Source organism: Eumetopias jubatus, unplaced genomic scaffold (genome assembly GCF_037043125.1).
Source record: "Eumetopias jubatus isolate StellerSeaLion01/CBP00866 unplaced genomic scaffold, mEumJub1_p1.0 scaffold_3, whole genome shotgun sequence".
NCBI classification, from domain to species: domain Eukaryota; kingdom Metazoa; phylum Chordata; class Mammalia; order Carnivora; family Otariidae; genus Eumetopias; species Eumetopias jubatus.
In genome coordinates, this window is record NW_028274809.1 from 161,875,407 (window position 1) to 161,947,495 (window position 72,089).

The 72,089-nt window shown below is 37.8% G+C and overlaps 1 pseudogene; it reads left to right on the forward strand.

Annotated features, from left to right (window-relative positions):
- Positions 1 to 38,144: 38,144 nt before the first annotated feature.
- Positions 38,145 to 38,661, forward strand: LOC114211487 (cilia- and flagella-associated protein 276-like; annotated as a pseudogene).
- The last annotated feature ends 33,428 nt before the right edge of the window (positions 38,662 to 72,089 follow it).

Here is a 72,089-nt window from a genome sequence, read left to right on the forward strand (position 1 = left end):
GGTGATGCGAGTGGCCAGCCTGGGTGCAGGCAGTGAGAGTGTGCATTGACTGTAAAGAATTTACAAACAACAAAATAACTGAAAAACACCGATCTGCTTTTTATTATCCCTGTGTACCAGCAAATTTAAATAATGTTAATGATAAAATACTCCTCTCCTAAAAAATCTTTTGTGGGTTTAAATTCTAAACGATTTCCATAGTTATGCGTAAGTTTTAATAACATATGCATGGTTTCAAATTAGTATAAACATTATATTCTCTATGGAAGGTAATTCAGAGAACTCCAAATTACACAGTCGGCTCTTAACACACAGAGATTAACTACCTGTGCTTGTTTGAAGAGTAAATTTGTAAAAGTTCACAATCATTTGAGCTTGCTTGGGGAGCAGTTTTCCAGCTCCTGAGGAACTAGATATTCCTGCATTTAAATGGTAGATGCCAAGTGAACAAGAGAGCACAGTGATTGTAAATTGGAAGAAACGGGACGTGATGAATTTTCTGGTAAAGCTATTTTAGTGGAAATTTTTTGTCTGCAGAGAGATTTGAGAGCTGCAAGAATCGATTATGAAGAAACAAAGACATGGGTGGTATAGCAAGTTCTAGAATTTATTGTAAAATGAGATTTTTATAAGTATTTGCAAAACTTACCTGCATGTCTAAGATTTTCCATATATAGATGTATATCTATATATCTGTTGCCTTATTTGAAAAGATTAGAAAATTAAAATTAATATAATCTACTAGTTTGTAGAGGTCTTTACAGTTTTGTGCATTACTGTAATAGACAGATACATAGGTTTATGTTTTATTTCCATCTCTAAGTTTTGCACCATCACTTATTTTCCTTTTGGCATTGTAATATTTATTTGTGTTTAATCAATTAGTTCATTTGTATAGGGAAAATTCTATGACAGAGTTAATAAAAGGAAATTTTCATCTCTGGGATTTTTTTCCTGGTCATTATTATAATTTTCTTCATTTCATAATTATTACTGAAAATAATTTTGTTGTCTGAGAAGAGGGTGTGAAGAAGTGCTCTGCTCCAAGTTTTTTTTTTTTTTTAAGGTTTATTTATTTATTTATTTGACAGAGAGAGAGAGACAGCAAGAGAGGGAACACAAGCAGGCGGAGCGGGAGAGGGAGAAGCAGGCTTCCTGCTGAGCAAGGAGCCCGACGCGGGGCTTGATCCCAGGACCCTGGGATCATGACCCGAGCCGAAGGCAGACGCCCAATGACTGAGCCACCCAGGCGCCCCTGCTCCAAGTTTTAAACATGCTAGGTGCACCTGGCGCTAGGTAGCACTCCTCTCCACAGCAAACCCTTCCCCCCGTGGGTGAGTCTGAGCCCCATCCCGGAAAGAGCCTCTACTGCTTCTGTAGTATTTTTAGTTGCCTTGGGGCCTGCACTCACCCCAGGGTTTAGAGTGTGTAGAGATATTCTGTAGCACCTATTCGACAGCCTTCCCGGACATGTCAGTTGGCCAACGACATCTCCTTCAAGTCACTCCAAACATATCAAAGTTTCTGGTTGGCATTCCTCCTAGTTTCCCCTGATTTCTTTCTTACATTTCCACCATCCTCCTCCCGGTGACGTATATTGAAGGTTAGTCCTATGGCAGTACCTTTCCAAGGTCTTATCCGGAAGTCAACTACTGACCGTCCACCACAGGAAGAAGGGGATAGGGAGCCTGCGAGAAATTATTACCAATGTAAAATGTGACCAAATAACTCAGTGCACTCCTCTCCGAGCGTCAGGGCGATGGGCAGAGGAGGAGTGCCCTTCTAAGGGTTAAAAAGAGGGTAGCTGACGCTCTGCAATGATGCGTAAGCCTCCTGTGTTATTTCTACCTCTAGAATTAAGAATTCTAGCTTTAAAACAAGTGGCTGGAATGCATATTCTTTGACAAAAAATACACACAGAATTTTAGAGCTGCAGTTTCTAGTCTACGCCCTTCACTTTATAAATGAAAAAATTAAGTCCTAGAGAAGCCAAGTCACTTGAGTTAATTCCTCAGGTTAGTAGTCGAATTGGAACCAGAGCTCAAATCTACTTACTCCAAATTAAGTATGTTTTCTAAAAGAGATACTGCTGTCTTTGCTTTTACGTCACTCTTAACTTTTCTCCACAATTCCTGCCAACTGGTTGTTGTGAGGATTAAGTACAATAATATATATTAAAAATGTGCCTGAACTCCTAAAAGCCCTAAGAAAGAAAGAAAGAATGAACGAAAGAAAGAAAGAAAGAAAGAAAGAAAGAAAGAAAGAAAGAAAGAAAGAAAAAAGAAATCCTGGCAGCCTTACCATTATTCTAATAAATGCTCCACGTGATAGAGGCCTTCAAAAGCATGGAAATTGTGCCTTTTCATTCTGTTCTGTATGGATTAAACCTTTTCCCTTTTAGCGTGATACTGACATACTTCTGCTCCAGGGAACTAATGTTCCCATCTCAAATGACTTCTTTGGCAGGAACAGAAATTAACATGTTAATACCAAAAAAGACATGGGAAGAGATTAAGACAGGGAATGGCAGCATGTCTTAAAAGTTATCAAGAGTCAAATGCCAGTGCGTTGTTTTTATTTTAAAAGAAAGTGTCGAGCAGCTATATAATCACAGGCAATTATCTGTGATTGTGGATGTAACCTCTCCCCTTCTTCCTTCTACTTATCTACTTGAAGATTTCTAGTCTTTTCATTAGTTTCTGTTTCATTCATTCATTCCTTCCCCCCAAAAATATTTACTAAAACACTATTATGTGCCTACTCTATGGCTACAACAATGAATATAATACGAGCACAATCTAGAGAAAGAAACAGAGACAATTATGGTAAACTGTGGAAAGAATTAGAACAGCAGAACCAGGTGTTAGAGAAACAAGGACAATAAAATTTAGCAAAACTTGGTACATTCAGGTTCTCTGTAAAGAAGCAACTCTGTTAAAAGTATTTCTTGGGGGATACAAGTAAAACCAAAAGTTTCAAAATCTTTTTTTTTTTTTTTTTTTTTTTTTGAAGCCTAGCAACTCAAAGTTTGTAGTCTATCCTGACTGAGGATAATCAGTATATGGCTACTTTTTGAACTCATTTGAAATTTCTTCTCTGATTCTTTACTTTGTGAATTTGATTCTGATTTCTTTGATTTGAGATATAATGAATAAGGAGTTGCATTCTAGTATTTGTTACGCTTTAAGGACTCATAAACCATTTCCCATTACTAAATATTATCTATTGAAACTGAGAGGCTTGGGTTGGAATCTTTGGATATATCAGCAGCAATATGATCAATGGTCAACAGTGACATGATGAGGCAAAGACTATCACTAGGTAGGGTTTTGGAAATAAGGAAACTGTGAATGCATTGCAAATAGGCAGATTAGATTGAGAGGTAGGAAGCATGTTAATAAAGAATCATTTTATTTTGATTGATACGCTAAACTGGTTTACTGTTCCTAGAGGTAGTACATAAAATATCTTTCCAGGGGGTTAAGAAATAAGAAAAAGTAAATAACCACTGTTATTATCCTCAATTGTGAGAATGAGGACCAGAGGGGAATTATTGTGTAAGACTCAATTATGGACTAATAAAAAGGGCACAGTTTGGTAATGAACAGATAATTCCTTTCTGTGGGTTAATTCCAGTAATAAATTCTGAGGACATACAACCTTAATGTAGATGAAGAAGAAATATCCAAAAGTAGACAAGAATAAAAATTAACAGAGAAGAATTAAAAATGCAACATAATAAAGGCAGGAGAGGGAGAAATGAGCAAAGCCGAGGAAAGAAATAGAAGCACTCAAAAGCTACCGTATATTCTCACCGTGTACAATATATAAGAACAAAGTAAGCAGTGAAGGTAATATGGGCACTGAGAGATACTGGGGAGTATTTTATTTCCTGTGGATAAGCAGTTATTCAAAAATACAATGAATACCTTACTCATTTTAAAAGATTCAAGAGGGGACGCCTGGGTGGCTCAGTTGGTTAAGCATCTGCCTTCAGCTCAGGTCATGATCCCAGGGTCCTGGGATCGAGCCCCATCTTGTCGGGCTCCCTGCTCAGCGGGGGGACTGCTTCTCCCTCTCCCTCTGCTGCTCCCCCAGCTTGTGCTCACTCTCTCTGGCTCTCTCTCAAATAAATAAATAAAATCTTAAAAAAAATAAAAGATTCAAGTGATATAAGCATAGACTATGGGAAATGAGTAAGACTTTCTCTCAATGAAAATGAAAATTTTGAAGTAAATTGGATAATATTAATATATATTCAAGGATTTAGGCTATAGATTTAATCCTTGAGTCTGTCATAACAAAAGCAATATAAAAGAAGATGAGTGAGACTGGGTTTACCATAGAATCTCAAATCCTATTATTTTTAGGTCTGTATACAGACATAAGAAATAATATTTATTTGCCTGTTAAGGAGGCCAACTTCTTTTTTTTAAGATTTTATTTATTTATTTGAGAGAAAAAGAGTAAGACAGAGCACGAGCAGGGTGAGGGGCAGAGAGAGAAGCAGGCTCTCCTCTGAGCAGGGAGCCCGATGTGGGACTGGATCTAGGACCCTGGGATCATGACCTGAGCCGAAGGCAGACGCTTAACGCACTGAGCCACCCAGGCGCCCAGGAGGCCAACTTCTTACATACTTGAACAACTTACCATTCACTTTGGGGCATCCTTGGTGATGGATGGGGAGGAAGCTCAGAGAGAAAGTGAGAAGAGAGTTTCCCATGCTCCTGAAAGTCTGATTGTCTCTGATTTGTACCCCCCACTTCTGGTAAATATAAACACATAGAAGTTCATGACTTCATTTTTCTCTGCCTATAGAATTATAGTGACCTATCACTATACTCTAACAGATTTTATAAGAAATATTTAAAAGTATAGAGGACATACAAAACTAATAATTAAGGTGACAATATATGCCGGTCACTGTCTGTGACCATGTACCTATATGAAATTATGTAATCTTCACAACAGTCTGTGAAGAAGGTGTTCTTTTGAGACAAAGAAAAGGAAACAAAAAGGAGGGGCTTATTAAATGTTACACAGCTGGCCTGACAGGGAATCAGATACAAACCCAAGCCATCTGACTTCAAATCTTGTCACCATAATGCCTCACTTATGTGGGTAAAAATAGAATGAAGTATTATTTTCCCAGTGTTATTAAGATATAATTGACATATAACAGTGCATTAGTCCAAGGCATACAACATAATGGTTTGATACATGTATACATTGCAAAATGATCACAAGTTAACGTCCATTACTTCACAGTTATAATTTTTTCTTACGTTTAGAACTTTTAAGATATACTTTCTTAGCAATTTTCAAATGTACAATAGTGTATCGTTAACTATAGCTGCCATGTTGTACCTTACATCCCTGGAACTTGTTTATCTAATCACTGAAAGTTTGCACCTTTTGAATACCTTCAACCATTTACCACCCTCCCCATCCTCCACCTCTGGCAACTGCCAATCTGTTTTCAGTATCTACGAGTTCAGTTTTTCTAGATTTCACATAAAGTGAGATCATGCGGTATTTGTCTTTCTCTGTCTGACTTGTTTCACTCATAATGCCCTCAAAGTCCATCAGTGTTGTCACAAATGGCAAGATTTCCTTCTTTTTTATGGCTGAATAATACTAAATGAAATATTGAAGAAAATCTCTTTACATATATTTATCCATGATCCTCTTTACATATATTTATTCCAGTATGGAATAATGTAGACTCTCTTTTAATTTCGTTATATGAAAATAACCTAACCCTCTCTGCTAATTCAGGACCCAGGTGTTTTTTGTTTTCGATTGTGTTTCTATCTCTTACACTATTTCTTCATCTCTTTCAAAATGTGAACATTTCTTTTTTTTTTTTTCTTTAAGATTCCACTTATGTATTAGAGAGAGAGACAGCGAGAGAGGGAGCACAAGCAGGGGGAGTGGGAGAGGGAGAAGCAGGCTTCCCACGGAGCAGGGAGCGGGGCTCGATCCAAGGACCCTGGGACCATGACCTGAGCTGAAGTCAGACGCTTAATGACTGAGCCACCCAGGCGCCCCTAAAATGTGAACATTTCTAACCCATCTTAGTCACCAAAAAGAGTGCGCGAAAAATGTCTAATCTGAGGGCAGCTGATCTGTATCAGCTAGAGTCAGGTTGCTCAGGAGAGTTATTGAAGCAGCTTCACACACAGCATTTATTCTTGCACATAAACAAAAACAGCAACAGAGTTCAGAGAACATAGTCTGGAGAAAGCACAACATCATGGAAACCCAGGATCCTTCTATCTTTTGCTCTCCTTGATTTCCATCTGCACTGTATAAGATTGCTGCAGCAATTCCATCTGCATCACTGGGGTAGAAGAAAGGAGAGAGAGAGAGAGAGAGAGAGAGAGAGAGAGAGAGAATTTCTGGTTTAGAGAAGCTTCCCAGAAAGTCCACAGGGCACTTCCTCTTTTCTCTGACTAGAAATTAGTCACATGGCCACATCTAATTGCAGAAAACCCTGCGGACTAGAGTCTTTCACTGGACACACAGCCCCCCTGAATAAAACTGGAGTTCTGTTACTCTAAGGTGGACAGTGAGAATGAATGTTGGTAGAAAGAACAAACAGCAGTTGGAATTGTATGATGAAGAAACTTAGGGACTCCAGAGTGCCCTGAGGAAAAAATACCCTGGGAATCAGAGCCCAGTTCAGAAATCCACTCTAAACCTAAAAGAGTAAGTGGGAAGCAACTGTGTGCTAGGGAACTGGATTAGGTTCATTTGTACTCATTTATAATGGATTAATTTTTTTAAGTGTTGGGAGTCAACTTCTACCTAAAGGGTTTCTTATAGGTTGGATTTACATAGCAATAGTTACTTTAAAATTTTTTTAGGAATGAAAGAAAGCCCCCAACTTAATTATTCTAACTATGCATTCCCTGAAATCAATCAGACGCGGACTCAGCCCTCCCCTTTCTGTTCCTTAGAACATAACACAATGGTTTAGAGGCCAGGGAAGAACCTCCCTTCCTTTCCTTTGTTTTCTCTGTCTTAAACCACCATCTCTGAATCCCAAGGTACAGTGGAGATACACACCAAAGAAATTTTTAGATAATTACACTCCATTCTTTTCATCTCATTTCAAATTATAGAAATGAAACTGCCACCAGATAAGGACATTTTCATAAGCACTTTACTTCTATGTTCCAATGGATGTTGATGAGAGAACATATGTACGCACAGCCATAGTCACAAACATTTATAACCTCCAGCAACTATAAAGTCTCATCTGTTCTATAAAGAAAGGCTCTGTTCCCAGTGCCATTTGCCTGCGGATGTTGATCACTTGACAGTTACATTTAAAGGCAGCAGGCTCCTGACTCTGAATCCTATGCATTAAACACCTGTTCCCTGTCAGACACTTCAGCTGACATTTTTCCAAGAGACCTAGTTATTTTGTTGGGACCGTTCCTTGCCCCATGAACCACATAAAGAATAGGCAGGGGATTGCCGGAGATTTCAAGGCAATTTCTGCTCTAAGTTGAAAGCAGAGCCCTGCAAGGCTCTTGACATGTGAAAAGAGACACAGGAAGGTCCAAGTTTACCAACAGACAGAGCACCTTGAGCTGCCCCCACCCAGGCCCTCTGCCATGGTAGACCAGCATCTTCTGATACCATTGTTGGCATATTATTGTGACACTGCAGCTGGCTGGCAGACTCTTTTATAACCCAACATTAAACATGTGGTTATAAAAGTTATCCATTGTTACCATAGTAAGATAGAACTATATAAGAGAAATCACAAATAAAAAAATACACATTATCAGGAACCACAAGGTTCCTGGTGTAAGGTTAGATTGCTGCAGGTTTACAGATGCTGGTAGACGACATGAGACTCCCCGGTCAGAGGTAAAGGACAGTGCATTCTGGCAATAGAGGATCTGCAATGCTTTGGACCAGTTCCTGAGCCCAGATTCTCACAGAGTGACACACAGAGGGTCTAAGGGCATCTCTATACAGTGGGTTTGGTTACAGGCGAGAAACACTGAACGAATCTTTTCTTATGGGCAGTAGCCTGCCTGAACTTCCTCTCAGAAGGAGAGATCATGGTTGTTAAAGTGGGTAGTAAACCAATGTACTTTTTCCTCCAGAGAGACATTATCTCTGCCTTCTAAGGCTATTCACAACACATTCTTGGAAAGGCAGTCTGCAAGAAGGAACAGTCAGGGCCTCTACTTGGAAAATGAGCAGAAATGTGAGAGACCCCTGGAAAGCTGTTTCCCAACATATATAAACCAACTCCCCAGAGAAGAACAACATTGGCATCTTAGAGCATATGAATCAATAAACATGTTTATTTTAAAAAGTTAAACCCTTAATAAATAGATCTTAAAAAAAAGGAAAAGGGGGGGTTACCTGGTTGGCACAGTTGGTTAAGTGGTGAACTCTTGGTTTAGGCTCCAGTGGTGATCTGAGGGTCATAAGATTAAACCCTGGGTCGCTCCCCGCTAAGCGCAGAGTCTGCTTGGGACTCTCTCTCCCTCTCCCTCTGCCCTCCCTGCCACTCTCTCTCTCTCTCTGAAATAAATAAATCAATCTACAATACAATACAATACACCAAATAAAAAGTTAAACCCTTCAGTAATACTATGTTATAAACTTAAGATATATCATGCTTAAAAAAAGAATAAAATATGCTTTTTGCTCTATGACTTTATAGGATATAGTGTTCCAAAATATAGATTTACTATTTTAAAAAATAAGACTCCTACTGTTGGACAATTAGAAAGGCTCTAAAATTTACCATTAGAAGCAACATCAAAAATTTTTTGTACATAAATTTTTGTGCACAGACGTGATGATTTCCTTAGGATAAATTCTAAAAAATGATGTTTTAGGTGAAAGTTAATGGCTAGTTTTTGAAGCTTTTAATAAATCTTGCTAAATTGTGCTAAGAAAAAATTGTATCAATTTACACTCCCACCAACAATGTATAACATAATTTCCATTTTTAAAAAGAGATTTTAACTTGAAAAATAAAGCTAATATTAAAATATTGTAGTACTTGTGATTTCAATCATCGAATGATTTATGTTCATAAATAAACACAGTTGAGCAATGAGCTTCTTTCCTAAGTGTCCTTTCATGATTCCCTTTGAATTAGTATTTCGAGTTCAGAGCAATCAACTTTCTGCATCCAGCAAGCACTCAATTAGGACAGGGATAGGGATGCTGCTCCAAACCAACTTCATGTTTATTTTAGCAAGTAAAAGTCAATGCTGAACTAGATGTAAAAGCACAAGAAAACCAAGAGGAATAGGTCTGCTACTCTCTAGGAGTTTGCAGTCTAGGGTTTACTGCTAACAAGAAACCGCAAGGACACCTTGATGTCCTGTTATACATTGTAATTTGAAAATGTACTTTGTGTATGGAGTTACTCAGAATAAAATACATTCATATACAGACACAAAATACAAAACACATGTGTACACTCACAGGAAGCAATCTAGTAAATGTTAGGTTACTGCATTTAAATCAGCCCCTATATAAAAATTGTTCTGTTAACAAATAATAAACATTCATTTATGAGTCCATCAGTTTATTTGCCCATTCAACAAATATTTTTCAACTTTCCTTCTTTCACCACCCCGCTTCGCTCCCTCCTCTCCTTTCTCTCTCTCTCTCCCCCTTCCTTCTTTCCTTACTTCTAGTTTTTCCCATCAAGCCCTTGTTTCTCTGAAATTTTTCAGGGGTTCTTTTCTATCCACCCAAGTTTAGAAGTAATGGAAAGATAACCACAAGAGTCAGGTAAATGAGCATAAAGTTATCTACTTCATTACTTACCAAGATCTCTGTAGAATGTGCCTTGAGATATGCGCACACTTTACCTTAGCAATAAAGTTACTCATCCAGTCATATTCTATGCTAGAGAACCATAGCATTTTCCAGAGAAGGTCTGCCCTAGAAAATTTAAGGCATAATGGAATAAATAAAGTATGCTTCCCAGGGTCAAGCCAATGCCCAAGAGGGATAAGCTTCTAATCTCATTAGCTAGAAGAGATGTGAGGGTGAGGCCTGGAACGATCTTTTTTGGTAGTTCTTCCGTAGGAGTACATAAGAGGAGGGAGTGGAGTGTTCTACCCTGATGCCCATGAAAAATGAAAGCAGGGAAGCACTTTAGAGATGTCTTTAACCAATCGTCCCATTTAATGGAATAGAAAGAGAGGGAGAATAAATTGCCCAAGAGCTCACAATGAGGAAAGCTAAAACCAGGATTAGAGGCCAATTTTTGTGGATGCCAGTACCATGATAGTCCAAAAAGTGTTTGGCAATCTGGCAAAAAGGAATCTGCATTTTAAAAGGTTGGTCAAGATTCTGGCTTAGCAAACTTTTTGTTCTCTTCATTTCCCATCACTCAGGTGGTTGTGTGTGTGTGTGTGTGTGTGTGTGTTTAATACAGACTCTGTTTTACACTCTTAATTTACATGTGAAATATTTATATTTAAAGTGTGAGTAATTTTTTTTTAAATCCTTAACCAGTTTTTCAGAGAAGAAGAAATTCATTGCACAAGAACCTTACATGTGTATTATTTCCAAATGTAATGCTTTCAGATTAATACAGATGAAGCTTGGCCTGAGCAGGGAGAATGAAGGCTGCCTCTCAAGGGCTAAATTCTACAGCTGTGATCATTCTGATGCTCTACATCACTACTGTTTATACTCTGCTGGAAGAAACTGAGACTGAGGACAGAGTGCAGGCAGCAGCCTAGGACAACTGGCGCTGAGGAATTTGCAGTATAGTGGAGAAATTGGCTAACCCACCCTATAATTTTTATTTAATGATTTTGCTCTGCACCAGGAGGAGAAAGGCAGTTCCTCAAAAGTTCTTTGTTAGGAGGGGAGGAGGGTGTGGTGCAGTAAGGAAAAAAAAGAAAAGAAAAAAAAAGAGGGAATGCTTACTGTTTGTGGTGGTTTGTTATTTCATAGATTTCCTACACACATTAGCGTGCACACACTCGTGCGTGTGAAAAATGACAAAAGAAAGGGAAGAATAAGCGATCATCTCGGCATTATCCTCTAAAACAGAAACGGGAGAAGAGAAGAAAATGACTGGCAATCAAACCCCTGAGTGACTCTACTTTGCCTTTAATTCTCCTCTAATCAAAGAGCAGCACACGGTGGTGGGAGGTGGTGGGACATGGCTGGAGCAGGGGGAGATTATGCAGAGAGTGACTTCATTCAGAGAAATCTTGGCATGATTCCTAACCTCTTAGCCTGAGGGAGCATTTCTAAATTTTATTTGTGTTTTCACCTGAGGGAATTGATGCCTTCAAGAGAGTACAAGACAGAGGCTAAACAGACATGCAATAAAATTATCCTCCTTGGACGGGTCAGGAGCTGCCTGATAACTTGGTCTACGCCTCCATCAATCCGGGAGCTGCAAGGAGCCACGGCAGTCAAGGACAGCTAAAGGTGGCAGGGCTTACGGTGGCAGATCTTCTTAAACAAAGATACAGAAAGCAGACCCTCAGAAAAGGAGCCAGATCTGGAGCTATTGCTAATAACCTCTGCTTATCATTTTGTATTATCTGCAATGTTCACTACGAGCACGTATTGTTTTCTTACATAAAAAACAAACAGTAAACTGAGAAAGATATGGGGATCGATTTTCACTGACTCCCCTCAGAGGAAGCCATGTTCTGCCTGTGCTTTTCTAAAGATCACAAGTGATTTTCTTTTTTCTTTTTCTTTTCTTTAAAAGAGTACATTCCAGCTGATCAGTGAGTTCATGCATTGGGATAAATGGATATACAGATATTAAATTTGGTGTCACCATTTTCATTATTACTTGTTTTAGAAATTCAGGTTTATAAAATATATTCTAGCAGAGTTTTAAGGAAATCAGGCTATCTTGTGGTCATCAGAATTTATGGAACTCTGTCCAATACCCTCTACTGGATTAGATTTTAGCTCTGCAAACAGTCTTATCTCTTAAGAGCTAGGACCCGAAATTAAATTATAAATTGATACTCTCAATAGCAGAAATGTTATCTTGAGCCTGGAAGGCCAGAAAGCTGACTGAATCTCATTCATCACAGATGCACTTTGCTAGTGATGGCTGTGCTTGGGTGTGAGGTGTGTGTTAGAACCAGTGGGCTGGTTAGCTGAGCTGGTTAGCACACAGTGCTAATGGGAGCAGCAGAAAATGTTCTATGGCTCCATAAGCCAGTTAACTCTGCTTTGTTTAGTGATGATTGATGGTGATTTAGATCCTATATGGCAGTCTCATATTCCACTGATGATCCCAATAATAGAACCAACTTTATGCATGAAAACTTAGAGCTATTTTTTTTTCTTATTGGATTCAAGAAGGCACAAAGAGTCGCATGGATAAGCAATGCAATGTGCTTATAGCCTTTTTTTGAGACTCCATAGAGAACTTGCGTGCCCACTATCGCCTTCTTAAGGATTTCTACATGTAGGACATATGGAAACTGTACTTTGATCCAGGAGATCTGGAAATACTGGCATTCTTGAATCAGACCTGGAATGAATGTCAGCTAAAACCCAAACACTTATAGATTAGTCACTGGCCTTAATGAGGGGGGTCCACCATGACAGCTGGACCCCAAACTTAAGTAGCAAATCTGATAAGGTCCCATCTTTTAGGGGGTTTAAATATAAAATATGTACAGAGGGTAAGAAACACATGAGTGATGCAGAAGTGGAACTTGATACAGAGAGAAGGTAGCAAGAAGTGATAATCCAGTAGAAGTTAGGAGGTAGCAGATGCTGTGAACAAGCAAGAATCGTGTGGCAGATTGCAGAGCAGAGAACAATTCATTAGGAGCAGCCAGGGTACAGGAAGTACTGACACAGAGTAGCTCAATAACCATGCTGAGCGGTGCATAAAGGAAGCCTTTCTGTGGCCGGGGGCATAAAATGACAGCACAGTCTTCACACCCATGTTGTATACTCAACAGAATTTCCTTTCTCCCAAGGCCCAACTTTGTTATTGTGGAATGATTCTGAAAGTTATTCTAGTTTCTTGGAAGCTTGGCTATACAGCTGTTTCTAATCTCTCTTACTTCCTTGTATGTCCTTTATAATAAAACTCTACCACTTGAGGTAATGTGAGGGTGGCTTTGTATTTGCTACCTGAAAGGTCCTAACAGGAAACTGTTATTTGCATTAGCAAAAATATTTTATTGCTTTGGGAATTAGTTTCTAATTCCCTGATTCTCATCAAATTTCTACCAGTCCACAAGTGTCATTAGCTTTTACCCCCATTTGAGGTCCTTTTCTTTTTCTTTTTCTTTTTTTTTTTTTGAGGTCCTTTTCAATAGGCCTGTATTTAATCCTTGATAAACAACAAACTCATCAAAACCCTAAAAGAAATTCAAAAGATTACTGAAAAAAAAATCCATTCAAATTTGTCACACATATTAAATGAAAGCCTTTCATTGTATTCTTGGGCACTAAGAAATCATTCCAAGAAGACATACAGATGGCCAACAGACACATGAAAAGATGCTCAACATCACTTATTATCGGGGAAATGCAAATCAAAACTATCATGAGATATCACCTTACACCTGTCAGAATGGCTAAAATAAAAAACATAAGAAACAACAAGTGTTGACGAAGATGTGGAGAAAAATGAACCCTTGTGCACTGTTGGTGGAAAAGCATACTGGTGTAACCACTGCGGAAAAGAGCACGGAGACTCCTCAAAAAATTAAAAATAGGGGGTGCCTGGGTGGCTCAGTCATTAAGTGTCTGCCTTCAGCTCAGGTCATGTTCCGAGGGTCCTGGGATCGAGCCCCGCATCGGGGTCCCTGCTCAGTGGGGAGCCTGCTTCTCCCTCTCCCACTCCCCCTGCTTGTGTTCCCTTCTTGCTGTGTCTCTGTCAAATAAATAAATAAAATCTTTAAAAAAATTAAAAATAGAACTGCCCTAATCCAGGAATTATACTACTAGGTATTTACCCAAAGAATACAAAAACACTAATTTGAAAGGATATCTGCACTCCTATGTTTATTGCAGCATTATTTACAATAGCCAAGTTATGGAAGCAGCCCTAGTCCATCAACAGAATGGATAAAGATGTGGTGTATATATATAAGGAATATTATTCAGCCATACAAAATAATGAAATCTTGCCATTTGCAACAATATGATAAACCTAGAGAGAATAATTCTTAGTTAAATAACTCAGAGAAAGACAAATACCACATGATTTCACTCATGTATGGAATTTAAAAACAAAACAAATGAACAAAGAAAAAAAGAGACAAACCAAAGAACAGACTTTTACCTATAGAGAACAAACTGGTGGTTACCAGAGGGGAAATGGGTGGGGGGATGGGTGAAATAGGTGATGGGGATTAAGAGTACACTGATCATGATGAGCACTGAGCAACGTATAGAATTGTTGAGTCAGTACATTGTACTGCTGAAACTAATATAACACTGTATGTTAACTATATTGGAATGAAAATACAAAACTTAAAAAAAAAGAAATCATTCCTCTTGGCTTTGGAATCTTACATAACCAATAATACTTCGATAGTGGCTCTGAGGGTGGTATTTGGTGATATTTCATAAAGAAATATAGCACACATTCAAATTGTACAGGGACAACCCATGCATAGAAGTGCTTGAGATAAAGATTGCTACCTAGTTTACTTATGACTCTGTAGTTCTCCATTGGAAAGGCACTGGAAACCAAAGAAGGTTATTGTCTCAATCCATGGTCATAAGGCTCATCAAAGCTCTCCAACTGTGCATAACATTTGAAAATTTTGTTCTACAGGGACACATGTATGTTATGTATAATGGAAATCAATTAAAACAAACTTGGTTTCCTTGCAGAAATCATTTGCATACCATGTGTTTACATACTTTGATTCTGCATACATAGAAAGGTTAGAATTGGGCATTAATTCAAGAAATAAGAGTAGGGACACATAAAAGAATAATGAGGTAAAAAGCTTCACTAATAATCATAAGATAAAGCAAAATAAAATAATGTTCTAACTTAAAAAATTAAATGAGTTTCTTTTCACAAGATAAAAAATTAACAAATTATTTCTTTGGATAATTGCTGTTTCAGTTAAAAACTGAAGCATAGAATGAATGGCTATTTGTCTTAGCGAGTGTCTTAGTCTGTTTGGGTGGCTATAACAAAAATACCATAGAGCAAGTGGCTTATACAATGAACATTTATTTCTCATAGTTTGGGAGGCTAGAAAGCCCAAGGTTCAGGTGCCAGCGCATTTGGTGTCTGGTGAGAATCCACTTCCGGGTTCATAGGTGGTGGTCTTCTTGCTGTGTCCTCACATAGTGGAATCAGTAGGGAGAACATTCGGATTTCTCCTTTATAAAGGCTCTAACCCCATTCATGAGAGCTCCACCCTCACGATCTAATCACCTCGCAAAGGCCACACCTCCAAATACCGTCATGTTGAGTGTTAGGATTTCAACAAATGAGTTTTGGGGAAACAAACATTCAGTCCATAACAGCAGGTGTAGCTGTGGACAGAGCTCTGCACGGTCAGTTAAGGTCCCCAGATATGGAGCACGCTGGTGTTGGCAGTATCAGTTAGAGTAGCAATAGTGTTCCCCCCTCTCTTTTTCATTCTTTCTAGTCTGAAAACATTTTTAATTTTTTATTTTGAAATATTTTAGATTTACAAAAAAGTTACAAAAATATTGCCACAGATGTAAGATATTAACATCTCATATCGAGGACAGTCATTTGAGCCAGTAATTTAATATTGATACAATACATCATCAACCAATCTACAAACCTTATTTGAATTTTGCCAGTTGTCCCACTAGTATCTTTTTCATGGTTCAGGATCCAACCCAGGACCTCACGTTGTGTTTAGGTGGCATGCCACCTTAGGCTCCAATCTGGTGACTTCAGTGACTCTTTTTCTTTCTGTTTCATGAACCGGACAAACCTGAAGACTACTGGCTAGCTATTTTGTAGGATCTAACTAGAATTGGAGTTATGCATTCTTGGCAAGAATATCACAATAGTGAAGATGTGCCCCTCCTGATGCATCACACCGGAAGGTACACGAATTTGATATTTCTTATTACCGGTGACGTTAACTTTAGTCACTTGGTTGAGGTGGCACCTGCCAGGGTTCTGCACTGTAAAGTTACAGTTTTCCTTTCATAATTGATCAGTACTTTGTGGGGAAATAATATAAGACTCAACAAATATCCTGTTCATCATTGTACTTTTGATGTCTAATTTTAGCATCTGAAGGGGATTCTTAACTGCAACAATGATCTGTCAATGGTATTTGATAAATGGTGGCTTTCTATTTCCATTATTCACCTATTTTTATCAATTGGAAGAGTATTATGAGTTATCCTTATCTTCCATTTATTTATTTATAGGGAGGCACTTTTATTTCCAACTCAAACTCTCCCTCCATCCAAATTATCACCTTCCTTAGGCCACAACACCTTTTCTTCTCTGGGGGCTCCAGAGTCAATCACAAACATAACAGTGTACTGGTCTCTTACACGCTACTCCATTCTCTCAGCTTATTTTGTCTTACATTTTATCTTCACTTATTGGCTTGACCCATTGCCTTGGGTTTCCAGGCTAATTCATTTACCCTGACATTTACTTCTTATCTTTCATTAACTCTGCTGGCCCTGGTTTTCAGTCCTACATTCTGACTTCCCACCGCCCTTATGGGAGGCTAACTTTGCCAGAAAATTTCTCTTACCGTTAGAAGAGTAATTCAGCTTAAGTCAGCCAACAGGAGAGAATGTTGCTATTACTCTTAATAGGGCATATATTTTGTCTGCCAGCTTCTATTCCTTCTTATTTTAGTAGTGACTTCCATTAAGGAAGTCCGTTGTGTGTGGGTGTGGTAGGGTTATTTAAAAAAAGCCACCGGCCTTCCTCAGGCAGGGATGAGTCTCACCATCTGACCAGGGCTGCACACGCGTTCTTTTCCAGGACTCCAAACTGAGTGGGGTGAGGCAAAGACACAACAATTAAACAGAAAAAAGGCATTTGGAGCACATTCACTGCCATGGTGGAGCCCTGAAGATACTGCCATTTAATTCATGCTAACGAGACATCTGAGGCTTTCCCAGTTTCTGGTATTTTTAGGGCCTAGTTTTCTAACCTCCTTTTTAACTTTGTGAGTTTTCCCAAACTCTTCCAATAAATACATTTTGTGTACCTTAACTAGAGTCATTTTTTTTTTTTTTTGTAGCTTGAGAGGGGTTAAAAACCCCACTAATCCACTCTTCCAAGAAAAGTACAGGAAAGAATACTGTTTTTCTGAAGCTAAAGACTTCAAGAAGGAAATACTAGGTCCTCCATTAATGGGAACTGGATTAGCAAGGTAAGGAGGCTGACCTTTCCTCACAAACATAGCTGATTGCCTGGGGTCATGGGACATTTCCACCATTCATATGGCGGGCTTAGAAACACAACCAGTGAAGACTTAAATGCCTCAGCTCTCCAAAGATCTATGTGACTGCCTCCTGGATCTATTTTTCTAGTTTCCCTCACACTGTTCCCAGTTCCTCTGTGTGTCTGCTAAGCTTGCCTTGCCTTGCCCCTCCTAGCCTTCCACGCTCTGGGCCAAGGCAAATTGCAGCCACTGTTCTTTCTCCAGTTCCTCACCTGGGAACTCCACACCACTTTCAAGGTACCCTTATTTCTCAGAGTATATCCCTAACCTCTCTACTCAGAGTGAAATGGAAGAGAAAACATGGTATTCTCTTCCAACTTTATTACATCTGGAAGGAGAGGACATTTTAAACAAATTCTGTAGTGACAGGAGAAAATTGTGATCACTTTTCTACAGTTGTCTCCATAGCCCTGAAAAAGAGACCTTACGTTATAAACCTGGCTTCTATTCTCCCTTTCTGTACCATGCTCCTCACTCTCAGGCATAGAATCTTCAGGCAAATTTACAATTCCTTATAATAGGGTACTCTTTCACACTGAACAAGAGAGACCCAGCATCACCATGGGATAAAGACACAGTGGGTATAACATTTTAATATGTTGACAAGATTATGGGGTCAGGAATAAAACACAAACTTTACACAGGCTTATGTGGTTAGAGCTGTGCAGATTCCTACATTATGTACGAACTAAAGTTCCCCCCCCCAAAAAAGATGCTATATTGAATGAAATAATCTTATGACTCAGTATTGCAATAACATGTTATGCTCACATCATTTTCAAAATATTTGCCAAAGGCCAAGGGAGAGAACCATGTCAGGATGGGGTTGAAGTAAAAAAAAAATTACTGTAATATTTGTGTTGCTAAATGTCCTAATGTTTTATTTTGGAAAACTGATAGCTAGCCTAGAGCAAAGAACACAGAGGGGGGCATGCTCCTTTGTACATCTTCTTTCAGAAGTAAGATGCTTTCCCTCCCTCTCCAAAGAAAGTATATGACTAGTCACCCAAACATTTCTGGAATGGACATGTCCAGGGCTGCTCAGAAGGAGAGCAAAGCAGGTGATGATAATATACTAAATAGATATCTTACTTGGATTTGAATTTATAATGCCAATTTCCTCCTTGAATAGGAAGTGCCTCCACTCCTCAGGAGGCTTTTTAAAGTAATAGGTTCAAGGAGACACCCTCCCTGACTTGGCAGAAATCCTACCCTGTGTGCCAGAGGCACATCCACGTGTAAGCAGCTGGCCTGTAAACAGAGAAAGGAACCTTGCCTCTGTAAGGTGTTCTCGTCTCTAAACTTACAAGCTGAGCACCTCCTACTGCCTCATCTCCTGTGTTGCCCTAGAGGCTTACTTCACTGCTATTAGCACTGTTTATAATATATTAGAATTGTTTGTTGATGCATTTTTCTTTCCTGCTAAGCTGCAGGTTTCTTAAACCCAAACTGTGGCATCTTCAACTTTCTATCCTAAGCACCTAGCAAAGATCGGCCTGATATAAGCTGATTAATAAACATAAATATAACAATAAACAATATTTAAAAATAACTTTCTAACCTCTGACCTTATATTATCCTTACTTTCCTGTACTGTCTCATATTGTTGTTTTTATTCTCTTGTGTGCAAATTCTTCAAAAAGTCTGTGTCCACTGTGAAAATGTGAAGTTTTAAATTTTAGGTAAAATAGGTCACTTTCAAAAAGATGAAAACCAAATTCCTCCCATAGTGTGTTTATTTCAAATTCTTTAAAAAAATGAAAAAAAAAAAAAAGCCTGTTGTAGAATTGAAGTTTATATCCACTGCGAGAAAACATTTCAATCTTATTTCTAGGAATGTTACTGATTACTTCTCTCATAAGAATATGAAGGACAGACTAACATGATCAGGAACTAGCTCTCCCTGCTTGCCCTGCCTGCCTTCCCTGGGTGCCCATAGCACATCTGTCCCTCCTCACTTCTGGAATTTTCCAGACTATCCCTAGAGCACACAGTCAGGTGTGAGCCAATGACCACCCAACTGGAATGATTTTTTTCTGCTTAATTCAGCAGAGATAAGATCACAATTCTTAACAATAAGCTTACATTAGAAACTAAGGGTAAATGAACAAAACGGAAATGAGCAAATTTACAGAGAGTAGCTCCTGGAAGTCTTCTTTTTTATGGTTTACGCAACATTGGATCATTGGGTGCTTAGATCTTATTCCATTCCTTTTCTAAGCTTCTGGGGTTTTCCTTCCGTACTCCCCAGTGACATTTCTATTATCTCATGCTATCTGACATAAGAATTGATGGTAGCCAAAACACTTTCAGAATGGTACAGCAAGAGCCTCTGAAAATCACTTCTCCATAAAAGCAGTGAGGACTCTGGCAAAAATTATCAAAATTTTTCAGAACAAGTTTTCTGAAAACCTTTTCAGAACTCTGGAAATTAACCAAAGACTTGCAACAATGTAAGGAGCATTTATTCAAGAAAAATGACTGCGTATCAGTAAGAACAGTGAACTTTTTGGTATTTTAATGCCTTATTTGGTATTTCATGCCTCCCATCCCTCTATCCCCAGCTCTGCAGTAATCTGGGAAACCAACATGCTCACAACTACTATATCTGTGAAAATCAGCAGATTAGAGGCCACTGGAGGGGGTGGAATGGGTTTGGAGTTTGGACAGCATTGGCTTGAATCTGTGACGCTAGCACTCTTCACATAGGAACCTGACTTCAGGAACTCATTCAGTCCTCCCTTTCCGTTCTGCTCCCTTCTTGGTGCCCCTGCTATGCCAATGACAATCGCACTTCACCCAGGGCTTGAGGTGGAGTCAAAGAAGTCAGTTAATTAAATAGAAACCACGAGAAGAAGAAACAAGGCCCAGATACGTTGGTCGAAGCACAGCAAGGTTGGAAGAGGCCTTTGAAGGGCTGCAGGGAAATCTTACGAAGAAATGGATGTTGGATGATTTGAATTTAAAATATATTTTTCTTTCCTTCTCTTTTCCCCTTAATGTTTTGATGGGCAACATAAAAACTTTTGGTAATAATTCTCATTTTTTGCTCTAAAATTGTGAGTGTGCCTATGGGTGTGTGAGGTCAAAACGACTCCATTTTTAAGGGTCAATTATCCTTAGCCATAAAGATTCAAACACCAAATACACCCAGGGATAGGGACTACAACAAAGATTTGGATTCACAAGAGTAAGAAAATTAAGGCTCTGGGGAAAATTAGCATACTGAGCCACTGTTTTATCCTACTTTGCCTCTGGGGAAAATTAGCATACTGAGCCACTGTTTTATCCTACTTTGCCTCTGGGGAAAATTAGCATACTGAGCCACTGTTTTATCCTACTTTGCCTTATGAAAATATTTTTCATCTCTGTTATGCACCAAGCTGCTGTTTAGAATGCTTAAATAGTTTCAAATGGTTAACTGGTTAATATTGAGACATCAGTGCTCCAAGAGAGCCTTCTTAATTTCTAAAACAAGTTTCTCTTTCACAGAAATACTTTATGCCTATTAGTCTGGGAAAGTTTTTCTATTCCAAGGGAATGACTAGAACAAAACTTTTTGAGCCACTACAATATAACTTATATGTTTTATTCTAAAAAAATATTTCTATGTGCTTGAACATTATTTAACTGCTATAAATTCTCAGCGCTCTAAACTTGGCTGGGCACCATTAATGACTTCCTTTTGCTTCTTCCAGAGTCACTAACTGCCTTCCTGGTCTTTCTCAAACTAAGCAAAACTTAACGTGTCCTTCCCCCTAACTAGAGGGAGGTTTTATGGAGTGGTTAGTGGGGAGACAATGGAAATATACAGAGATGGATTCATAGTACAACATTTCAATATGTAAGGTCTAAAGCCAGGAATCATTAAACGTGCTGCAAGTAATGGACATCCTTAGCAAAGGAAATGGAGAATTTATAATGTATCCATACCTGGAGACTGGGTAAGATCTTTCTTCTAGATCTCTTAATGGAAAAATCAATATAGCCTAAAATTTGAAACATTATTGGTTGCATCTTAACCCAGTGCTTCTGTTTAGCTACACTGGTTATGTGGCAGCATACAGAAGTTACCCTTTCTTCTCTTTATAATTATAAAATTTACACTGTGTCCATTAAAAATTAAGCTCAAGTTTGTTATGTTGATATGCATGTGATGTGTTCATGATGAAATCCTATGGCTAACTTTGAACGCTATGTTTTTATCAACAAAATGTCAAGAGTCCAAGGCAACCTCAGTTTCGTAGCAGCTGCAATTCAGCCTTTGCTCTTTTCCCAGCTGCTTTGACACACCCACCATGCACACATACCCACAAAGGAGGTAGAAGCTGTTCTTGTGCCCATGCTATGGTTTTTTAGGGTCAACAATACAGGGACATGGGATTTGGTGGCACGCCCAAAAGAGATCTTCCTGAAGTTTTACAGAGAGAGCTCGATGGGGGAATTTGATACTATTTTGTTTGTCAGTCAATGACCAAATCCTAACTTCTAGGTGAAGAAAGTTTGCTCCCACAAAAGAAATCAGCATATATTTAAGAATGACTTACACTGGCAAAAACTAGTTAAAATACTTATTTTGTGTGTAAAAAGAATGCCCTCTATAACAGTCCAAGGATTATAAATTCAAAGTTTTAGTAGCCACAGTAAAACAGTGCAACAAGGGTGGGGGAAGTGGGCAGGAAGTAGAATAGGGATGCCTCGCTGAATAAAAGCCTGGTAGCCTGGGGTTGGTGCCCTTTTCCTCTATTGCATCTCTTCATGCTAATATTCTTGCTCTGGTTTCCAGGGAGGTTTCAGCTCATGGGTTTCTATCTCGGTAAGTTGTGATTCTCTGTATTCATTCATTGGTTGCTCCAATTTTGGGGCCAGTGGTTTGTCCTGGGACCTTACTTCTGTTACAGATCTAAGAGGAGTTGTTGCTTTTCCAGTTCAGCTTTTTACTTGTTAAAACAGAGTGGTGGCTTCCAAGCTTCTAATGTTGTGGACAGGAAACCATTCCTCATGCTAATGGGAAAAGGGACTTTTATCAGAACTATGAGCTGTGAGTTCATTGCTCCATTAACATGAGAAGTTTAGTTTGATTGGTAGAGTCACATTTGTGAAGAATCTGAAAGATGGGTGCCTTCGAGCAAGGTGGCCAGTACAGGAATCTCTGCCCCATGCTCCTGGGACGATGGGTGCCCCGTGCCCTCCTATAGTGTGACTAGTCTTGGTGGCATTGCAGAGAGGTAGAAATGGGCAGTGAGACAGAGAGGAAATGGGTTCCCAGAACTACCACTGGGACTGTGCTGTATTGGGCATGAGCGAAAAGGGAGCTAGAGAGGAAAGATAAAGACAGGCGAGTCTGAGAAGGACTATTAATTAATATTTTCTCTCTGGGAATGGATTGTACTTCTCTCTGCACCCATCGCAAAATTTCAGGATACAAGAGAGGGGCACAAAGTAAAGTGCCCCTGAAGTGGTTTTCAAATGTGAACATCCTTAGGATTCCATCACTACTATTTTTTTGTTATAAAATCAAGTTTCAAAAGATGAAAATTTATTTAAAAACCTTGTATCCTGCTATATTAAACTGTAAACAATTTTACTATGGATGCATTTCTCCAATTTATTCCCACTTTGCAGGAAATTTTGTTAAAATTTCCAGCAGAGGAGAATATCGTGAACTTGGCTCAAACCCCATGACTTGGGGTGTAGCCCAGAAACAGCTGCTCGGGTAGTTTTCCCCTCCCTGCTGCTTTTTCCTCGTTCACAGTCCTGGGGTTTTGCTAAATGCCACCCGCAGAACAAAATTGTCTCAGTGCTGGTTGCCAACCAAAGAAAGGCAGTTAGCTGATTAAACAAAGCAGAAGATACCTTACTTCCTTTTTAAAGGTATGAAATCTACAGCTTTTTTGAAAGGGATCACAAAAAGTAGAGGGCATACAGCAGGCGATAAGTAGAAGCCACAAATTCCACCTTGAAGTCTTCGCTGCAACACTGTCCATGGCCATCCTACAGGGTGTGGTATGCAGGATGCCTGGGACAATGGGGGGCGGGGGTCCCCCAGGGCCCAGCCTGGGGTCCAGTGGCTCAGCACCTTCCCTGCTCTGAATCCTATCTAACTGAACCTACCTTTCCCCCTTATTCACTCCCTACCCCTCCCATCATAAATATATTTCTTTCTCCCTCTCCCCCTCCCTCCTCTCCCCACGCCCCACTCTTCTCTGTTAAACATGGTCCAAATTGAACTTGTCATTTTTACCCTTCAAGTACTACTTTATACTAAACACAAATTTCTACTGGCAATAGGGCCTTCCCCCGGGCTGCCCAGCTGCCACGGGGGTGATTAGGGTGTTTCCTGCAGCTGAAGGCTCTTGTAATTAGCAAGCCCTTCAGGCAGTCTGGACTCTGAATTTAGCTGCCATCTGGTATCATCTGTAAATGACAATGGCACTGTATCTTCTCTGTTGACTCAGCCCTGACTGCATCCCCACCCCACCCCAAGGAACCCTCAAAGAGATTTCACTGCCCAGCTTCTCATCAAGCCGTAACTATCAAGGCATCTTGGGCTCTAGTTAACTAGCCAGGAATTTCCGGAGCCCTCAGGAGGCTAAAGCAAAAGGCCACAATGGGCCAAATAGCATCTCCTGTCGCTCTATACCAGTGCTTCCCAAAGTATGGCTTCAAGACTGACAGCACTGGAATTATTGAGGAAGTTAATAGAAACAAATTCTTAGGTCCCACCTTAGACCCATAATCAGAAACTCTGAGGATGGTCCCATCAATCGGTGTTTTAACAAGCCTTCTAGGTCATTCCAATGCATGCCGAAGTTAGTGAACCACTGCCTTTGGCTTCGCACCAGCACTTGACTGACATTTGAAGAAGGTCAATTCTTTCTTGTGGGGACTGTTATGTGCATTGTAGGATATTTAGTAGTATCCTTAGCCTCTACTCACCAGATTCTAGTAGCATTTCCTCAGTTGTGTCCATCCAAAATGTCTCCAGACAATTGACAAAATCGGCCCCCAGTTAAGAACTACGGCAGACCTGTGGTTCTCTACAGGTTCTGTGTCTAATTGCTTAGTGCTATCTGACCAGTGACCGTTGATGTGAAAAACTCTATGTACACTGTATGTAGAGTGTTGTGCATGCAGTACTTCTCAAGTTTTGATGTGCATGCAAGTCATCTGTGCATCTTGTTAAAAATAGTTCTAATTCCAGAAATTTGAGTTGGATGCTAACATGGTGCATTTTTAACAAGTTACAAGTGATACCCCTGTTGCTGCTGCAGACTACACTTTGATTAACAAGGTTCTATAAGATCTTAAAAGATTTATTGATTAAATGAATGAATAATCAAAAGATAAGCATGCCTTTTTAAGAATGTGTGAGCATTGTTTCCCTTTGTCATTGAACTCATTTAGAGAATTTCTTTCCTTTCATTATTTCTGTTTTAATTTTAAGAAAGATCAACTTTATTTTAGTAAATGTAGTTTATATATACAAAAATTCCAAAGATCTTTCATATGAATTATACTACATTTACAGATACATAAAAGTAAATGCCAAAAACTATTTCCTAGCCAGTGAAAGATATAGCATGCTGATCTAACTCTTGATGAAGTCAACTAATGTCTCTTCAACACTTTCTCTGTGCAGACCATGCTAGTCAACCACTCATCTAAAAATATATGTACACCACCTGCCACACACACACACACTTTCACCGTATGTTATTTCCAAAATGATGTAAAAGTCATGTTTACTGGAACAGGTTGATGCCTCACGGTCAAACACTCACATAAAAAAAAAAAAAGAATCAGCCAACAGGGCTAACTTGTTTTCATTGTCGTCTCAGTTAGTGAGAAGCCAGTTTTAAATGATCTTCTATCACCATAAGAGAATGATGGCATTTGCCATTGCAGAAGTGGCAGGGTAATTTCCTTCTAAAGCTAATGAATACCGGGTGCTTGCTTTGTTTCTCAGTTAATCCATTGACAGATGTGGCTCTGGGGTGCAAAGAAGTCTGAAACCTTGGGGATCGAGAAATATCTTTTTTTTTTTTTTAAGAAGTTAAAGGGCTTTCTTTCTTTTTCTTTTCTTTTTTTTCTTTTTTTGGTTTAGATTGGAAAACGCCCAGAGAAAGGCACACCATATATTCCTGTATACACAATGATACTGCATGATGGGTAATAGGGAAAATATCAAACTTGACATACTGTGTTGCACAAAGTCTTAGGACAGAACTATGTGGTGTTCCTCAGTTTCACATGGACTCATCTTCAGCGCAGCATCCTGACATGCCACTACCCTTCAATTTAAGGTGTGCTTGTGTTGCAAATAAATCACTGGCCACTATGAATACATTGTACTCAAGGTGTACTCTTTTCAGAAGCACATGCATTCTCATTTTACAATGTGTGTTGGAGACTTACTAGCTAGTCAATAAGCCTGTTTCCTCTCCCTCCTGGGTACATGGCTAGACTATGTTTCCCAGTTTCCCTTGTAATCACCACTACTGAACTGATTTTTGCTCACTAAAATGTGGGTGAATCTGACGTGTTCTGTGTCCACCCCTGGTCCATGAAATCTTCCCATGAATGATCCTCCAGGCTCTGAAGCTTTTTGCCGGCCAGATACAGATGAGCACAGTGATCTTGGAAGCCGTGTTTTGAAGATGGAGAAAGCAAAATATAAAGAGGCCTGGGTCCCTGTTTGGAGGGAGCCGTTCGCTAGTCAGACACACTAGTTTTGGTCTTTATGTAAGTGAGAAATAATTTCTCTTATACATGAGCCATTATACATTTTTCAGATTCATTTGTTCCAACTGCTGGCATTACCCTAATTAACAATGTATTTCTCATATAGAATTGTTACATTTGCAGAGGTGCCCTTTTTCTATCGTAGATGCTGCCGCCACAAGTTACTCTGGCTTCTTGTCCTCCTTTTTTGGCTAATCCTAAATTACATCATCCTCCGTTAGGTACTGATCACTATTCTATACTTACCTAGCCAACCTATTTCAGTCCCTCATTAAGTATCTCATTTTAAAGCTCGTTGGTGGAAAGATGTAGGAAACAGCAAGAGGGAGGGGAAAAAGCAACACAAATCCTCCCCACTGCTCTTGTTCCTGCACTCTCTGGACAATCCTTCCTCCATCTTTTCCTTTGTCCCCTTACCCTTTATCCATCTTGGATGTTCTTCCTATTTGTCATCATTTTATAGACTTTTCATTCTTATGTATCACCATGCTAGAGTCTCATTACTGCTTTTGATTTTATAATTTTAACTCTGTCTGCACAACCAGCCTAACTATTCCATATTCCCTCCATCATGGGACATCTTATCACATAAACATATAATTCTAGATATCACAGAAGGCATGAGTGCGAGAGGATCACAAAGAGAAGAGAATCAGTAGGAGAGTCCCAAAGCACTTCAGCAGGGCAGTGCTGGGCCACCGAAGCCAAGGGAAGAGACTGTTTAAATAAGATGGAATAGTCAATGATGTTGGATGTGGCTGAGATGTCAGCCATCATAAGAACTGAAAAGTGTCCTATACATTTGGCAATAGAGATCATCAATGACCTCCATGAGGGCTATTCTGATGGAGTGATCAGAAAGAAGTTAGACTGGGTAAGTGTTAGAGAGTGGGAGATGCAGAAATAAATAAGTGTATATAGACAACTCTTTTCAGAATATTGTGAAGAATAAAACAATCAGGAACCTAAGGAAATGAAGCAGAGAATACAAACTTTGCATGGCAAATCTGGAGTAGTGAAAAAAAGGGTCAAGAAAGACTTGGATGAGCAGAGTTATAGACCCAGGTTGAATGATGAGTAAGTAGCCCACTGAATGAAAAAATGAGTAAGGGGAGGGGTGATATGAAGAGTAGAAATTGAGAGGGCAAAAGATGAACTTTTTCTACTGAACAATTATGTCTATAGATGAGTCTGGCAGCCTTTTTTTCCTCTAAGGAAATCATATTCCCATAAATAAGAAAACATTATTATGAATGATCAGAGATAGAAAGGGGGAGATGAGAATTATAACTAACACTTAAATTTACATATACACATACTTATATATATTTACTTACACTGTAGATTTACTGTTAAAATCCTATCAAAACGGAGCTGAAATACTGAATAGATAAGTTGGTCTCCCAGCTATATCAAAATTCATACTGAGATAAAAAAAATCATTCATTTTTTTTTATTTGCATAACTGAGCATATCATTTCTCGTACCACAAGTATCTACTATGTTCTGGTCTTAATGTTTAAAGATACTTTAAGGCCCAAGGATGCTATGTAACAGCTGAATTGAACAAAAATGGAATCAGAAAATATCTAAGAAGGACATGGACCTTCTTCATTCTAATGAGCAGGCTATATAATATGTATCACTTCAATTTCACTACCTAACATAAGGAATCACCAGGGAATAAAATCATACTTTTTTTTTTTTTGCTACTGCTAAGATAGTAATAAAGAACAATGATGAAGTAACAGGACAACAGTGAGCTGATTATTTAATAATAGTGTATCCATGATAAAAACAGTACTTTTTATTTAAAAAAAGTTTTTTTAAATATTTTTTTATTTGTCAGAGAGAGAGAGAGTGTGTGAGTGCACAAGCAGGGGGAGTGGCAGGCAGAGGGAGAAACAGGCCCATGACCCTGGGATCATGACATGAGCTGAAGGCAGACATTTAACCAACTGAGCCACCCAGGCATTTCTAAAAGCAATATTTTTTCAAAGATATATTCTTTATTCTATTCTACAGCTAACCTTCACTAAATAAACATAGCAGAGTTCCATAATTCAATTTCATTCAATTTGATTCAGTTCAATCCAGTTCAGCTCTATTCAATTCAACTAAATACATACATACATCACACACACACACACACACACACACACATATTTAGGAAATCAAAGCCATACCAAAACTTGGGTTTTGAAAAGAATTGATTTTTTTCAGAGTACAAATATATCTGACTACATCATTAAACATATATATATGATGACATAAATATATAGAAATAATATGACTACATCATAGAGTATGAAAACATTATTTTGAACTTAGAAATTTTGGCAAGAGGTTTTACAGCAGAAATGTCACAAGTAAAAAGCATGTGCCAAACGCATGCTTGGGGATATTTTGGAGAAATTAAATGCTTTCTTAATCGCAGTTATCAGTTATCACACATTGATGCTTCTTATTGCTGTTAGCAACTTTAAGAAACAAAATCCCAAAATCTTTTTCTCAGAATTATACAAACTGAAATGGCATTCTGGAATCTCTATCTGTTGCCATCTAAGAACACTGGGGAGTTAGGAAGAGAATAATCTGGGGAAAGATAGGAATGGCATCTTGATGAGAGGCTTGGGGACATTAGGAACACGGTAGCTGGCTAGTGAGAAACTTCCTATGGATGCGTGTTAATTTGCTAGGGCTGTCCTAGTAAAGAATCCCAGGTGGGGTGACTTAAAATAAATGTATTGCCTCACAGTTCTGGAGGCTAAAAGTCCAAACGTATTGCTAGGGTCATGCTCCTTCTGAACCCTATAGAGAAGAATCTTTCCTTGCCTCTTTCCAGCTTCTGGAATCTTTAAAAATTCTTGGTGTTCACTTGGCTTGCAGCTACATCACTCCAATCCCTACCTCTATTGTCACACAGCATTCTCTCTGTGTGTCAGAATCTTCACATGGGTGTTTTCCTCTTCTTACAAGAACACTAGTCAGATTGGATTAGGGCCTACACTAATGACCTCACCTTAACTTAATTACATCTGTAAAGACTCTATTTCCAAATAAGGTCACATTCACAGGTGTCAGGGACTTTAATATATCTTTTTGAGGGACACAATTCAACCCATAACAGCAGATAGGACTTGGATACTTTTGTAGGGAAAGTGGTGTCTAATATTCTGTATTAGGCTCTCAGCAGAACTGTTCTGTGTCTGATGTTACCTGTGCTGTTATCCCCAAATTTTCAATAAACTTCTACCACTTCCTGAGCAGCATTTTCACAAAATCAAGGTGAAGGACCTTTGTTCCATGCCTTAACCAGTGCGGGACAGAAAGAAGAGAACAGATTTGAGCACTAAACAATATGGAATATAAGCTAAGTTTCTGTAATAAAGAAAACCCAAACACAGTGGCTTAAATAAAGCAGAAGTTCAATTCTCTCTCATTTTATGGTCCATGGGTAGGCCACCAGACCACGTCAGACGGGCAATTCTGCACAAGTCTAGCAAGGGACCCAAGTTAGTGAGTACTTCTGGGTCCAAGCTGACTATTCCATTGTTACCATTCCCTAGCCCGCAGAAAGTAAGAAAGAGAAAATAAAGGCAAACAGCTTCCTTTTTGAAGGACGGGATTCAGAAGTTGCAAACATTGCTTCCTCTTCTATATCTCTGGCCAGAACTTAGTTAAATGGTCACATCTGGGTGCAGAAGAGTCTGGGAAATGTAGTCTTTACCTAACCAATGGTATTCCTTCCTGAAAAATGATATGGGGGGATTCTACTTCAAATAATAAGAGAGAAAATGGATACTGGGGGATAATTAGTAGTCTCTACCAAGGATAATAGTTACATGAGTGAGACTGGGAGTTCACTGAGAATAAGAAATTGTAGTTAGAGGTAACCAAGTTAAGCTCCCAGGAATTCTCAGAGACCCCAGGACTTCTAAAAGATAGCAAAGCATTGGAAAGTGTACGGTCAGGGAGGTAAATGGTGTTTGGCAGAGGGCCTAACCAATATACATATTTTTTATTTTCAAAGTATATGGTGACCACAGCTAATAACTAAATTTTATATAGTAAAGGAGGGAGCCTTGTGTTGGACTTACAGCATTAAAAAATTTATTTATACAAAAATTTATATAAAAATTTATTTATTTATTTTTAAGGTTTTTTTTATTTCAGAGACTGAGCAAGGGAGAGCAGAGAGGCAGGGCAGAGAGGGAGAAGCAGACTCCCTGCTGAGCAGGGAGTCCCACGCAGGGCTCAATTCCAGGACCCCGAGATCATGACCTGAGCTTAACTGGTATTAAACTGAGCCACCCAGGTGCCCCTCAGCATTAAAAAAAATTTTTTTAAAGGAGGAACTACAGTGAACTATGTTAAAGAAGTATTGCAAATCTGTAAATAAATGCTGATCTGTAATCAACACATATTTATTGAAAAACAAGCAACAAAAAAATTTTAGAGAGAAATCACAGGAATCATAAGGGGTAAAAAAACCTAAGAAAGTCAACTTCATTTGAGATTTAAAACAAAGCATTAAATTTATAATGCTGATACATATATATATATATTATATGTATTATATATTATATACGCATATATATCTTATAACGGTATATAACTGACCCTTGAACAACATGGAGGTTGAGGATGCCAATACCCCTGCTCCCATGCAGTTGAAAATCTGTGTATAACTTTTGACTCTCCAAAAACTTGACTACTAGTAACCTACTGTTGACCAAAAACCTTACTGATAACATAAATAGTTGATTAACACATATTTTGTATGTTATATAATACATATAGTCATAAAAATATACGTTTATAATTTTTAATTTGTAATATATAATAGGTAGTGAATAATATATAATACATATGTAGTCTTATAAAAAAGTTAGCTAGAGAAAAGAAAATGTTATTAATAAAATCATAAGGAGGAGAAAATACATTTACAGTGCTGTACCGTGCTTTTCCACAAATTCTACGTATAAGTGAACTCACCCAATGCAAACCCACGTTATTCAAGCCACTGTTACTATGTGTTTTAATGTTACTACGTATACCTTATAAAGTTTTAGTAGCAAGCTATGAGGAGAAGACCAAAACATTCTGAGTAATAAATTTAACGTATTGTTTCTTAAACCACTTTGAAAACAGACATTCATTTGGATGCATAACTAATCTAACATTGGTTCTAAAATCAGTTCATGAAAAACTACCACAAACAACACTTACTGGTGAAACATCCAAAACTCTTCCCTCAGCTTGAGCATAGTTAAAGATTATCACTATCACACTGTGTTGAAATTTTCAGCCAGTGCAATTAGGCAAACAAACACACAAAAACTCCCTCACCCATACACAAAAGTAACAGAAAAAATAACTAAGAAATAGGACTGTAAGCTTGTATTCTTTTTTCCTGACAGACAACATAATTGTGTATTTAGAAAATGCGGAAGAATTTATATGCAAACTACTAGAATTTAGCAATGTCCAAAAAAACCAATATAAAAAAATCAATTTTGTTTTTATATACCAGTAGCAAATAGAAAATAAAATTTAAAAATATACTGTATTTATGAATAGAATCAAAAAGCATCAATTACCTAGTAATAAATTGAAGAAAGATATTCAAGACTTCTATACTAAAAACATTATTAAGGTTATTAAGGAGAACTGAAATAAAAAGATATATATCATGTTCATAGATTGGATGACAAAATTATTTAGATAGCCATCCTTCTCAAACTGTTCAACTGTTCTGTAGATATATAACAATCTCAAAATCTCAGTAAGTCGTTTATGGAAAATGACAGTCTTTAATAACATTTATATGGAAATGGAAAGGCAAAGGATAGTTAAGTCAATTTGGATTCAAAAAACAAAGCAGGAGGATTTACCCTACCAGAGAGCAAGACCTACTGGAGGCTAATTAAGACAGCTGGTATTGATTCAAGTACAGTAAAGTAGAACTGTGTAGCAGGAGAGACATACCTTCTCCCAAAAAGCAATCCACACATACACAAATGCCAGATTTATGTTACACTGTAGTACAGTAGAAGGTCTTTTCAGTAAGTGGTGTTGGGTCAATTGTTAACCACATGGAAAAAATCTTGACCTCACACCATAGACAAAAATCAATTCCAGATGTATTAAGATTTAAATTTAAAAGGTAAAAATAACAAGAATTTAGAAAAATCATGGGAGAATATTTTTGTGATCTTGAAGTAGGCAAAAATTTCTTAAATAAAACACAAATACACTAATTCGAAAAGAAAAAATAATAAATTCAACTATATTAACATTATGAACTTTATTTTATTAAAAGACACCTTAATGGAGTGAGAAAGCAAGCCTCACCATGGGACATGACATTTCCATTCATATACCTGAAAAAGACAGTACCTAGAATTATAGAAAGGGTACTTATTGATTAAAAAGAACTAAACATCTCAGGGGCACCTGGGTGGCTTAGTTGGTTAAGCATCCAACTCTTGAGTTTGGCTCAGGTCATGATCTTAGGGTCGTGAAATCAAGCCCTGAGTTGGGTTCAGGGCTGGGCATGGAGCCTGTTTGAGATTCTCTCTCTACTCTCCCTCTGCCCCTCCCCCCTTTAAAAAATTAAGAACTAAACATCTCAAAAGAAAAATGGGCAAAGTCTTAAAAGCATATCACAAAGAGCATATCAAAATGGCCAATAAACATATGAAATAATAACAACACATGAAATAGCAATACATGTATGAAAAAGTGATGAACCTTGAGGGAAACAAATTAAAAACATAATGCTATAGCACTACACACTCACATGAATTACGAAGGAAAAGACAGACAAATCTAAGTGCTGACAAAAAGGTGGCACAACCTGAACCTGGAATACTGCTTGTGGGTATAAATTGTACAACCACTTTGGAAACCCTCCAGCAGTATTTACTAAGCTGAAAATATACATTCTCCGCGACTCAGAAATTTCACTCCTAGATATATATCCCACTGAAATAAGTACATATTTTCACCAAGAGACATGTACAAGGATGTTGATGGCAGCAATATTTATAATAGCCCCAAACTAGAACTTGTCAAATGCCAGTCAAGAGTGGAAAAGTTAAGTAAATTGTGGCATATTCCCTCAGTAGAATTTTACACAGAGATGAGAATTAACGAACAGAAACTACAGGCAACAGGGACGAATCTCACAAACGTGGTGAGAAACAACAACAGAAAGCCAGACACAAAGAGTACATAATATATGGTTTTATTTATTTAGTGTCCAAAATCAGGCAAAATTAATCTATGATAGTATGTTAGGAACTCAAGAGAGTGGTTATGCTTGGCTGAGTAAAGTGATGGAAGGGAGTATGAAGAGAGCTTCTGGGGATGCTGGTAATATTCTGTGTCTTGATTTGATAGGTGGTTACATGAATGTATTTAATATGTTAGAGTTCAGAGCAGTGTGCATTTATGATTTGTGCACATTTCTACATATAGGTTATTTGATACAATTAAAAACATTAATTCTATTACTTTACTGTTACATATTATACAAAATAATTTGAAGGCATAAATTCAGCTCTCAAAGAACTTCATAAATCCAAGTGAAGAAAATGAAATTCATGCCATGATGTGATTTGATGGACACAGAAGCAATAAGAAAAAATAATATGCCACAACTTAAATGAGGAGGATAAATTTAACTAAAAGGATTCCAAGGATAAGCCTTTTCATTACTTTTGTCTTGTTTTGGGTACTGTGTTTGGAAAAGACATGCTATATTATATTTTTTTAAATGTATATATCTTTTAATTTAAAAAAGAATGTGATTTTTGCAAATTAAGACTTAAAAGACTGTAAGGAGATAAAATAGGCTGTAGGAGACTCTGAAGCAATTTCAATCAGCAGACAATAACAAAGTTTAACAAGAAGAATATTTGCCAACTAAGTGAAGGGTTCATAAAGAAGAAAAATATGTCCATGACTCCATAGCTCTTCTATAGCTATTGATCTTCTAGGTGAAGATTTGTCCTTCCTTAATGAGTTTCCAGTCTACTATCTTCTCCATCCTTTTCTTTCCTTGGCCCATGCAAGTAGACCTGTATATGTGGAATTCATTGAAAAAATTTTTTTGCAAACCCAAATACTGATCAATTATTTTAATTGCCATGGCTTCAACAGAAACCTACAGAAAAATGATCTCAAAATGCAAATAACATCATCTTTTTCAACAACAAATTATAGCACTTCTGAGTGACCTGACACTTTAACTGCACAGTACAATTAGGGCTACAAAATGTAGACACCAATCATAACTTGTATGATATACTCTAACTTCAAGGCAGTTGTTTGCAACTCATGGTCTCTTTTATGGGAAATCTATTTCTCAAAACAGAAATCGAGTCTCTTCTGTGAGGATCTGAACCTTTGAAATTCTCTTCTTATCCTATTCCTGTAAAAATCACCTTTGTGGGGTCTGAGGTAATAATGATCCTCATACGTCTCATTCAGGCCACTTGAGAAAATTCGAATGAGTTGAGAAGATCCATAAAATAGTTTCTCAGGAGTAAGAGTACATGTTTATTTTGTCCATGTGCCCAATGACTTTGCAATGAGTGCATTTTTATAATTCAAATAGATTTCCAGAGAACTGCCCATTCTTTTTCTATGCTAATGGCCAGAGGTTATTGAGAAGGGAGCAATTTTAGAAAATTCTGAATAAAAACAAATTAAAATAAACATCCCTGTCAATTTGTGAATCGGCCAAACTTTCTGGTTGCCTTTTTAATTCTATTTTTGTTTGTTTGTTTATTTGATTTTTCTAGTCTGTTGATAAGTAAGAACAGCAATGACCTTTAGTTTATTCCCTCTACTTGGTACAGCCAAGTTCTAACTGGCAAGACTTACTGAACTTCAGGTGCCACTATTACTTAAGTCATACTTTGAAAAAAATTAAGACTGAAACAGAAAAAGTATGGCATTACTGTAGACAGAAGCTTCTTTAAAAATGCAGTGGAAGAGCATTATTTTGGGGTGTGGTTCTTTCCCTTCCTGTTGTCTCTCTCACACTCAATCTTATTTTCAAGTGCTGCATATTCTCAGTGAAGAGCAAAAAAGCAGCATTTGTACTGTTTCAGTTTGAAAAGAATACATGGAAAGGCAATGAGCAAATTTAATATTCTGTCTTTCTTTCTGTATTTTTGAGAAATTCTTCAAATTGAGAATCAGTTTTGAAGAGAAAAATCTCTTCAGTTCCATGGCCATTATTAGCTCATAATGTGGGACTCCTAAACACATGCAATTCAAGTTGCTTGTTTCAAACAGCCTTGTTTCTTTGTATTTCCAGGGTGCATTATACATGTATTTAGACACAAAGATAATGCCTTGTGTTTTCACTGTTTCTGGGTTTCTAAACTTGATACCTAATATAACTGCATTATCATGTCTTGGAGAGTGTGAAGACAGGCTTAGCTTTTTTTTTTAAATTAATTAATTTATTTTAGATAGAGAGAAAGAGAGAGGGTATGAGTGGGGGGAGGGGCAGAGGGAGAGAGATAATCTCAAGCAGACTCCCTGCTGAGCCCGGTGTGTGTGGTGGCTGGGGACTGAGATCATGACCTGAGCCAAAATCAAGAGTTGGATGCTCAACTGACTGAGCTGCCCAGGCACCCTGACAGGGTTAGCTGAATGACCATTTCTAGGCCTTATTCACACATCACTACCTCCACTTTCAATTTCCTTCTCTTACAAATTCTCTAAGTTAACTTTATTCCTGCTCCTTATTTTTACCACACTTATTTGAGTTTCTTCTGTCATTATCTTCCAAAAACTTCAGTATTTTTTATTTTAAATCATTATTGTTTTTTCTCTGTTCCTTAGTTGAGTCTGTTCGTATGTATTTTAATACATATATGTATGTATTTCATAATTAAACTATTTAATGCTATGTGAGAAAAAGGATATTTTTGTCCATATCCTATGTTCTCTTCTGTGAAAAGAATCGAGGTCAAGTTTGTAGTGGCAACTGCTATTGCGTTTTGTTGCTAGGGAGTTGCTAAAGGAAATCAGCAATCAAGAACTCAGGCAGAACTTCACTATTGTATAGATCATTAGACCCAGCTGCTTGGGAGTTGTTGGGAAGGGGAAAAACTCTTCAAGATTATTCTGGAGAAAGATCCATTGCTTCTGACAGTGAATGTCAAGTGAACCTTCATCAATTCTTAAGAGCGGAATTCTATTTGGCTTTTCAATCTTGCCTTTTCCTTCTTGCTGCATGCCTATAGCTAAAGTATAATTTTTGAGAAAACACACAACAAACCCAAGGTAGTCACAGTCTTTAGAGAAGTATATCTGAGAGGGCTGAGATCTTTTTATCATTATGGAAACTTAGAATTAGAGAAGTGAAATGTGTTGCTCAAGGAAAGTAATGGGTGAACTAGGAACAGAAACATTCAGCCTCACTGAGTCCACTGGGCTTTTCACTATTCCGCTACATGGCCACAGTCAGATATAGATGACCTCGCTTACTGCCAGTGTCTGTGATTCTCATTTCATGGGGGGAAAGCAAAGACATCTCCTTAACAAAAATGTTGAGACAGCCCCGAGTAGGCTTCTGCTATCACTTCGAGCTGGCTGTAAGGAGGAAGTGACATGCTCGCACAGAGGGGTGAATGGTTGTTAACAATTCTCAGAGCCTGCACAAAGACCAGGTTCAAATGATGGATTAGAAAGGGTGACTTAAGGACTGCAGTTTTGATATCTTGGGTAACCTTTGGTGAGAATGGGGAAAGAACTAGGTAAGGTAGGAATGAAGTTAAGAGCAGTTTCTTAACAGGCAGGATGGCGACAGTTACATGGGAATTTTATGCTAAATTTAACCACAGTTTTGTCTCAAGCCTCAACTCTACCGATTCTGTATGACCTCCATCTTCCTCATACAACCCTAGTTCCAGGTAGACTGACTGGCCATCCCTGGATGGACTATGCTCTTATTAATTTATATTTTAAGGTCTCCATGTCATTCTACATAGGCAGCCCTTGATTTTTGTCATTCCACTACACATGAGTTCAGTTACCATGGTTCAATTAAATAATACCAGTTCCTCAACAACACAGTTCAACTTTCACTTACCAGCTTATATAAACTATGAGTAATTGTATAAAGCACAAACTTTGCTGCTAGCTCTTCAGTGCATCATGATCAGCGACCAATCATGTTTCTTCTTTTAAAATTTATTGGTATGAATCATTGAATTCTACTCCAGAAACCAATATTGTACGGTATGTTAAGTACCTAAAATTTAAATTAAAAGTACATAAATAAATAAAAAGTTTCATATATGTAAAATAAAAAAACAAATAAAATTTGTTGGTGATTGGTCATTGCACATAGGTTATTCAGTTTATGAATAGACTACAAAGCATATACTTGCATTGCCTCCTTGTCTCCTAGGGATAAACCCACATGATATTTTACAAAATGGATCATTGACAGAGGGAATTGGCCATCAGTGGCAAAAGTGTAGCAAAGAAATGAAAGGTGACAATGCTGAAAGAGAAATTGGAATTGAACATAAATAGAATTATAGGAGAAAGAGCCTACTAAGGGAACGTTGACTACTGCCACTGGCTGAGATACCCTCGATGTGCTGCCAGAGGAACTGACTGGAGGTGAGCTTATGGACATGAATGAGGAAAGTGGTTGTGATGAAAGGATGAAGATGTCCCAGAAGAAGTGACAATGGCAACAAAAACAAAACACAAACACAAAACCAAAAACCAACAAATCTTCACATGAAAGGAATTCTTGAAGAAATTTCATGACATTGAAAGTACAAGGGATAAAGTGTTATCACACTTAGAAGGGAATATGGCAGCTGACCAAGGCATAGAAAAGATGCTTGCTCCATATTAATGAGAAGAAGAAAAGCACTATTAAAACGACTTTGACAACACCAGCGGCTCACTCCGCATTTTACCATGCCTTTCACCCGAGACCCCTTCCAGCACCCTACATTGGATAATGATGGTACCTTCCTGGGAAAACTCCGGGCTTCCAAGAAACTGCCATATAAGAACCCAGCTTACCTTGCTCAGCAATAGGAACCCCGGAGTCAGCTCAGCTCAACTCCCACAATCACCTCCATGAGGCGGGATGTTTATTTTTTTGATCCTGAGACACCAAAGGATGACCTGGATTTCCGCTTAGCAGCCTTGTACAACCATCACACAGGGACGTTCAAGAACAAAAGTGAGATACTTTTAACACCAGGAGACCACCCAGGATACCCATGGAATCATCAAGACCCAATTCCCTGGAGAACTTTTACCCCCTCCTCCGCCACCTTCCATCACTTCCCGAGCTAACATCAGACACTGGCTCAACCCTAAGAAGGAGTCTATCCACAGCATCCAGGCATCCATAGTGTCCCTTCACACTGCAGCCACCAATGGAGGCTACTCCCGAAAGAATGATGGTTGTTTCTTCTCTACCTAATGTTGACAGGTCCCTGGACTAAATTAATCATAGTGGAACATCCTGCTGCCCACCTCCATTAAATAGAATTGTTCTGGAAAAATAAATAAATAAAAAAATAAAACGACTTTGACAATTTTTGTTTTTTACAATGAGATGAAACACTTTAATTCTCAAAGTTTCTAATATTTAAATTACAGTGTACTAAATATTGATTTCACTAATCTTCATTTATCTATATGTTTAATACCAACACTAAGATAGCTTTAATGTTTGAAAAAAAATTAAAGGTCACAGAACAGTCATAATTTTTCTTATTGATTATTAATATCGCTTTGCACAATTTCAGCTTGTACATTTTTAAGGTTCCATATGACTGTGAAAAGCAAGAACTGCCTGTACATAGCATTTTGTGTCCACATCCATCATAACATCTGTCATGTTGGGTTGTCATTATTTATATGTGTGTATCTTTCACATGAGACCACTGAGCTTTTGTGGAATAGGACCAGAATCTTCTGTATATTTCCCCCAAGGCTGTCTGGCACATAGCAGATCCTCAACAGTTTTGTTGATTGAATAAAAGAAATACTTTCCACTCAATCTCAGAAATTTTACATGGAAAGCATATTGAACAACATATAATTTCCACATTTGCATATTCTTGTACCTAAGATCATTAAAGAACATAAGGACTAGGAGATGACTGAGAATTTTTACCTTTATAAGACCCAAGATATTGGAACTCTGTCCCTCAAAAAAAAAGTTGACAAATACTCCTTATAAATAGTCGATTCCTATCACAATTTAAATAAAAAATGTCCTAATAGCAATTTTTAGACAAAAACTTGACTTCAGGCCAAATATAAGGGAAAGTATGCCTTTATTAGGGTGTGTCTAACTGATTAACACATTAAAATAAGCACTCTCATAGACCTAAAGTGTTTCTAAAACACACTGGATATGAAGTAGATCTTTATTCTTAGTTATTATTATTTAGTCAATTTTGCTAGAAAGTTGTGATTATGGTGGATCCAGGAGGCTATGCCAGCTTGCCTGAAATTAATCTTTGATAAAATGGTAAAAAATGTTAGTATCTTATCTTGTCATCTACAAAGTATACTCCTTTTCTCCATATCTTTTAACATGAAATCAATTGTTAAAAATCATTAGGGAACATAGATTAAATGAGAATTTAGAGAATCTCTAAAAGAGGTTTTGCAGTTTGACGGTTGCTATATATTTCTTACAGGTCAGTGCTTCTTGAAGTAGATATACTGAAGATCATAGCAGTACTTACCTACAGTCTTACCATGTGTAATTAGTTCATGTCATAGGTGATTAACCACATGAATTCAATCATGCCAAACTGGTCTATACCCTGTTTAACAAGATGAGTCCATTGATCACATTGGAGCCATGTCAAATTGCTATAAAAGTTTCTAAGACTTACTTTCAAATTCTATATTCATCTTGTGGACTACCACAAAGTTGTGGTCCATACTTCAAGTGGCCCACTTATAGTCCAGACTATGCTCCATAAGTTCAGCATTTTATGCTTTTTTGACCACTAGACTTTCAGCCATTCATTCTCATGATTGCATCCTTCCCCATCCTGAGCACAAAGCAGATGTTCAAGGAATTTTACTAGATAAAAAAAATAAGCTACAAAACTAGTAAATGATGAAGAAACCATAGATTAAAAAAGGAGTATCTATGAAAGGAATAGGAGCTCAAAAGTGAAAAGTGAGATGCCTTGACGTGAACCTAGGCGTGGGTCAAAGCCTTACCTAATTGTTGCTGGAGGAGGAATGGGGCATTGGGGTAGATTCTCGAGTCACAACTCTATTCAAAACATGTCAAGTCAAATATACAATTTCTGTCCAACTATAATGGGACGGTGGATAGTCAATGATTTCTGGAACTCTTTCCTTCAACATTATATTAACTGACCAACTGGACATCTGTAAACCACAAAGATTCCTCTGACTCTGCTTTATGTTGTGTAGTTTCTAGATCTCTGAGCATTAAAATGGCATTGTAAGTTGTGTTGTGTCCTCACAACCCAACTCTATATTGTAACAAATACAAAATAAAAGCAAACTAACTAAAGTAGATGTTAATAGCTTTCATGCTCAGAGAATAAAGATATTGAAAACCTAACTTAGAATAGATTGTTTTCTAAAAGCTCCTTCTCTTTTTTGGCATACCCTATAGTATAAATTTTCTCCACCGGCAATTTAGAAAAATAAGAAACAGATATTTATTTTGTAAAGGAAATATTTTCCTTTTAGGGGTAAGATTATAAATGCTGAAATAAAAGCAAGTAATCCTTCTCAAAATTATATATTATATATATTTAAATGTATATTTTAATATTTTTATTAAAATATTTGTGTAAATTTAATAAATATATATTATATATTATAAACATAACATATAATACATACCTTTATATTTTATATATTTATAAAATAAAGTTTAAAATATTTTATATATATTATCCATACACACACAGAGTGAAGGTGGATTAAATTAATGGTGGATAAAGAAGTAAATATCTTAATCAGCCTTTAGTAATTTGCACATACAACTAGGATGATGAATTATAGGATAATGTACAAAGGAAACATAAAATGTTTAATGGCCCTGGCACTCAGTTCATGGTTGTAAAAACCTACTTTGAGTCATGTTTAATTAAAACATATGCTTTCCAACAGTTTGCAAATTTGTTTTGAAAGTTAACCTGCCTCATTTTTTACCTAAAGTAAAAAATAGATTGAGACATGCAAAGCATGTATATAGAGACTTTTAAGTATAAAATATTCCCATAGCTGAATGTGAAGTAGTCAAAAACTTGGTTTTCTTAAGAATTCTTGTGATGATTTTTTCATTAAAATAATTCTTTGTTGGTAACATCTCTGCCAAAACCCTCTTTTCAGTGTTCAAGTGAAATTTATGTTACTCCTACTAGTCTTCCATCCCTTCCAAAAGAAGTTGAAAAGCAGTCCATGCCATCATTGATGACCTGGGTTATATGACCGTGACATCATTCCTAGTGTTCCCACACCAAAGTAACATGAATCAAGTTATAACTGGGGACTAAAGAGGTGATAAAAAACAGTTTTATTCTTCCATAGGAATAAATCCTGATAATGTAGGCCATCCAATTGTTTTCAGCTTTTGGCGCCAAGTTTGAAATTAGGATACTGTGGTATTTGATCATTTTTTACAAAATGGAAAGATTCAATGTGGAGGTGAAGATAGGAAAGAAATTCTATCAGGTAATTATAAAATCCTGCACCAATATCCTTCATTTTGTATGATAGAGTGCCCTAGAAAAGTTAAATGTAAATGAAAAGTAGCTGGAATTCTACTTTAAGGGAAACAGGGGATTTTGATCTTTAAGGAAATCTTGCTTTAAAAGAATTCTTCTGTAAACCGAATAACAATGCCCTAGTCCATCTAGTGCACACTATACTTTAGACTAATTTATATTAATTTATATGGCAGCATTTCTTAGATGTGGTTGGGATAATTTTGATTATATGTTCAATGAATAAATATTAGGTGCTGACAAACAAAAATAATAAAAAGTCTATAATCAAAATGCTTAAAATGTAAACTGCTATAAATATAAATTTTCTTTTTCATGAAAAGTGAAGAAATTATTTACTTTTTTGGTTTCTTCATTCAACTACAGCAAAAATAATTTAATTGGTAGTTGCAGCCACTTGGTAATTTTTCAGTCTTCATTCCTTTGAAAAATAATTAAGAATTTATACAATAGGAGGACATTAGGAGAAGTATGGGAAAAATTAAGAGGGGGAAAATCGGAGGGAGAGAAGAACCATGAGAGACTATGGACTCTGAGAAACAAACCGGGTTTTAGAGGGGAGGGGGGAGGGTGGATTGGTTAGCCCAGTGATGGGTTTTAAGGAGGGCACGTACTGCATGTAGCACTGGGTGTTATACGAAAACAATGGATCGTGGATCACCACATCAAAAACTAATGATGTATTGTATGGTGACTAACATAACATAATAAAATTAAAAAAAAAAGAATTTATAGGATAATTTAATGATTGTTTATACAGTTTTAGAACTTGACATAGTTTAAAGCTTTAGAAGCTATCAGCTGATGTTTCTTTTCTAGTGTCATTGGGTTATGTATAATAATTGTGATTAAAATCTGATTTTGCACAAGTATTTGGTGGCCACATAATGAGAAGCTATTAATTCTTTTAAACCCATAACTGCTATTTTAGAATAGTACAATAATATCTCTTTGAAGCACAAAGATAATTGAATCCAGTCATAATATGTCAATAGATGTGTAGAGCATGCACAACCTCTGAATAGTATCCCACATTTTGAGAATTATGAATGATGGGGCTAACATTGCAGATTTCTGTACCTAATGAATCACTCAGTTTAACAGAGAAATATTAATCTTAGACTAATCAGGACCACCAGTTACAATGAGAAAATGGACTGAGGGGATTCTAAAAGAAATGAAGTATATCATAAGAATTATAGAATAATTTTTAAATCTCAAAGTGGAAACAGTTCCAAGGGCATTATTTTCAACATTAATGCCGTAAGTTCCCTTTACAACATCCTGCCAACTTATCCAGCCTCTACTCACGTTGCTCATGAAAGGGAACACAGTGTTCCCTAAAGACAGACCAATTTCAAGGCCATTGAGTGGTTAGTTTTTCTTATTGATTTGAAATCTATCTCTCTAAGCTTCTCCCCAGTGGGTCAGCACAGCCAAGGAATAGAACAGGACTCATTCTCCAAACTCCACTGGAATAAAAGTTATTCTGGAAGAACTTTGCTTAGGCTAGTGGAACAAACATTAATTTAAGAAAAGATGCTTACATACTTTTTTCCTGGAGGAGTTCAGCTATCGAAGATTTTTTGTGTGTATGAATAAAAAAACTAGTTGATAAGATTAACTTGCAAGACGGAGCATAGCATAATGGTTAGGTGTCAAAAGTCTGAGCAGAGGGTCTGGTTTCAGATTCTGATTTTGCCATTCACTAGTCATTGACCTTGGGCAAGTTACTTAACTTCCCTGTGCTTGGTGTCCTTGCTGCTATTGAGATTTAAATTAATACAAAACATTTGGAAGGGTGTCTGGCACACAGTAAGCAGTCAATAATTGTGAACTATCAGTGTTACAGAACACATGGGAGTGAAAAGAGAGAAAAGAGAAAAATTAAGGAAAAAGAAAGGAGAGTTAGCATGGTAGAGTGAAGAATGACCACTGTTCTGCAGACTGTGGGCCTCACACGCCTACCTAGCCTCATTTCTAGAATTGCTCATCCAAAGAAGGCCTTAGCCAGGAGGAATGTGATTAGGTGTGGGATGAGCTAAAGAGTCCAGGGGACTGTATGTGATGCCAGTCAATGTTCAATGCTCTTTTTGAATAACGTCAAGTATGTTTTATTTCATTAGCTTTTATTTCATTAAGATTTTTATTTTTGTGTTAATTTTTGTTTATATAATACATTAACATGATTCCATATTCTAAAGACATAAACAGACAGGAAAAAAATCTGTCCATTCTCTTCCCTAACCACCCAGTTTCCCACTCTGGTAGCCACCAATTTCATTAGATTTTCAAATGAGAAGCTGTCACTAGACCTCCAGAGACTTCTGGGTCTTTAACTTCACTGTTCTGATTTTGGAACTTTGGTACAGCAAAGAGGCTGTTTTGTGATATGCTTTCCAAACATGTCTTTGTTACCTGTTATTTTCAATTCTTAACAGTGGGATAGTTATTCCCAGTGAATAAATTTTGAAAATTGGATAAATCTTTCAAGGATGCTGTTTGTGGAGTTAACTTGTCAAGATTTTATGTATTTCATGCAGACTGTATATATTATCTACACCATAACAGAAAATCTTTTATGAAGAAAAACCAGATATGTTATATTTCATGTAGCCTTTGATCTATGAATTTGTCTTAGACTTGTGTTTCATCAAAGAGAGAAAAAAAGCAGCCTGATATAGTTTTATCTATCAAACTTAGCTTCTTTAACAAAGTCTGAGGAGACCAAATCATATTACGTTGCTGATTTGACTTTTCCAGGCAGTATATATAAAGGTAAAAGGTCTCTGATTCTATCAAATATGCCCTGAAAAATAAATCTTGTGATTTGTTCATCTTCTCTCCATCTATCAAAATGAAACTAATAAGCAGTCCCAGATGCAGCAGTAGAAAAATGAAAAAAAAAAGTTTTTTTCCCCACACCAACCCAATAAAGACTAATATTTACCAGAAAGAGTGCTGATTGTCAATCTCCTCTCACGCGTAAGTCCACTGGCTTAAAGAAGAATTAACACAGGTGAAAGAGCAGATGCACTAAACTCTTCCAGTAGCCAAGCTTTGCTGGTAAAAGTATTGGATTGAACCTAAAGGTTGAAATGTGGGTGCACACTGGACTGGTGAATAGTGGCAGGCAGCTATGAATTATTTTTTTCATGTTACTTTGTGGATAAAAAAATTACTCTGTAAGCTTTGGCTTTATAATCTTACATGGCATCGGCTTATGGTGGAAATGGTTCAAGAATGAGCTGTGTATGCAAGGTCATACATTTTTACACATATGGGCATACAGAACAATTAATTATTATTTTTATGGCTTGAGGGCACTATGACATCACTTTGAATGGATGTTTGTATGTGTCACACTTAGGTGACTGATTTGGGCTAGTTTCATCGGCTCCCTCTCTTTCATGACATCATTTTGATGTGAATGGCCAAGATGATTGTCAGTTTACCAGAGATTATTACCCCAAAATGAAGTTGGAAGTGTATATTAGGACATTTATCCTGCTATATGTCTATAATGGGTTGGTAGGGGCCAGTGTAGGGGAGGTCTCTGCTTCATACAGTCACTCAGGGATCCAGACTATCAGAGGATCCAGCATCTTGTGGTTATACCACCTGGAACACACAGCACCTTTAGTCATCACACCAGGGAAAAGGAATGTATGGATTAAAAAAGAAAAAAAAAAGAATGTATGGCTATCTCACACTTGTTCTTGTCATACATTTACCAGATTCTGTCTTCTAGTCACTAAATATAGTTGACTCCTTATTTCACATTTGGAACACACTCATCTCTTCCTCAAGACCTTCTCCGGGTGACCTCTGTCTCCTCCTTTTTGACAGTTCAAGCCCATTCAGTCATAGCACTGAACTCAAACCCTCAGATATCTGGGTGATTCACAACAGTCATTACATCAGGTGTGAATGTGGTTTGTCTGAGTCTGGAGCCTTTGAAATAATAATAAAAGTTATCTGCTCCCACCCACCCCATTGCCCTGCAATACACACACAATATAATGACAGAACAGGGAAAGAGTAACCACAATTAACGTTCCTCCCTGAGAAGGAAGAATAGAAACACATAGCAATCACCGGTCTATACAGTTCTGAAATCCCATTGAGCAGGCACCATGGGGGTGACGTAATGTCAGCTTTTGCTGTGACAATGATGTATTTAAAAAACAAAACAAAACAAAAAACCAAAACTCAAAATTAGTTGCTCAGAGCAAAATACTTATTCTAGCTCTAGGATATATCCAGGAACAGGATTGTTCCCTGATTTGGCACCAATTCTATTCTCTGGGAAGGGCTCTTTTATCTATTAAACTCTATAGTCCTTGGTTTTCCCATCTTGGCAGTTTTTCTACTTACCCTTATTCTTCTTGACCACCTCAGAGGTTGGCATTGGGTAATATGTGCACCTTGGGGTCTGTGCAACTTTTTCAGTCCACTTCCTGCTCAAGGAAGTTTGAGAACCCAAGAGTTGTTTCAAATGTTCAAGAAGTCACAGGATTTTTTCCCCCTTGCCTTAACTGCTTTGCAGTACAAATCTCACAAAATGTATTAAATAATCTATTTTGAGTCCAGTGATTTCCAAATTCCAGAAACTACAAGCACAAAAATTCTTTCTGAGATATATTTTACAAACTTGTTACATATTTTTGCTTTTTCTTTCTTAATATTAGATATTTTAATATTAGATAGTGACTTTCTGAGGAAAAACTATGCCCTTAATCTTATTTTTTTTTCTTGAGCCTCTTTACCCACTGTCACGTTTCACTGGGTGCCATACCCACAGTTTAATTTTTCACCTGTGGCTTTATGCATAAGAGGTCTCAACATTAGCTTTGTGAAAGCCAAATTCTTAGTCTAATCTTCACTTAAAGTCTCAGTTTAATGAGCCTTTCTCAATTCTATGTCTTTCTGTTTGGGATTTCAAGTCAAGGTTTTCCAATATTGCAAAATCCTGATTCTTGTAATCTTTCTTCTTGGTCACATTTGCTTGCAAAAATGCTTGGTCAAGCATTTCCTCTTTATTTTGCAGTATCTCAATAAATATACAGGCAGTAGCAACCAGTATTTTATCCAATGTCCTCCTCAAGACCAGAGTCTTTCAACCACAGTACCATCAATATTTGTGCTGGAAAATTCTTTGTTGTGGGGGGGACGTCCTCTGCATTGTAGGAAATTTAGCAGCATCCCTGTTCTCTACCCATTAGCACTCTCCCAACTGCAACAATCAAAAGACAGACATTGCCAATGTTCCCTTTGGGGCAAAAATCACTCTGTTTGAAAAGCATGATTCCAGAGCCACAAGCCCATTAGATATATTGTCTGCCTTCTGCGTTACATATAATAGTCATCATTTTTTATTTAATGTGTTGTCATTACGGCCTCTGACGTTATTTTCTTTGATGCTGACACATGACTGCCAAGACAATGTGACATGTTTTAAGTTTTTGTTACAGAACCACTCAGCTTACATTACTAATTTATAAATCAGGCAGGGTGACTCAGAGGCATAACATAATAATAATTTATCCTGCTCTCTAATCTGGTCTCTAACCACAGTCCCAAGATCACCAGAGAGCCCTCACAACCGGAATTCTGGAAAATAATTCTTCAAGCTAGGATCAAAACTTGGATCACAAATACCTTTATCTCCTTTTCTCCTCTCTCTTTCTTGTCAGCCATGCTCATGATATATGACTAGAAACTTCTCACTTAGTAATTTACTTGGTACTCAGGGAACTAAGGGGAACAAAACCTACCATTAAGTAATTGATTGTGATGTGAAAGGTACAGTCAGCATCTCTTTCACTCCCCACTACAATGTAGGTATTGGTTCAGTATTACTATGCTCAGTGGATAAATGAGGAAGCAGAGACTCGGAGATATTTAGCAGCTTGTCCCAGGGTGCAGCATTAATTCCAAAATCTATGTTCTCTCACAATGCCATCTGCTTCCATCTATCTATGCCACCCACCCCTCAGAAGACAGAATCAAGGGGTGCTGGGTGGTGCCTGGGTTGTGTGGCTGACTCTTGGTTTGACTTGGGTCATGATCTCATGGGTCATGAGACTGAGTCCCACATCAGGCTCCCTGCTCAGCACAGAGTCTACTTAATCTTCTCTCTTCCTCTCCCTCTGCTTCCCCCACCCCACCATGCACTGTCTCTCTCAAATAAATAAATATATCTTTTTTAAAAAAGAAGACAGAATCAAACAGAAAACTTAGGGCTAGAGATAGTTCAAGAACTTAGGATCTGCTAGAGTAGAATGGGGTGGGAAGGAAGCAGGACTTCTAATAAGAGCCTGAAATCCTTTATGTCTTTGTGTCTGTTCTATGTTGAAAAATCTATGAACATTTGAAAGAAATAGGCTACTTTCAAATGTTTTTCTTTAGCATATCTTTGTGGAGGCTGTGGTACTGAGTCTATACCACAATCCCTCAAACCCGTGGCCATCTATTTTCTGGGATTGCCTGGAACTTACCCACTAATCTTGCTTCTGTTGTTCCTTCTCTATTTTCTAAGCCACAAATGGAAAATAAAGGTGAGAAGCCCAGCTCCTGGTGAAAAACCCATGTGTGACTTTTCAGGCCTGACCCCAGGCAAAGATAAAGACTTTACCTGGCAGGCCTCTGTGAGAAAGCTACTCTCCCCTACACCAGACTTGGTGTATGACCAGTATATTATAGTCTCTGCAGGAGTTGCAGTCAAGGACTCAGGTCCCTCTAGCCAGTCATGCTCTTTCACACATTTGCATTCCTAGCCCAGGTGCCTTCTTCCTAGTCTCTTTATCTGAGGCCTTGAGCAGAGTCTTCTTCAGGTGCTTCTGCTAAGGCCTCCTTATGGGGGGGAGGGGGGAGACACCTCAAAGACACTTTTCCCCATTCTCAGTACCCACTCCTTTTCTATTCCTAGTGCTTCCCTGTCACCCTCCCTGTGACCCCAGAGTCCACACCACAAAACTTCTTGAACCTTGTTCACAGCTCCCTCAATAGTGAGATGACCTATACACATGTCCTGGCCCACCTCACCCTGGACAGATGTGCTGTTCCATGGGAGAAAATGAAACAGGTGCAGTCAGTGCTAACTCCTGCTTACACCATCACAGTAAGTGGTTAAAGGCTTACTCAGTCATTTTTGACTTGTTGCTTTAACTGGCTACTGAGACATCTGACAGCTTAGCTTCTCTTTTTCTTCCAGCTCAGCTGAGCTTGTGATGAAAGGAGCCCACTGGGAGCTGAAATGAAACTGGAAGCTGTGGACCCCCCTGAACTTCCTTGAAGCAAACTTGTAGGCCAGTTTCAGGCCAGCTTAGCTGCCATCTTTGGTTAGCTCCCCATGGTAGGAAATGGTTTTGAAGTGATGTCTGCTATATGCCTACCGCATCATAAAATAGATGTGTTTTTATTTCATAAAATTATCCAAATAAAATAAATACTAATTGAATACAAATATCCCACCTGCAACACATACTGCTACGTTTGATGAACCACTGACTGACTGAATAAATGTATGAATGATCATCTAACCATATAGGAACCTCCATATTGAGTCCTGGAATGGGAGCAGAGAGTAGCAGTAAGCAGAGTATATGTGGGGATTGTGTAGCCTGACAGGGGAAGGAGAGAAGAAACAGAACAGCAGGTAGTAGGTAGGAGAGGAAAAAACACAGGAAGGAGAAAAGGCAATACCTTCTGTTTTTACCTCAAAAAATCAATTCTCTGTCTCCTGATTGATGTTTCAGAAAGCTTAATATGCTTCTGAGGAACAAGACCAGCAAATTGGAGAATGTCCTCAGCACTACCCTGCTGAGTTCCACCAAGTCTAGCTTGAATGAAATGAAAAATCAAAGTATAGATATGCTTCATTTCCAATGGAAGCTGAAAGGGTTTCTTCCTTCATTTTTTTTCCTCCATAAAAATTTTACCCTTTGAAAAAAACTAATATGACACCTGGGCCTACATTAGTCCTCTTTCTTCAGCAAAAAATGATTTTGACCAATGTTATTCTGGTTATTTCATTGTCTTGTCAACAACAACATGGTAATTGGTACGAATGTCAGAAAATCAAAGTCTTCTAGAAACGATAGGCTTGATTTAGCCCCACTGACATGGCTCTCATTAAATCAGTGAGGACTGTGTAGTACAAATGTACATATTCCTCTATTCATCACTGTAACAACCTCAATGAGCCTCATTGAAAATGTACATGACAGGTTAGGTAGATAATGCTATTGCCCAAATAAAGAGAAATAGAAAATGAGAGCAAGATAATATAACATTTACCTTACAGGAATCATTAAGTAATCATTACTTGAATAAATTATGCATTTCATATAATCTGAAATATTCTGTATTTAAGGGCCCTGGAAAGACAAATACATATTTCACTAAATGTTTAAAGATTCTGAATTAAAGCTTAAAGGAATCCCTCTTCGTGATTCTCTGCTAACATAGGTACATTGGATTACTTTAGGCAAGAACACTCAAATCATCTGACTAGTAAAAACCATGAGGTAGGTTTCTGCCTCAGTGACTGCCACCATCACTGTCTCTACTCCCCTTGGTGCCCGTTCCCAGTACACATGCACCCCTGTCTTGCTATAGACCAAATATTGCTGTCCCTCCCAAATTCATATGTTAAAATCCTAACCCTCAATTTAACAGTATTAGGAAGTGGGGCATTGGGAGGTAAGGAGGTCATGAGGTGGAGCCCTTATTAAAAGAGATCCCAGAGAATTCCCTCCACCCTCTGCTATGGCAGAACACAGTGAGAAGGCAGCTGTGTATGCACCAGGAAGCAGAGCCTCACCAGACACTAATCTGCCAGTGTCTTCATCTTAAACCTCCTAGCCTGAAAAACAAATGCTTTTGTTTAAGCCACCCACCTATGTTTTTGTTGTTGTTGTTGTTGTTGTTCTAGCAGCCTGAATGGACTGAGGCATATGCCTATGTACATGCATACACCTACGGACTTGCCTATAGAAAGCTTGGCTAGAATGAATAGAAATCTCTCCAGAAGAACAGTATTGCATCACTCACAAGAGCACTGGAAGGAGAAGAAACCATAATTAGTAGAGGTAAATAAGAAATAGGAAATAAAATGAATATGTGGAAAGAAAAGAAAAACACAGAACAATGGGGACAAGTTGTGAGAAGGTAGGAATGTGCAGGAGAAAGAGAATGATGGACATAGGAGAGAGGTCAGAGCGGAATGCAGAGAGGGAGATCAGTGCAACATATACATAGAACCCCAACTGAAGGAACAAAAGGCATTTTAATCTATAGGACTGTCTTAGAGATTAATGGCTGAGAAAGTGAGTAAGGCATGAGCTTGGGCCTTAAGGGTATAGCAGGGTTCTCTAGATCTAGTGGATTTCTTAAAACACATTATATTGAGGATTTTTGTAAAAGGCTTGGTGGAGAAGGCATTAAGACTGGAATGGGCTGCTTATAAAAAACTGAAGGCAAAATTAAGTGGTTTAGGGATCCCTCAAAAGAATTAAAATGCTCTGAGTGTCTCTGGGTCTGCCTTTCTAGTGGAAAGGGCACAGATGATGAAGATGTGGGGCCATTCCACAGTGAAGGTGAAGTCAAACATCTTCCTTCATTGCCAGGCCAGGTGCAGGACTAAAGACCACAGCAGGTGAGGTGGAGGGAACTCAGCCTTGGTGACCACAGAATGAACATTTGGTTTGTCTCAAGAGTTCTCTTGTTGAGTTGTACAAACTCAAGACCATTCTCCTTTTATCATTGTGACCAGTTCCTTCGACTTTTGTGATTCAAAACAGCCTAGAGATTTCCAGATGAGGCAATGGTTGCAACAGCACAAACCAGGAGTTAAATCAGCTCAAGTAACAGAGGAAGCTTGGGTGGTGCTCAGAGTAAAATGCTTCAAAATTAAAAATAAACCAACATGGAAGAGAAAATCATCTTTGTTTCAGAGACTATAAATAATGCAGCAATTTTCCAGAAAGAAGACAGTTTTTTATTTAAGACCATGTTTGCTAGTTGAGCTGTGGGAAACTACATCATGCCGAGAAAGCTGGTAATCTTATTTTTTAAATTTAAAAAATTATCCGAAATTCATATGTCACTGTATCCCTGAGGAGATTTTGGTCTGGAACTTAATGCTTTATAGTTTTTCAATTATGTAATGTGGGAATGTCCATTCCTATTTATGTGACTGGGACATTTATAAATGCCTCTTTTAATTATTTGAGTAAGTTCTGTTCTTACCTCTTACAAATTGTTCTTTGTAACATTTGGTTGGCAAAGCTTTTAGCAGCCAGTTTCTCAAATATTGGAAATTCACCCTTGCCGGGCTCAGGCACATTAAAATTATGAGTGATGGAAGAATAAAGTACACTGAAAAGTAGCTTAGATTAAGCTGTAGGAAGTTGGATGAGCATGAGTGCCTGAGGATGCATTCGAAGGATTCACTGGATCACAGCCTGAAGCAATGTAACATCACAGTAGAGAGCTGAAGAACAACTATAGCTGAGAGAATGTGCTAGCATGTGGCAGTCAAGGACCGGGTGACTTAGTTTGAGCAAAATTGCTGTCTACAGCACAAGAGCACCATTCTTCAAATAGCAACAAGGCCCATGGCATAGTCATAAGCAACAGATATTAGGACAATGCTTTAAGTCTTACAAATGTGATATGGCTTTATAGTCAGATGTTATTTATTTAGCTATTCCTGTGTGCAGGTAGAAAAATTATTAGTGCATTATCTTCATTTTCAAAATAAATTAGTTTTAGGTGTATAGAAGGACATAGTTATACACAAGTTGTATAACACAAGTTATACAACCTTAGGATGATATTATTTGATGGAAAATAAGATTGAGAAAATAAGACATACCCATTTATCCGAGGCGCGATTATTGCTAATTGAAAGGGATTAAACAAAACAACTGTTAAATCATGAGGCAGCCTTACAAATTGGTTTTGTGTCATGCATTCCAAAGAAAGTTTATAATTAGGGATCTTGATAGATTGCAAAAATGTCCACTGGTTATTTCACACCCCCTTCCATGTCTTCAGTAGTGGTGTCCCACATTGACTCCAGAACCTCGTTATCTCTCGTAATTTGCTTTGGCCAGTGAGACCCTAGCAAATATGTTGTGAGCAGGACTTGGAAAGCATTTGCATATCGGGGCTTGCTTTCATGTTCCTACCTGGAACCCTGAGACTGCCATGAGAAGCAGAGACTAGCTCACTGGAACATGAAATGAGTAATCCAAGTTGAGCTCCTCCCAGACCAATAAGGCACCAACTGCCAGACATGTGAGTGAGACTGTCTTGGACAACCCAGTCCCAACTGAGCTGACTCCAAAGCACTGCCAACCCAAACCACAGAATCATAAAAAAAAAAAAAAAAAAAAAATTATTTTAAACAACTAACTTTGGGTATGTTTTATAATGCAGCAAAAGCTTATTATTACATACTTAATATAATAATCATAATAACAGTAGTATCTACTAACAATTGAGGGGTTACCATCTATGATAGGTGATTTATATCTATTATTTCTAAACTTTAAATAAGGAAGGTATACATAACACATCTGCAAATGATATAATTTGTGTCACAAGGTATGAATGTAGTCATGTGAATAATAAATAACAATGTCAAGATTTATCCCCAGGTCTGCCAGATTATGAGTTTCATGCCCTTTCCATTTTGTCAGGATGCTGATGGGGGCTTGTCTCGAGGAGGGGGATGAGGCACAGACTTAGATGGGCTGTCCACACTTACTCCCAAGTGGTAAAGTGTCTAACACTCATCTGTAATCTACTCAGTAATTTCTTCATTTGCCTAGAGCCTCACTGAGCAAAATATTTTCAATAAGCATTTCTTGAATTGTTGTAAAAAGAACTGAAATGTATTTCAGAATAAGCTGGGCCATTCAACTCATCTGAAAATAAGAATAGTGGTAACCAAACAGGCTTTTGTGTCAGAAAATGTGAATTTGAATCCTAATTTGAGCTACTCATTAAAATATGTGACCTTGTATAAGTTCCTTACAACCTTAATTACCTCAGTAGAAAATGGAGGTGATAATACTTTCCTCACAAAATTGTCACATGAGTTAATGGAATAATGTTAAAAACAAACAAATCACATATCTGGCCCACAAAGGTATTCTATAAATAGTAGGTATTTTAAATTATTGACTGAAAATGGAAAGATTTTGTTAATGTGAAATATGCAATTCAGTATTGAGATATTAGCACATTCTGTATTGTATACATTTTTTTTTGGCCATCAGGACATAATTGTCATACATAACAAACTAAATTTCTTCTAAGTTATATCAGATATAACTTTTTCCAATGTTTGATAATGACATAAATATTAAAATTTTATATATGTTTTATGAATTCTCATTTCTGAATTTATTGGTCATTATAAGAAGTATTTTAAAATATAGTAATATTTTTGTTTACACTTTGGTATAATGTTTTCTTTTCTTTCAATTTATTTATTTGAGAGATAATGAGAGAGAGCATAAAAGGGGGGAGGGTCAGAGGGAGAAGCAGACTCCCCACTGAGCAGGGAGCCCAATGTGGGACTCGATCCTGGGACTCCAGGATCATGACCTGAGCTGAAGGCAGTCACTCAACCAACTGAGCCACCCAGGCACCCTGGCATAATGTTTTCAAAAAAGTTTCTAAAAGTAGCTTACAATGAATTAAAACATCTTAGCATTGCAAATTGGGAATTTTAGCCCAAATATAAATTTTGTTTCACCACTCAGCAGTAGCTGTGGTCCACTAGGAAGATCCCTATTTGTTCAATGCACTTGGAATTTGGTCAGGGACAAGGGATTCCCCCTTGTACCTCCACTCCCCACACTGGGTATCTCGCTACCCTATCGCTTATGCTGGGGAGCTTACAAATGTCCAGGACTTGTTTGCAGCGGGTAATCCAAAAGTGATGAATGGAGGGCTTCATGGAATAGTCACATCTCCCATGTTGGGAAACCCACAAGTTTTCTACAAAAAATTTAAGAGCCTTCAATATTTGTCACTGACTGCCTATAAATGGGCATTTGAAATTAGAGCAAACCGACAAATTGCACTCTGATTTAAGGAAAAGACTTCTTGCTTTCTTCCCATAGTTTTTCTTGCTGCTAACATGGAGGAGCTAGGATTATAAGAGGGGTGACTATAGCCTTCTCTCCCAGAAAGTTTCCTCTAGTGTGAGCAAAGCTTGACTCAAGGAGATCACAGGACATGAAACTGAGGGTTTGCACTGGATTAGTTCTTAATACTAGATCTGATTGGAGAGCTATGGTAGCTCTGTGGGGGAGGTAGGGGAGTAGCTATTACAGAAAAATAAAACTACTTCATCATGAATTTAGGCCTTTCACTTAACGAATGATATTTGATTAATTAGATTCTATCTTTCTCTTCTATTATAAAATAGTTTGGCAATATTTTCTGGGTTATGTGCTTCACAGGATACTGAGGATTCAAAAACTTCTATTTGGAGAAAACTCTTCATAGACTTTAAAAATGAGAGTTATTTTTCTTACAAAAGTCCAGGGCTTTGGATTATTTTGGATTTGGAGAGACTATGAAAGAATGCAAATGATTATTCACTTTTATTTATTTTATGATATTATTTATTTTAAAATAAATAAAATTAATTTTCAAATAATACATTTATTTGAAGAAAGAAATTCCAGCCACAAACCAGTCCATTCCTTCACTTTGAACATAACCCTTTATGACTGTTTTAGAAAGCTGAGCCTCCATTTTTAATCTAAATTTCATTAGACAAGTCTGTAAGAAAACACTCTTTACCCTGTAGGTGATAAGAAAATAAAAAGCCCATCTTAAGATGCTTATTTGCTCTTTTTGTAGTCTAATGTGTTTCCTTTACATTTATTATATTTGTATCAACAACATATATTAAACTGTCTTTCTCTGTACAGTATGGATTTAAAAGGGGGTACAGGAACACAAATCTGAAAAGAAAATATTAAAAGATATAAAGTTGTCCCAATTCTCACAAATACTAAATGAACATAAAACAGTGTTAAAGAATTAGGTGGCATAAGCAACTAAAAATTTATAAACTCTTTACCATGATCTATCCATGCACACAGACGTATACACATCAAATAAAAGAAATTTATCTTTGCTATGCTAATTAGGATAAATCTAACCACTATTACAAAAAAAAATCTCGAAATTTCAGTCACTTAACAAAATAGAATTTTATTTCTCACTCAGATTCCAGCTAGTTGCTCTAAACTTTAAAGGTCTCAAATTTCTGGGTTCCCTCTATTCCTTTCAATTTTTGCTCCCAAACCAGCCAGCTCTCCCTAAGTTTCTATCCTCCCTGTGATACCTGGCTGAAAGAATAAAACAAGAGCCAGTAGACACTATTACTGTGACTCCTATCACTTCTCTGGGTCTTAGGTATAGGTGGCATGTGTTCTGCCTTCCATTTCATTGCAGGTGACATTTCACTGGGTTGTGTTTTTTTTTCTTAGTTTACTTTTATCTGAAAATGCCTATTTTGCCTTCATTCTTCCAGGATTCACTGGATTCTGGGTTGACAGGTTTACCACCCTTCCTCCCCTTACACACTTTTTTCAGCACTTTAAAGATGTTGTTGTACTGTCTTCTAGTCTCCATTGTTTCTGACGAAAAGTCTGAGGTCATTGGAATTGTTGTTTCCTTGTGTGTGATGTGTCATTTTTCACTGGCTGCTTTCAAGACTGTCTCTCTGTCTTTGGTCAACAGTTTGACTATGATAAGCCTAAGTGTGGTGATATATGCATTTATCGTACTTCAGCTTTGTCAAACTTCTTAAATCTGTAGGCTTTGTCTTTTACAAATTTAAGAACATTTTGCCCATTATTTCTTCAAATATTTTTTTCTGTCCTACTTTTCATGCCTTTCTGGGACTCTCATTACACACGTTCTATTTTTTGATATTGTTCTACAGGTACCTGAAACTATTTTCATTTTCTTTCTTTTTTCTGTTTTTCAGATTGAATAATTTATATTGATCTATCTTCAAGTTCATGGACTACACTGTCATCTCCTTCTGTTAAACCCATCAAGTGCGTTCTCAATTTCAGATACCCTTTCCAGTTCCAGAATTTCTATAGATTCCATCTTGTGGCATCTATTTCTCTGCTGAGATTTTCTATATTTTTACTCATTACAAGCATTTTTTCTTCATATATGTGAGCTTAGTTATAATAGCTGTTTTGAAATTCTTGTTTGCTAAATCCAACAGGTGGGTCATCACAGAGTTAGTCACTATTGATTGTCTTTTCTCTTAACAATAAATTATATTTCCTTGTTCTTTGAATTTTTAGTGTTTTCAGATTGTATCCTGGATATTTTGAGTGGTTAAAGGGGAGAATCTGGGGCGCCTGGGTGGCTCAGTCGGTTAAGCGTCTGCCTTCAGCCCAGGTCATGATCCCAGGATCCCTCAATTTGGTAGCCTAATACAATTTTAAAATTTTATCTTTTCTCATATAATTGTACAGTATGGGTCATCTTGTTGGGTGGCTTCCCTTGAAGTGGTAAATCATGGACCCAGGCTGGTGCTTTCATATAGATCTATCATACTGAACATGTGCTTTGGAAGGTCATCTCCATTCCAGCCAGCTGGTGAGGCAAAGCCATGGAGAATTGCATGGGAGACACCTGGAAGGGGTGTATACTATTTCTGATCACTTTCCAGTGCTTAGGACTCAGTCTCACGGTAAAATTTAACTGTAAGGAAAGATGGGAGATGTAGTCTATATGTGTTACCAGGAGGAAAGAGGAATGGATCTGGTGAAAAGATAGCTAGTCTTTTATAAAATGGACACTTTTTTATTTTTTAATCTATCCTAGTTTGTGTGCTTAACTTTTCACTGGGGTTTCCTCAACTATTGTCCTGTCCAACTACCTTTTACCAGCAGAGGACATTGTGCCCAGGGAGGCACAATATGTGTCTCAGGAGAATCATCAATGAAGAAAAGGCTGGACTGGAAGGGCTGTACCTGAGCTCACCTCTGCATTGTGTGAAGTTGAATAGACATTTAGTAAAGCCATGGCTAACAACTGTGAATTATACTGAGGAAGAAGTGGAGAGGGGGTGGAAAGTGTGTAAGAAACCCAGAATATGTGATTTTGGCTAAATATTCAATGCTTGGTTAATGTTCAGTGGATGAATTAGTGACATAAAAAAATGACCTGGAAAGAAAGAATGAGCATCCTGGAAAGGTGTGTCCAGGCTGTGAACATGACTCATCATACTCTACTTCATACTTGTTCTTGGTAAATGACCAAATCATCAGTTTAAGCATAGATGAAGTAGTTCACACTGTTAGCAATTTATATACTCATAATTTCACATGGGTTGCTTTTAGAAGTGGCTGATTATGTCTCAGACTTTCTACAATTTGACCCCGCCTTGCCACTAAGTAACAAAATTACAAAATGGAAAAATAGATTCAGTTCAGTTTAACTAGGCAAAAGGGGAAAAAAAAAAAAACAAAAAAACCCTAACCCCATAGTTTTATTATAACATCTGGAAAATCATGTCAAATTTTACTGAGTACCTTTTATGACATCAAAATGGTGACAATAAAATGGAGAATGGAGACATTGAAAAGTTTATCTTCTTTTGTAATTTGTAAAATGACAAATACCCTTGTGTTACTTGGGTATTCAAGTCCGATGTTATAATCAAATAGAACACATGCTAAATTTATAAAGAGAAATAGACCCCATGACTGCATCTAGTTTTCCCATTGTTTTTATGAGATTTGGAAAAATCCTGATGTATCTACAAGTTCTTATTAATTTGAGTGTTACTTGGATTAGAAAGAAAACTTGTGATTTTATGCTGTGAGTTGCTCTATTGTCATCAATACTGAGGTACTCGCTTAGGGTAAATAAATGTGTTGGCACTCTGGGAAGTTGAAGAAATGGCAGTTTCTGCTATTTGAAAAGTTCACAGTTAAAAGGAGACATGAGAGAGATAAAAGGATATAAAAATATTAACATAAATTGTTGAACTATCAACTAATGATCATCCTAGAATAGAGTCAGAGAAAATGCTGAAGAGATTCTGTCACTGAGCACAAAGGAGAGAAAAAACTCAAGAAATAGCAGAGTTTACAAGGAAGGAGAATTTCCAAAGACTGTAGATACCAGGCTGAGCCTAATTAACAGGAGAAAAAAATAGGTTCTGGAGAGAAATGGAGAGAGCATTGTTCTTAGTAGGAAGAGTGCTTTAGGGCCACATAGCCTTAAACAAAAGCTTTGTAGAAGCTCCTTGGCACCCTTGGGACAGTCTGAGAGGGGGGCAGGAGGGGTCGAGGTGGAATGCACAAGGTGAATTGTGAGGAGATCGGGAGGTTGTGCTAGGGGGAGCAATATAACTAAAATGAAGCCTGAGGAAGGAAAAAAGAGAAAATTGGAAATTATTACACACATTAGTAGATTATATGGAGAATTAGATTGAATGATCCTCTGTATAGCATTAAGATGATTATCATGTTGCTTTAAGCTCATAAGCACATCAGGGTTTAAATTTAGTGAATGAGTTCATAACAAACAAATAAACAAGTAAACAATCTCCCCTAATGTGATATAATGGTTTTGGTGTCAGTCAGAATTAAGTTTGAACATGGCCCCTGTTCATTACCTGGTGCCTGATTTGGGATGAATTACCTTAGTTTTACTGAGCCTGGGTTCCTCACCTCTGAAATGGGGAGAGTAAAATTTCCTTTGTGGTGTTAGTTGTTGACAGCTGCAACTGAAATGATTAAGTAAAGAACTTAGTATGTGTTTGACTTGTAACGAAGTCTCAGGAAGTGGTAGCACATTCTTTTTATTAAAATGGTAGGAACCATATGCCCAGGGGTAGAGTAACTGAATTGGTGGGAGTTAGGCTCTGTGCAGTGGTGTCTTTCTGAGCTTTGTATCATGCATATAATTTGAATAATGAAATATACCCTTACAAATAAGTTAACCTCTTAGGGCTCCTAACCCTTTATGGTAAAAAAAAAAAAAAAAAAATCTGAGGATAAATAAATAAATAGCTTAACTACTCCTTTGGTTTTTAGAGCTGGAGAATATGCCAGAGGGAGAGCCTAATTAAAGTCACTGGAGCCTTAACAATCAATCAGTTATAGACAGAGAAGGAAGCAGGGGAAGAAAAAGAGGCGTGGGAGAGAAAGGAGGGGGAGAATCAGCTTCTAAGAGTGATGCGTGAACTTCAAGATCATGGTTCAGTGAGCTGTGCAGCAGCTTGTAATTTCTACCTCTATTTCTCCCAAGAGCAATAGTTTCACAGCCCCTCTCCTCTATCCCTGTAACTGGGAATTAATGCCATAATAGATTGTTTCAACCAAGTTCTGATAATAAAAACAACTGAGCTTTTTATGATGTGCTATGGCTTACAAAATGCCTTCTGAGCTATTATCTCATAGCAACTAGATAATACATAGAACTGGTATCCTCATAATTGTAAAAATTATCATGTATGGAGAAAAAGACAACGGAGAATGTTTAAAAACAGTAATGTTGTAGTGGCCTGAATATTTATCATATCTTGGCTTATCTGTATTGTATATAGGAACTATCAAATCCAATTTACAATTCTTGAAAGAAATAGAACTGATGTTTTCTATTTTAAAAAATATTTCAGAGCATATTTCTCCTTTGCCTTCACTTCATTTAGTTTTAAGAAAAATCAAGAACTAAGCACAATTATCTGAAGCCATTCAACAGCTGAGCTAGAATTCACCCCAAATTCTTGACTGCCATCTTATATTCATAACAGCAAGCCTTCTCCTTATGTTTGTTTTAAAATATAATACTCAACATGCTTTAGTCTGGGACCTAACTGAGATCTATAAGTGGAGGTAGAAAGATGCAAAATAAGTGAAAAATAAGGAAAGTATGGCTGATATTTGGGGCAGGAGAGGAAGGAGGGATATGTTTCCCACCCTCCATGGCTTCATATGCATCAGTTCCCCCACAGATATTTTTCAAAACATTAAGAGATAGGCTACAACAAAGAGATGAGAAATGTAGGAACTATAATTAAAAACCCAAACAAAATGTTACAACTTTGGGAAACTCATTTCACCTCTTGGGCCTCATTTTCCTAACTTATAAAATAGTGATAATTAGCATGTGTATTAGAACAGACAATTATAGTGTCTACTGCAGAGGGTTATGGTTACAATTCAATAAACATTACATGACCAACATTTGGATAAGCACAAAATAATAGTTAAATAAATCTTGCCTCTTCTTCTTTTTACTATTTTTTTACTATTACTATTATTTTTCATTATTCCCTAATAAAAGCTACAATTAGGCACATGATAAGCTTGATCATTTGCTGCCTAATAATCCAAGTACTGGGATGCTTTGCTGGATTTATCATTGTCAGCCATCCTCTCCCTCAGAAAAAGTATGAAACAATTACAAACATTCAGTAGCTATTTCTTAGGCTTTTTTTTTTTGTCAAAAGAAACCAAACCTTCCATCAGCTGTTTAGATAGACATCCTGTGAAATTTTCAGGAATCTCGTTTTAAGTCTCTCATAAACTAACATGTGTATAGTCATTTTAATTCAGTGAAAATTGAAGACAAGATACTAATCAACTATATAGCCTCCTTGTTACTTTAACTGATACTATAACCATGTTTATGTTTAATTTTTTCATGTTCACGTTAAGAGCAAAAAATGAATGCTTTTTTATTTGATGCTATCAGCACAGGGTTATTTTGCACTCACTATCTTTTGTTAGGTTATCTTCTGCCATTGACCTGTTTTGCTTTTTAAAAAGGGTAAAGGAGTGCTTTTTGAAATTTTAATTGGAGGTTCTGAATTTAAATTCATAATGATAGCAAGCAAGTAATCTCTAAATGTTATATGGAGACAGTTCTAAGTACTATGTACACAACATAGTGACTGATTATGGCGATTGTAAATTTAGGGGTCATTTGGTGGAAGGTGGAATGAGAAATCCATTTACTGGTTGCAGATCACTAATTGATACCTTTGTAGAAAACTTATTGCCAAGGAGGAACTTAGAGCACAAGGAAATGTCCCTATTGCAAACACTATTCAGAGTGGCTATTAATTAAGTGCCTGGAAAGCTTTGTTAACTTGGACAGGACTCAAGACCATCATTTTCGGTCACTAGGGCAGCACTGACTTGAAAGCGTTAATTTAATTTCCTAACATGTTCAGAATGAAGTGGACTGTTTAAACCTGCATTATATTTCATCCCTCAGATGGAGAACCAGAAGGCAAAGCTGATTCAGGTAAAGTGGTTTTAGGTACCCATGTAATATTATAATTAAAAGAAGAACAACAGAAAGAGCATCCAGCAGTGTTGAGTTTTAAAGAATGCCAAATAATATCACCTCTGGCCTGGCAGCAGCCACACCCTGGGGCCTTTTCTGTCCTTTTTCACATTCACTTTTTCTGAAGCATTAGGCCTAGTTGACTGCCTCGTCAGTCATCTTTTCCTGAGATTCTTTTCACACCTCACTCTTGCACGTCTCTGGTTCAGTTTCTTCATCTCTGATTAATTCTTAGGCCTCGGCTTCTCATCTCTGCCACTCCCCCACCACCATCCCATGCACATCCTAAAGATTTGTTTTTGTGGGTATTTTCTCATTCCCTCTACTTCATTCCAGGGGCAGTGTTATGGGCTGAATGTTTGTGTATCTCCCTCCCCCCCCAACCAAATTCATATGTTGAAACCCTAACCCCCACTGTGATGGTTTTAGAGGTGGGGCACTTGGAAGATAATTAGGTTCAGATGCGGTCATGAGGGTGCTAGGGCCCCCTCATCAAGGGATTTCTTCTAAGAAAAGAAAGACATAGAGATGTCTCTCCACGCATGCAAGAAGAGGCCAATAAGCATATAGCAAGATGGTGGTCATCTGTAAACTGAGACATAGTCCATCACCAGGAAGAAAATCTGCTGCCACCTTGATCACCTTGAATTCCCAGACTCTAAAACTGAGAAATATGTTGTTTAAGCCACCTGGTCTATGGCTTTTTGTTATAGCAGTGTGAACTAAGACAGTAAGTAAATAGCATTGATTTCCAGCTTCAGTAGTCAATGTGATGGGATGACTCCCCAGTAGAGAACACCACTCAGACTCCTAGTTCTAGCTGCATGCTGGGCCACACTCGTACTTTAGAGTCAATAGCCCTACTAAACAGGTCCTATTAATCCCACTTCTCTACCTGGTTCCCCTAACTTGATTCCTGGATTTCCTCTCACCCAGATTCAAAAGTCTGGATGCTGCTGCCAGTTTTATTCTTCTGACTCATTATCCTTTATTATTATTATCCCATCTAATAAGTTAGCAAATATTATTGATTATGTAGAGGACTGATAATGTGCCATGAACATGTAACTTTATATTCTATATCCTTGTAATATCACTTTTGAGCTTACAACTTACTTATTCTGGTGATGGTGGTAGGTGAGAGGGAGGTATTGAGAATCCTTAAAATTGTCAATTTAAGGTATATAATCATTTCCTATTTAAAGCAGTTCCTTCAAGTTCACAACAGTCTCTTGCAAAAGTGAGCAGCCTTTCCAGATTTCATTCATTTTCTCTTTTGTAAGAAGTAGTCTTAGTGTGATAGAGCTAGTCTCTAAGAATACCGTCTAAAATTCCCTTTTATTGGTTAAGGACTCAATATTGCCTTTTTATTTCTCTTTCATTCTTACTATTATAATTCTAATAATTCCTAAGTCAAATGTCTGTCTCTGGATGAATAGGGGGAAAGTCATGCAAAAGGAAGTTTAAGAGAAGAAAGCATGTTAACACATCCCATAACATGACCCTCTTGAGATGGTGTGCCTGTGATGCTTCTGGAAGGCGATCCCCCTTTCCATTCCTGATCCTCTTCTCTTGGACTTCGGTGAAATTCCTCAAACTGTTTACTGTGGCTCCATTCTCTCCTCTGAAAATTCATCATCCTTCACACTCTTACACAGGTAATGGCCACATTCTGTCACTACCCAAATAGGTTCCAGAACCTGAGTGTTTTCCACACAGTAAACCCAGGCTCCTGTGCATCAAAGCCAAGCCTTCCACAACCATACCTTCCACTCTCAAGCCTGAAGAATGCACCTGTCCCAGAATTTCAATAATGGAGAATATTCACTACTTCACAAATGTGCAATCTGTATTCCTTACCCTGTACATATTGATATCGCCACCCAGGATGAGTCTGCATTCCCATATCTGCCTCGTGAAATTCTATAAATCCTTAAATGTTCTGCTCAAACGTCACTTTCTGCAATATTTCCAGATTTCCATCTCAGAATCTAATTCCTCCCTCCTCTACCTTGCCCATGTTACTTTCTGTAGACTTCTTTTGTGTTATTTTTCACATTCTACATTGTATTGCAATTAGTAGTGTCTGTATCTTCTTCTTTAAGTTTTGATATTTAACTTCTTTCAGAGTAGAAGTCAGGGCATATTTATATTTTGTATCACATAGAATACCTAGAAATATCAGGTCCTCAATGACTGTGAGCTGAACTGAACAACAAAAATTCTGGAGATAATAAAAGTCAAATAGTTGCATTTTATTATCCCTACTACATTGAATCTATACCCTGGAGACTGCATTGCTGGCACATTTTGTATTCCTTAAAATTAATGCTTTCGATTCCCAGGAGTTTTTTAGATAAATAGAATAATATTTATTTTTTTCCCTTAATGGAATAAATATAATGCTTTTATCGGTGAGATTAATAATGTCATTTCAGATTCCAAAGAAGTAACTTTGAAAACCTTGCCAAAATCTATCATGATTTCTTTTTTCTCAAAAAAGCTGAAAGCAAATAATTTTCCCCTTCAGATAGATTTTAGGAATAAAACAAAATTCAGAGAGCCAGCCAAAACAAACTAGCTGATAGCACTGAAGAAGTCCCAGACAGAGAGGTTATTTCATTTTAGAGTTCAAGTGGCAGAGCAGTCACTGCATTATGTGAATCCTAAATTGGCATTTGGCAGCAAACAAGAATCGCTTGCAGGAAATAATATCCTTCGTTTTCCTAAATGCCAGTCACCTCTGGGATTCAGCCTAAGTCCCTACTTTTATCTCTCCATGAGCAGGCCCCTCCCCCTTTCTTTTTCTAGGGCATAATAATGATGCTATGTATTATGCATTATGCCTTAAGGAAACTCAGACTAGTAACATAGGCTATCATTAGCTCTCACCACTTCAGGATTGGCCCCAATAAAGTCTATAATCACCTGGGATGCAGCTGAACCAGGTAAGGTAGGAGAAATGGCTACTCTAAAACTGAAAATTATGATGCTCTTTGAGGAGACACATAAAACACCCACCTATTTTACCAACTTATTTTTCAAAGCCTCTCTTTAGATGTTCAGTGACTTTCTTAAAAGAGTGATTTGCTCTCATTGTGGAAAAAAAAAAAAATGTTTCCAAGCCTTCTGGTTGCACAGATAGGCCCTTTTACTGTAAATCAATGTGTTGCTGTCTTGGTTGCTTTGGTGCAAGAAAGATGGGCACAGCTCAGAACCAATGGTGCTGCTTCCTCACCTCATTTATCTTGTGGCTGACACCAGAGCAGCCCGGTCTTACCCATGTCACCTCCCCTTTACTGCCCTTGTTACAGGGGCTCTGAATACAGATACTTAACAGTATAGAATGAGGTTATTTTTTTTTTTTCTTTCAGGGTGTCAGGTGCAAAAGATTGGATTAGTTATAGTTCTCAGTTTATGGCACTCTGCTTTTATTTGTCCGTGCTAAACTCCTTCCTTGTTATTTAGTTACATTTTAATTTATGGACTTCCTTTTGGCCCCATTTCTCATACTCACTCCTTCCCTTCCTCTAGGCATATTAGACACTATTCTAACATGCTGGTCACATAGCTTTCTGTTTTTATATGTTCTTGTAAAACATGTATTATTTTGCGTGCATGAAATTTAACTTTACGTAGATGATAGTGCAGTAAAGATCTCCTTCTGTTAGTTTTTCACTCAGAATTATGCTTTTGAGATCTTTCCATGTTGCATGTACATTCACTCACTACTTCTAAAGTTGCTTTATATTCTACTGGTGCTAACTAATCCCCACTGAAAGATACTTTAATTGACTCCAATTCCCTGTCAACAAAAGATATGCTGCAATATAACTGCTATGAGAACTCATTATGCATGAGAATATATATATATATGTATATATATGTGTGTGTGAAATATATATATATGAGAAATGTGATATATATGAAATTATATATATATGAAGATGTACATATACATATATATATGAAATTCCTTAGTACTGAGATCACCAGATCATGAGGTATGCATATATGTAATTCATCAGTAATTTATCAGAGGTTCTGTGTATTTTTACTAAGTTAGTTATTTGGTGTTTTATAATTTTGTTGCTATAGTAGATGATGTACTTTTAAATCTATTTTCTAGATTATTTCTGGTATGGAGAAATGCTATTGGTTTTGTTAGTTTACCTTTAGTTACTTTGCTGAGCTCTTATTATTTCAAATATTTTGTTCATTTTTTTTTTCATTTAAAAATAATGATAGTTTCTGGGGGGCGGAGCAAGATGGCGGAGGAGTAGGAGACCTGGATTTTGTCTGGTCTCAGGAATTCAGCTGGATAGGGATCAAACCATTCTGAACACCTACAAACTCAACAGGAGATCGAAGATAAGAATAGTAACAACACTCTGAACAGAAAAGCGACCACTTTCTGGTAGGTTGGACGTGTGGAGAAGTGAATCTGAGGTGATATTCGGGAGGACAGACGGCGGGAGAGGGGGCCTCAGTCGGCCTCTTCTGGCAAGTGATAGAGCAGCAGAGCACAAAATCGGAACTTTTAGAAGTTGCCTCCGCGGAGGGACGTCGCTCCAGTGGCTAAGTGGGGGGTGGAACCCTCACGGGACAGTGTGATCTCAGGATCCTCGGGGTCATAGGAAGACCAGGAGTGCCTGAGTGCGGCAGAGCTCCCAGGTATCGGAGCAGGGAAGCCGGCTGCAGAGACAGAGCCGAGGAGCATGTTCTCAGCTCGGGGTTGCCATAAACTGTGATCGGTGACAGTCGGGCCACTGCTCTTCCCACAGGGACCCAACAAGCAGCAGATCTGGGGAGACTCCCCTTCCTCCCCCGGGAGGAGCGGCGCGGGACTGCACTGCAGGGATCTGCTGGGTTTGGAGACTCCACACGGGGTCGTGTGCCAGAGACAGAAACGCTCGGTCACAGGCCAGGTGAGTGCGGAGTGCAGCTGGAGACAAGGGAGATGGGAGTGATTGACTGCTTTTCTCTGGGGGCGCACTGAGGAGCAGGACCCCAAGTTCTCGGCTCCTCCAGGGCGGAGATTGGGAGGCCGCCATTTTCACTCTTGTCCTCCAAAGCTGTAAGGAAAGCTTGCAGGGAACAAAAGCTCCCGAGAGCAAACCTGAGCAGATTACTTAGCTGGACCATGCAAGGGCGGGGCAGTTCTGCCTCCAGCAAAGACATTTGGGAACCAAGGCAACAGGGTCCTCCCCCAGAAGATCAGCAAGAACAGCCAGCCAAGACCAAGTTTACCAATCAAGGAGAATGGCAGAACTCCAGCGCTAGCGGAACACTGCACATAGAATCCATGGCTTTTTTACCATGATTCTTTAGTCTTTCAAAGTTAATTTTTTTTAACTTTTTTTTTTGTAATTTTTCTTTTTCCCTTTTTCAACCAACATCTTATTAATCCCTTTTTTTAAAAAACATTTTTATTTTGGGCACCTGGGTGGCTCAGTTGGTTAAGTGACTGCCTTCGGCTCAGGTCATGATCCTGGAGTCCCAGGATCGAGTCCCGCATCAGGCTCCCTGCTCAGCAGGGAGTCTGCTTCTCCCTCTGACCCATCCCCCTCTCATGTGCTCGCTCTCTCTCTCATATAAATAAATAAAATCTTTAAAAAAATTTTATTTTTCATGTTTAGAGTCATATTCTATCTCTTCATACTAGTTACCCTTATTTTTGGCATATATATATGTAAGTTGTTCTCTCTTTAAAATTTTGAGATACAGTTTCTTCTAACAGATCAAAATATACCCTAAATATCTAGTGTATGGCTTTGTTCTAATCTCCTGCCTGATCACATTCTCTCCCTTTTTTTTCCTTTTTTTTAAATGCTCTTTTTTTTCAAACAATGTATGAATTCCTTTTATAATTTTTTTTATAATTTCCATCTTTACAGTCATATTCCATCCCTTCATCGTATTAGCCCTTATTTTTGTACATATATAACTTTTTCTTTCTTTAAAATTTTGGGAGGCACTTTCTTCTAACAGACCAAAATACACCCAAAAAGTAGTGTGTGGCACTGATCTATGCACCACCCTGATCATACTTGATCATATTCTCTTTTTTTTTGTTTTGTTTTGTTCTGTTTTTGTTTGTTTTTATCTTTTTCTTTTTCTTTTTCTTTTTTCCTTCTTTCCCTTTTTTTTTCCCTCGGTTTCAGGTCTTTTCTGATTTGTCTAGAGTACCTTTTCTGGGGACGTTGTTACCCAGTTAGCATTTTGTTCTCTCATTCATCTATTCTTCTCTGGACAAAATGACAAGACAAAAGAAATCACCTCAACAAAAAGAACAAGAGGTAGTACCGACTGCCATGGACCTACTCAATACGGACATTAGTATGATGTCGGACCTAGAGTTCAGAATGATGATTTTAAAGATACTAGCTGGGCTTGAAAAAAGCATGGCAGTTATTAGAGAAACCCTTTCTGGAGAAATAAAAGAACTAAAATCAAACCAAGTTAAAATCAAAAAGACTATTAATGAGGTGCAATAAAAAATGGGGGTGCTAACTGCTAGGATAAATGAGGCAGAAGAGACAATTAGTGATATAGAAGACCAAATGATGGAAAATAAAGAAGCTGAGAAAAAGAGAGATAAACAACTAATGGATCATGAGGGCAGAATTCGAGAGATAAGCGATACCATAAGACAAAACAACATTAGAATAATTGGGATCCCAGAAGAAGAAGAAAAAGAGAGAGGGGCAGAAGGTATATTGGAGCAAATTATAACAGAGAACTTCCCTAATGTGGGGAAGGAAACAGGCATCAAAATCCAGGAGGCACAGAGAACCCCTCTCAAAATCAATAAAAATAGGTCAACACCCCGACATCTAATAGTAAAACTTACGAGTCTCAGAGACAAAGAGAAAATCCTGAAAGCAGCTCGGGAGAAGAGATATGTAACCTACAATGGTAGAAACATTAGATTGGCAACAGACCTATCCACAGAGACCTGGCAGGCCAGAAAGGACTGGCATGATATCTTCAGAGCACTAAACGAGAAAAATATGCAGCCAAGAATACTATATCCAGCTAGGCTGTCATTGAAAATAGAAGGTGAGATAAAAAGCTTCCAGGACAAACAAAAAGTAAAGGAATTTGCAAACACGAAACCAGCCCTCCAAGAAATATTGAAAGGGGTCCTCTAAGCAAAGAGAGAGCCTAAAAGCAACATAGACCAGAAAGGAACACAGACAATACACAGTAACAGTCACCTTACAGGCAATACAATGGCATTAATTCATATCTTTCAATAGTTACCCTGAATGTAAATGGGCTTAATGCTCCAATCAAAAGACACAGGCTATCAGATTGGATTAAAAAACAAGACCCATCGATATGCTGTCTGCAAGAGACTCATTTTAGATCCAAAGACACCCCCAGATTGAAAGTGAGGGGGTGGAAAACCATTTACCATACTAACGGACACCAAAAGAAAGCTGGGGTGGCAATCCTTATATCAGACAAATTAGATTTTAAACAAAAGACTGTAATAAGAGATGAGGAAGGACACTAAATCCTACTTAAGGGGTCTATCCAACAAGAAGATCTAACAGTTGTAAATATCTATGCCCCTAACATGGGAGCAGTGAATTATATAAGGCAATTAATAACAAAACCAAAGAAACACATTGACAACAATACAATAATAGTGGGGGCCTTTAACACCCCCCTGCCTGAAATGGACAGATCATCTAAGCAAAAGATCAATGAGGAAATAAAGGCTTTAAATGACACACTGGACCAAATGGACTTCACAGACATATTCAGAACTTTCCATCCCAAAACAACAGAATACACGTTCTTCTCTAGTGCCCATGGAACGTTCTCCAGAATAGATCACATCCTAGGTCACAAATCAGGTCTCAACTGGTACCAAAAGATTGGGATCATTCCCTGCATATATTCAGACCACAATTCTTTGAAATTAGAACTCAATCACAAGAGGAAAGTCGGAAAGAACTCAAATACATGGAGGCTAAAGAGTATCGTACTAAAGAATGAATGGGTCAACCAGGAAATTAAAGAAGAATTAAAAAATTTCATGGAAACCAAGGAAAATGAAAACACAACTGTTCAAAATCTTTGGGATGCAGCAAAGACAGTCCTAAGAGGAAAGTATATAGCAATACAAGCCTTTCTCAAGAAACAAGAAAGGTCTCAAATATACAACCTAACCCTATACCTAAAGAAGCTGGAGAAAGAACAGCAAATCAAGCCTAAACCCAGCAGGAGAAGAGAAATAATAAAGATCAGAGCAGAAACTAGGAGCTGGTTCTTTGAAAGAATTAACAAGATTGATAAACCCCTGGCCAGACTTATCAAAAAGAAAAGAGAAATGACCCAAATCAACAAAATCATGAATGAAAGAGGAGAGATCACAACCAACACCAAAGAAATACAAACAATTATAAGAACATATTATGAGCAACTCTATGCCAGCAAATTAGATAACCTGGAAGAAATGGATGCATTCCTAGAGATGTGTCAACTACCAAAACTGAACCAGGAAGAAATAGAAAACCTGAACAGACCTATAACCACTAACGAAATTGAAGCAGTCATCAAAAATCTCCCAACAAACAAAAGCCCAGGGCCAGATGTCTTCCCAGGGGAATTCCACCAAACATTTCAAGAAGAATTAATAGCTAGTCTCCTGAAACTGTTCCAAAAAATAGAAATGGAAGGAAAACTTCCAAACTCGTTTTATGAAGCCACCATTACCTTGATCCCCAAACCAGACAAAGACCCCATCATAAAGGAGAATTACAGACCAATATCCTTGATGAATATGGATACAAAAATTCTCACCAAAATACTAGCCAATAGGATCCAACAGTACATTAAAAGGATTATTCACCACGACCAAGTGGGATTTATCCTTGGGCTGCAAGGTTGGTTCAACATCCGCAAATCAATCAACATGATACAATACATTAACAAAAGAAAGAACAAGAATCATACGCTCCTCTCAATAGATGCAGAAAAAGCATTTGACAAAGCACAGCATCCTTTCTTGATCAAAACTCCTCATAGTATAGGGATAGAGGGTACATACCTCAATATCATAAAAGCCATTTATGAAAAATCCACAGTGAATATCATTTTCAATGGGGAAAAACTGAGAGCATTCCCCCTAAGGTCAGGAACGCAGCAGGGATGTCCACTCTCACCACTGCTATTCAACATAGTATTAGAAGTCCTAGCCACAGCAATCAGACAACAAAAAGAAATCAAAGGCATCCAAATCAGCAAAGAAGAAGTCAAACTCTCACTCTTTGCAGATGATATGATACTTTATGTGGAAAACCCAAAAGACTCCACCCCAAAACTGCTAGAACTCATACAGGAATTCAGTACAGTGGCAGGATATAAAATCAATGCACAGAAAGCAGTGGCATTCCTATACACCAACAACAAGACAGAAGAAAGAGAAATGAAGGAGTCGATCCCATTTACAATTGCACCCAAAACCATGAGATACCTAGGAATAAATCTAACCAAAGAGGCAAAGAATCTGTCCTCAGGAAACTATAAAATACTCATGAAAGAAATTGAGGAGGACACAAAGAAATGGAAAAAACGTTCCATGCTCATGGATTGGAAGAACAAATATTGTGAAGATGTCAATGCTACCTAGAGCAATCTACACATTCAATGCAATCCTTTTCAAAATACCATCCACTTTTTTCAAACAAATGGAACAAATAATCCTAAAATCTGTATGGAACCA